General features: G+C 41.7%; 1 protein-coding gene across 1 annotated transcript; it reads right to left on the bottom strand.

Moving 5' to 3' along the window:
• Nucleotides 1-27,814: 27,814 nt before the first annotated feature.
• On the bottom strand, nt 27,815-63,735 carry LOC126284565 (endocuticle structural glycoprotein SgAbd-8). Its single transcript, XM_049983575.1, has 4 exons — nt 63,665-63,735; nt 49,245-49,495; nt 34,471-34,726; nt 27,815-28,429 (listed from the first exon to the last, which is right to left on the bottom strand). Exons 1-4 carry the CDS (start codon nt 63,674-63,676, stop codon nt 28,328-28,330), a joined length of 621 nt encoding a protein of 206 aa, XP_049839532.1. The 5' UTR covers nt 63,677-63,735; the 3' UTR covers nt 27,815-28,327.
• Between the last annotated feature and the right edge of the window lie 8,354 nt (nt 63,736-72,089).

The following is a 72,089-nucleotide window of genomic DNA, read 5'->3' as shown; positions in this document are numbered from 1 at the left end:
AGTGAGACAGGTTTGTAGCCTGTCCCGGACGTTATTCAATCTGTATATTGAGCAAGCAGTAAAGGAAACAAAAGAAAAATTCGGAGTTGGAATTAAAATCCATGGAGAAGGAATAAAAACTTTGAGGTTCGATGATGACATTGTAATTCTGTCAGAGACAGCAAAGGACCTGGAAGAGCAGTTGAACGGAATAGTCAGTGTCTTGAAAGGAGGGTGTAAGATGAACATCAACAAAAGCAAAACTAGGATAATGGAATGAAGTCGAATTAAATCAGGTGATGCTGAGGGAATTAGATAAGGAAATGAGGCATTTAAATTAGTAAAGGAGTTTTGCTATTTGGGGAACAAAATAGCTGATGATGGTCGAAGTAGAGAGGATATAAAATGTAGCCTGACAATGGCAAGGAAAGCATTTCTGAAGAAGATACATTTGTTAACGTCAGGCATAGATTTAAATGTCAGGAAATTGTTTCTGAAAGTATTAGTGTGGAGTGTAGCCATGTATGGAAGTGAAACGTGGACGATAAATAGTTTGGACAAGAGGGGAATAGAAGCTTTCCGTGGTGCTACAGAATAATGCTGAAGATTAGATGGGTAGATCACATAACTAATGAGGAGGTATCGAACAGAATTCGGGGGAAGAAAAATTTGTGGCACAACTTGGCTAGAAGAAGGGATCGCTTGGTAGGACATATTCTGAGGCATCATGGAATCACCAATGTAGTATTTGATGGGAGAGTGGAGGGTAAAAGTCGTAGAGGAAGACCAAGAGATGAATACACTAAACAGATTCAGAAGAATGTAGGTTGCACTAAGTACTGGGAGATGAAGAAGATTGCACAGGGTAGAGTAGCATGGAGAGCTGCATCAAACCAGTCTCTGGACTGAAGACCACAACAACATCGTGTTTGGGCTTGAAAATAAAAATTGACAAATGTGATTGACCAAGGAATATTATGAAACGAAGTCAATTTTTTTCCATTTACAACTTAATCCTGCCAATAATGTTGAAGAATAACACATCTCCTGCAATACACCTTATTAGTTCCAGTTTTATATTCCACAGAAAATAACACTCAAAAGAAATGTTAATAACTAAACAGTGCTACGCTGCTTCTTCAATAACTCGTTAGTACATTTCATTTATTCAGATTGCAGTTGTGAATTTCAACATATAACTGTTGCACCGGCTACAGGCTGTACTATGGGATAATAAACCAAGTACGCTACCATCGTCAAAACAGTATTTCACAGAGGTGCTGCCCTGCTGTACAATGCTTCGGGCTCAGATATAGGCGCCTGCAGAGGGTCGGATGGGTGGGGGTGGTGGGTGGTGGGAGCGGGGGGAGCGATGAACAAGCGAACAGTGTACACGAAAGTTTAAAATCTGTCTGTTGCTGAGGGCAACAACAGCGGGTTATCAGTGTTATGGCCCAAATTTACTTGCAGTATCGACTGCTAGGGCTAATATTTTGAAAATATGCTTTCTTTCCCTGAAAAGTTGATGTTTCCTTGAGAGATGAAGAGAAATACGGGCCATACCAAACCAGTCAGAGGAACAGAAAAAACTGAAAGTTCTTGCAGCTTCTCTATCTAGTAGAGAGAAAAGAAAGGAAGCTTTAGTGTTTAACGCAACATGGAAGACGCGATCATTAGAGACTGACCATAAGCTGAGACTATAACAGAATGGGGAAGGGTACGGATTTGCGTTTTTCACAAGAGCACCATCTGGGAATACACCTTAAGCAGTCTAGAGAAGTCACGGAGTGACTCCTGTTTAATATGTTCCTGTTTAATACCAGCGACGACCACACATCGTGAAACGATAATGATCAGTGTGGGCATAGATGTACATGGAATATTTCAGTGGCTAATTTGAATTCGAGTATGTTTTGACACAGCCTGAGGCCAAGAGGAATTCACAGGCTATCAGAAAGGAGTGATAAAAAGAAGCAAGATGAGCCACGGAAACGTTATATGCAAATGTGTAACTGAAATAAACTTTTTGACAATACATTAGATGTCCTGGTACTTGATTGCTGGTTCATCCGAAACGATTCCTTGTTCTTACCATTGCCATTCCTTTCTCTGCTACTTAACGTTGATACTGTACTCACACAATTATATTTAGGTTATCGATGGTTTGTATCTAAAACGTGTTATATTGTATTATGTCTAAGCATAACACTTAAAACAAAACTACGATTTTATGTAGCCAACCGGGTCATGCGGTTAATAGAAAGAGATATCGGTAAAATTCCACGCAAGCATCATTATGACAACATAATACTGGTATTCGATATTCATCTTCAGTCGGTGTATTAGTTTATATCACAAGAGGGAACGATCTAGTGACTATAAACATCCGTTGCGTCTAGAGGGTTTATGTCGCTCACAATTGTACTGTAGACGTTTGTGGTTGATGTAAATAAAAACAGGTCGAAGTCCTGTGAAGTCAGGCTTCAAGCTGTGATAAACTAGCAAATCTTCATAGCAATCGTGAAGTCAGCCTTTGTGACTAAGGAGTGTTAGGCACATTGAGTATAAATGATATAACCATACGTTTAACTTCATTTTCTGTTTTCGACAGTTTGACAATTTTTAAGTGGCACACATAAGTCAACCACATGTCGCCTATGTTCTTAATACAGGGTGCGACAAATAAGTGTCCCGGACGACTGGATACGATTTGACTTGAATGAACGCATGTAATGGTGGAGGAAAAGACCTACAGCTACTTCCAAAATAATGGAGCAAGTGCCCATTTAGCCGGCGGAATATTGGAGAACATTTACATAACCTTCAAACTTGTCAGAGTTCTTCGGATAGGTCAGCTTGATCACGGCCCTAGCTGGCCACCCAGGTCACCTGATCTCCCAGTATGCGATTACTTTGTGGAGGGAGCCTTCACATCTAAGGTATATCGCAACAACCCTCATACTCTACAAGAACTGCAGCGGAGCATTTTTGATGAAATTACAGCAATTCCAACTATCTAGCTTCCATCCGCCTTCAATAACTTGCTGACCAGGGCCCAAAAATACCAAGAGGTGAATGGTGGTCACTTTCAACATCCTCTGTAGTCAGATTAGTACTCTTTTTCCTTTCCTATTCTGCGTTTCTTTGTACTCTGGAGCTCTGTTCTCCTGTGCAGCCACTCCATCTACGTCAGTACTAGTACTGGAACATAAAATGTAGTAGTAGCTGAATAATCGCTTTCGTTACTCACTGCGCAGACGCAGAATCTGCTGGGATAGGACAGACGAGGTTTAGATACCTTAAGGGAGCTTCCAAACAGATCTTCATCGACAATAAGGAAGTTTATTCTTGTATGGGCTAGCATCCAGGGTGGTTTAGAAGGCCACCTGCCAGTCTTGGCGGGACCTGGGAAAGATCGCTTTAGTATTTATCCTACCTCATTCTACAAATGTGTTAAGGAAGAAACACGACGTCGGTAGTTGTGTGCAGGTGCAATACAGGAGGCTGGCTTGGACAGACGCACTATCGATAGTTCAGGTTTCAAGGGGACAAATACATTCAGGTGAGGCGACTGTGATGTTAAGCACGTAGGCTGTCATGGGTTATAACTGAACAATACAAGAATAAGTAAAAAGAAACAACACAATGATTAGACTTCCGTCGCAACGTGTAGAGCGCTAGAGGACCAAGTCTAGCGACTGAGTAAAAGTGTAAGAAATGACACCATGGCGAATTCTAGATGGTAATATGAATCTGTCATTATCACAGGATATCGCGTCCGCTGAGTGTACCATGATAAATATGTTAGAACAGGCGCAATATATCTAGATACATTGGCAATGAGATTGTGGCCTTAAATAATGTGATTGCTCTTACAGCTTCGTTCCGCAAAGAGCTGTATCAATCACGACAGAGCGCTGGATAATAGTGGTCACATATTGTCGGTTCCCGGCACAAGTCATCAGAGAATGTCTCCTTATCCTCAATAATGTATGAGCAGTGAAGTGATACAACATTCTGCCGTCATTGTGCAAGAGACTCTTAGTAATTTTGACTGTAGAATCGAAACAGAATACTTTTATATATGATATAATCAGCATTAAATTTGGAGCTATGAACTCCTATGAACATATTTCTCGAGACTGTGCGATGCATGCTCACGCTGATTGTTCCCTTACTCTTTAAGGTTAACGGTCGATGAGATGTACTGTCTTTCCATTGATTCTTAAATGTAGCAGACTATATTATTTGGAAAAGAGTTTCCTCTCACCTTATGGCAAGTATGCAGGTGGATAAACGAAAGGAAGAAAGAACTGAAGGGGAGTGAACAACAGCTGGGTTGTATGTGTTGTGTGAGTGTGTGTGTGTGTGTGTGTGTGTGTGTGTGTGTGTGTGTGTGTGTGTGTGTGTGTGTGTGAGCGGCTAAGACTACAGAGGGGTGGACGTGAGGGGGGGGGGATGAAGGAAGAACATGAGCTATGAATTATCTTGAATTAAAGTATCCTGTTACTCGAACAATATAATCTTTTTAATAGCATTCGCAAGAAACTAATGTTTGTAAGATACTTTAGAGCTTTAAAATTAGAATCCTGAAAATCCAAGAACAATACCACGTACTTCTGTTATTCATATTTCTAATATTAATAACTACGCGTTAGCATTATTGAATGTATAAGTTTAACGAACACACGTAAGTAGCTCTACGGACAAGTGAACTAACAAATGAGAGATAACATGCGGATCATTAATTCGCTTTTGGAGTGCTTTTACATTGTTTTGAATTGGGTTTACTTCCAAACAGTGAGTAAAATTGAGGAGCCAGAGGGTGCGTGAATTAATTTTTTACTATTTGCGAGTGTAAATGGGGAACTGATGTTCTTGCCGCTATTGACTTTTCCCTGTCCTCAGGACAGAGCTTTGAATAATATTCGCGTAGTTAGTTTATTTTATGTATCTGATTACATAAAAAACTGTGGTCTGTACAGTAACAGAAATGATAAGAGAAAAATTATGCTACACCAAACATAATTAATTGGGTTGTATATTGATTTACTGGGTAATGTGATGATACCTAATAGACCAGCAGAGTAAACGAAAAATTTCTGTCCATTTAGAACGTCTATAAGGAGGTAACGTTTTCTTAATCTGTGCTAAATCCTCATGTATAGAACATTTTATTTTTATTACGTTGGTGCACCTCCGGAGACACGTCAAGAAGAAACGCCTGTGAGTGTGCAACCGAAATGACATTCCTACTTTCCGGCTGCCTACAGCGCAGGCGCAATGTGCGTGCGTATTGCCATGTAAGATCCTGCTGGGCACAGCATTGTATTCACTAACATTCCTCCTAAATCGTGTGACATTAGGAAGTAAAGTGACATTCACACATAGAAAGTTAAGATAAACATACCTGGCTCTTTTGGAAGCAACAGATATAAAGACAGACAGTTCGTAAAACTCGAAACCAAATATCCTATTTCTTCTTTCTCTGGTGCAAACCCAGTCTGAAAGCTTATATAAGTGAAACTGTTGCTACCTTTGGCCTTTTTTTAATGAAAAACGCCCAATTCTAATTCAAATATAACTGTTTCTTTAATTTCTTTCGTGGTTTGCTTTGAACCAGACATAAAATATAAAAATAATCAAGTGCAAACATGCACCTCTTTACCGTTACATATATTAAAGTAAAAAACGTAAGCGTGATCTTCTGTCGATTGATCTCTGTACGAAAATTTCTCATAATTCATAGTTTTATATGATGTGGAGGAGCACATCTTTCTTGAAGACCTTCGTGACTGGTGATAACGATGCAAACTGTAATTCTGTGTCTCGTTTTGTTCACACTCACTTGACTGAGTGAGAGGAGTTGTGTTCGACGTTCATTTGAAGATATTTTACACACATAACTATAACACACTAACACTGCTGTCACATCACGAAGTACTGCGAGTAAATTATCGTAAAACTTACGTCATACTATCTGTGCAAATCACTGTGGGAAGAGGAGTCTAGATTACTCACAGCAAAAGCTCATATCGATCATCCCCTCGGGTCGGAAACTCTTGTTGAAGATTCTCGTGTTTTTGGAACTGAACGGCAAATACTACCATAAAGCAACAAAAATTGGACGAAGTGAGAACATGCTGTGGAAACAAGGACTGCAAATATAATTCAGCATATACACCACAGTGCAGAAAAATGTAAATACAAAAAACACTTCGAGAAGCAAATGTCCCAAAGCTGGAATCCAACATGTAACAGTAGTTCACGCCATTCTGTCTACATACACTAATCATGCACAAATTTAAAAGTAGATAGTCTGAAAACCTCGGAGCCTTAAATTATGACAGTACGTCTCAAGATCATGTCATACAAGAAAATCACCACCCAAACAAAACGTAGACTGATCTAAGATCCACAGAGAAGGCAATGTTCTTACAATAAGGGAAAAGCACCATATACAAAGGCGGTGGTACAAGGAAAGAAAGTCTTGAAAGAAACACTGTGCAAAGAAATTTAAATTAGCACCGTAATAAACAGAAACAACAGCAACAACGTGAACATAGCTCTCTCTGTGAGTATGGAGACGTAAGTGTTTCCTCAAATTTCTTTTGTAAAAATTGCGTGTGAAGAAGAAAAAGGTGAGAGTGAAATATAGTTTAAGTGTGGAAAATAATGTAGTCATTAGCTACAGAAAGAAATATCCACCAGAGGTGCACTACAGGAGAGGGACTGTAATTTCAGGGACATACCCAACCACCAACCACGAAAAAGTATTTCAAAAATAAGCAGATTGCTTCGTGGCCACACTGCAGGCTATCAAAACGATAAAAAACTGCACAAGAAAAGCGAGCATTAGGAGTCTGTTTTCACTAGTAATGTCATGGTCAGGTGATCTGTAACAAACAAATCTACCTGCAGTTGTTATACTTTTCAGGCAGTAACCACTGTAGCCACGTCAAATCTAAACAATTTGCTACAACCTCAAAAAGCCATAATCAAATCAGCATCAGATGAACGTGATGGAATCACATCCGAAATGACGAAGCTTACTATTTACCCTCTACTGCTCATTAAACTACCTTCAATCCCTCCTTAATCACAGTGGACATTAACCACGAGTTATTTTGCTGTGGCCTGGATAGAGGGACTAGTTCAGCCAGTACTGAAAACGGACGTTGCCACAGCATTCACTGGTAACAGTCCTATTTGCATTCTTCTTACACTGCCCACGGCTTTCGGGTAAATAGTCCACGCCCAGCTCTAACAATCTACCTAATTCCAAACAACCTTTTAGTCAAATAACAATCAGGTTTCAATAAATATCGCAGCACATCTCCCTTAATAAAGGTGACAGATGACCTGTAGCTTGTCACGGATGCACAAGAACCAACTATCATGAGCTTCTTAGACTCTGCAAAATCTTTGACAGTGTCGTATTCGACATTTTCCTTACCAAACTTAGCAGCCTAAGTTTCTCGCCAAGTTCAGTGCAATGGTTGAGTTCATACCTGGCGTCTCGCCTGCAATGCGCCATTTCTGGCACCATACAGTCACAGCGGAAGTATATAGTATCAGGAGTCCACCAAGTTTCGGTATTACGTCCCATATTCTTCTCATTTCGCAAAAACGTTATATTATCACTTTTGGAATTGGAATTTGTAGTAAGGACTATGGGACCAAATTGCTGAGGTTATCGGTGTCTAGGCTTACGCGCTACTGAACCTAACTTAAACTGACTTACACTAAGGACAACACAAACACCCATGTCCAATGGAGGGCTAGAAACACTGACGGAGGGAGCCGCGAGAACCGTGACAATACGCCTTGGACGGAGCAGCTACCCTGCGCAAACACCACAAGTATGATGATGACCTCCACTTGTATATAAACGCAAAACCAATAATTCTGAAAACAGTAATTGATAATTTCAATAAATACCTGCGACAGTTATCAAAATTCGCGCAGAGTATAGTATTATAGCTCAGATCATCCAGAACCGAAGCGGTACTGGTTGTTCATTCAAGGCTCATTAGCCATAAATATAAGGAATCACTATCATCTTTAAACCCATATGGAACAAATATCATCTTCTCTCCTTCAGCAAACAGCCTCGGAGTACGCCTAGGAGTACTAGTAGACGAAAATCTGAATTGGACTGAGCACATATCTATAATGTGAAAGAAGGTATCAGCATCTCCCCCACGCCCTACAAAATATAAAAAGCTACTCCATCTTGACATGAAAAAGAAACTTGTACGTGTAGTTACACTTCCAGTTATTGGTTAAGGCAAACTTGTCCTGGACAGCTTTACTCAGGAAAGCTCACGGTGCTGGGAACTGGTCATGAAAGCCTCTGTTTTGTTACGTTGTCTTTTCTACTATCTTATCAAGGAACTCTGTCCCTCATATCTCTCCTCAACCTTTTTCGCTCTTCTCAGGACAACGTGGCAGAAACACCTGTGCCATCAGAGCAAACTCCATGCTGTCGTACTCCATTGTTCAGCCATTTTCTCAAAGTATTTCTCAGTGGCAGGAACCCGACTCTGGAATAACCTCCCGCATTGTGTTAAAGAACTGAACCCCACCAGCATGAGGATACAGTTAATGGCATATCTACTAAAATCAGATCCTTTTCATTTTCTTAGCTTGTCCCCTCAAATTTCTTTTCCCTAGAACTCTCTACATCAGAATACATCTATCTTGTACAGCTATCAATTCATTTTAGATTTGCACCTATCTTTGTTGTTTGTAATGTCATTATTATTATTATTATTATTATTATTATTATTATTATTATTATTATTATTACTTTTATCACTACTACTGCGCTAGTACAAGTAATATCAATGTTAATTGCCTCATGGTCTGTATTATTTAGACACATTAGCACTTTAGACATTAATTTCATTTTAATAATCTTTGTCACACAAAAATCGTTAGTTCTTAGGAAACTATTTTGTAAACAAAGAGACTGCATGTGTGAAACCGTGGTCTGATGTAAGGTGTAATGGTCCTAATGCTATCAGGTTACGAAAAAAAATGGTTCAAATGGCTCTGAGCACTGTGGGACTCAACTTCTGAGGTCATCAGTCCCCTAGAACTTAAAACTACTTAAACCCAACTAACCTAGGGACATCACACACATCCATACCCGAGGCAGGATTCGAACCTGCGACCGTAGCGGTCTCGCGGCACCAGACTGTAGCTCCCAGCACCGCACGGCCACTCCGGCCTGCGTTAAGTAAAGAATCGACCATGAACTTTATATGTTATTTTAGAGAAACAAATCAGACCCACAAAAGATGACACAAAGATGCTGAAACAAGTCTAGCTAAATAAAAAAGAAACGGATTGTGTTTTGCATGAGGCGCAATTTAAAAACAATCCCAAATTTAATACGGGTACGTGAATATAAATCTTAATATCCTAGTGTATAGCATAAACTGGAAAACATAAACTAGTTACAGAGAATCGATAGTTTAAATTTACACTCTAGTTGGGACGAAAACATGATGGTGTTATGTAACAAATATCCACACAATAAAATTGAGTATTATTAGAGCATGGTTATAGAGCCGTGTATCGACTCGTGCTACACCTTGTGTTTAGATTGCAGTGGTTTTCCTTTACTTCCCCCGACATGTTTGTTTGATACGTTGTCCGTCATTAAGTGGCTGCTTGGTTTTCTTTTCTCTCTGTTACATCTATCTGCGTTTTTGCTTCCGGGGAAACTACTATGGAGGAAGTGGGATCTTTGACCGGTTGTAACTTCGTGTTGTGGCGCGGAAGTAGGGACGTGCGCTCAGAGGGATCCTGGTGGACACGGGAGGGCAATGTGGCTCGCCAGCGCGGACCAGACGTGTTCGGTTGTACCGAGTCGCCACCTGATGTATGTCGGTTGTGTGTAACGAGTGGGTCGAGTTGACGGAAGAGCTCCCCACGTATTGGTTGTATACAGAATCGCCCCACGAGTAGTTGCTGTTCATTTCTCCTTAGTGGGACGTTAGCAAGCTTCTTTAAGTCCTCCGTTTCAGCACTGGAGTTTAAAAAGGAGACACCTAACATGAAGGAGCAGTCACTACCCGTCAACGTTGCAGAGAAGACGTGAACTCCGGTGACAGAGCATGTTGTCGTGTGACCGTGGCGTGTTGGGTACACTGGTGACGCGTGCGCGGTCGGATGTGTGGATCCTTGCCATCGGAGGTCGTGTACTGCCTGTTCGAGCATAATTGCAATTTAAGTTAGTGGAAGGTTTAATCATTAAGCAATAAGTTTGTGTAACCAGTGTCTCTTCTGCCTTGTGGCCTCCGGCGATCGGGTTTCCTGTCCCCGGCACCAGGGTAATTGAAGGCAGTGATCTTTCTTACTGCTCTCGTTACTGCCCGATGGGAGGTGTAGTTTTGGCAGTTTAATTGTTTCGATATTCTATCGTGTGTTACGAGGAAATTCATGCTTCTTGTTGGTTGATCATGTGGTCGCTCATTCAGGACTGTGTGGTGTAATGTTTGCTTGCACGAGGTTAGCTCTAATTCTGTCAGCAAGTTAAGCCATCTTATTACAAGTTTTCGCTGGCTAAAGGTCGATGCAGTGACCAGACTGAGAGTTGCAATTGTGTTTACGGGCGTATTTAAATTGGTCAGTATTCTATCTAGCCTGAGCATCCCTGAGTGGGTGATTTGCGGCCGCCTTACACGGGTCCGTTATATCTGTTATGTTCTAATGATATTCCAGGACACTTTTGTTTTAAAACTTTTAAAATTCCTCCGTTCCTTTTTTTGCCATTAATGGTGTGTTTGCTGAGACCCTTGATTTTTTTTTATGGCGGTGTTGGTAGCTTCACTACCTCACCGTACCTTATTAACAAAGTTCTGTATTTACTTTAGTAGCCTGTTTACTAACGACGTGCTTTAAATTTTTTTAAACTGTTGTATTCCTATAAATTACTTGATTGCCGTTAGCGGCGTGTTTTGAAAGGATGTTGATTGCCGTACTGGTACTTCTCTTTTTTTTAAGATTTTTTTTAAATTGCTGTATTGCTATAAATGATTTGATTGCCGTTAGCGGCGTGTTTAAAAGGTTGTTTATTGTCGTACTGTAAGTTTCTGTAAGATATGAATAAACCGTTTGTGTGTGAAAATCTCAACTCGACAGTAAAATATTAGAAATTTGGCCCCGTTTGTGGTGTGACTTGTAGTAACCTTAACCACTGTGTGTGTCACTTATCACTTTTGAATTGCTCACTTATTCCCTGAGAGCAATACGCTTCCACTCTATCAAATATTTGGTTTTTTAAATTTTTCTCAAAAAATAGACTATTAAATATATTTACTTTCTGTACGATTACAGAACGAGTCCTTCAGCAATTATTTTGTTATTCGATGCTGACTATACAGGCTGTGCTCAACTCTATATCACTATCGTATGCCACAGATTCACCTAATTACAATACGACCACCTAACAGTTGTATTAAAATTTCTTAATAACGGTCAGGGGTACTGACCGAGGTAGGAAGAATGCCATTCCTACCAACACACTGTTCTGCATGTCATTAACATTACAGCCTCGTACACATCTTCCTTGTCTTAAGCGGTGTATACTTGTACTCGTTATTTGACTCTTGCATACATGTTCCGTCATTATCCACTGTCAGAATTATGTTCAAATGTCAAATGTGTGTGAGTTATTAAGAGGCCAAAAGCAGAGGTCATCGGTCCGTAGACTTACACACTACTTAAACTAACCTAAGCTAAGAACAACACACATACCCATGCACCAGGGAGGACTCGAACCTCTGGGTCAGAACTATGAAAACCATTTTGTAGAGAATGTAGCTTATATACCTACAAACGCACCGTTCGAAAATTGATTTTACGAAGCGCATCATTTCATTGGTTGCGATAGGTATCGAGTCAGTAGATTTTTGTTTCCCACAATTACACTCTGAGGTGACAAAAGTCATGGGGATACCTCCTAATATCGCGACGGCCCTTCTCTTGCCCGGCGTAGTATACCAACTCTACGTAGTACGGACTAAACAATTCGTTGGAAGTCCGCAGAGGTAATATTGAGCGTGCAGTCTTTATAGCCGACCATAATTCCACAAGTGCTGCCAGTGCAAAAGTTTTTTGCGCGAAGTGATCTCTCAGTCAAGTCCCATGCCGGACGATGTGGGTGGCGAAGCATTCGCCCTAACTGTCCCGAATATTCCGCAAACCAGCAGCGAGCAGTTGTGGCCCAGTTACACGGCGCATTCTCGTCCATAAAAATTCCATCGTTGTTTGGGAACGTGAAGTCAATAAGTAGCTACAAATGGTCTCCAAGTAGCCGAACATAACCATTTCCAGTCATTGCTCGGTTCACTTGGAATAGAGGACATAGTCCACTCCATGTAAACACAGCCCACACTATTATGGAACCACCACCAGCTTCCACAATACCTTGTTGTCAACCTAGGTCCATGGCTTGGTAAGGCCTGCAACACTCTCGAACAACAGCTCTTATCAAATGAAATCGGTACTCATATGACCAGTTCACGGTTTTATAGACATCTAGGGCCCAACCAACCTGGTCAGGAGCACAGGAGAGGCGCTGGAAGACATGTCGTGATGCAAGCAAAGACGCTCGCGTCGGTCGTCTGCTGCCGTAGCCAATAAACCTCAAATTTCGGCGTATTGTCCTCTTGGTTACGTTCGTCGAGGGTTTCGAATTAAATTCTGAGGTTATTTCATGCACTGTTGCTTGTCTGTTAGCACTCACAATTCTACTCTAAAACTGTTGCCCTCTGTCGTCAAATGAATGGCAGCGCCCACCGCGTTGTCCGTGGTGAGATGTAATACCTGAAATTTGGTATTCTCGGCACGCTCTAAACACAGTGGATCTCCGAATATGGAATTTGCTCCCAATTTCCGAAATGGAATGCCCCATGCGTATAGTTCCAAGTACCATTCCGCGTTAAAAGACGGTAAACTCGCGTCGTGCTGTCACGTAATCACGTCGAACACCTTTTCACGTGAGTCACCTGATTGCGAATGATTTCTCCGCCAATGCTCTGCCTTTCTTTACACCTTCTGTGCGTAATACTACCGCCATCTGCATAAGTGCATATCTGTAAATGTCAACTGAGTCAACTTAACCGCATCATGTGCGAAAGTCTGAGATGAATACCAACACAAGATCAGTCACATACAGCGTGACCAGCGCCGACCATCACAAGCGTCTCTGCCGACACTAAAAGTTACTTTTACGTATGTTGATGAGTTTTCAACAAAGGCGGAAGTAAATTCAGAGTTCCCTGTGGAAATGTGTTGGGAACCTCCGTGTTAATTTTGTATATTAATGAAATTACTGAAAATACTAATAACTACGTCGAATTTTTTGCAGATACTGTGGTTATCTACAATAAAATAATAACGGGAAAAAGATGCATAATCTTTCTGTCGGATGTTGATAATATTTAAAAGTAAGGTACGGACTGTTGGCTTGCTTTAAATGCTCATAATTACAAGGTTATGCAGATCACAAAAAAAACTAGTGACCGGTTTTAGGCGCTTAAATCCGGAACCAGCCTCGTGCATGGATGTGTGTGATGTCCTTAGGTTACTTAGGTTTAAGTAGTTCTAAGTTCTAGGGGACTGATAACCTCAGAAGTTGAATCTCATAGTGCTCAGAGCCATTTGAACCATTTGTTAAGTCCCATAGCGCTTAGAGCTGTTTGACCCATATAAGGTCGGTGGTTGGTAAAGTAGATGTCAAATGTTTTTTATTCCAGTCTTTGATCACAATATAAATCCTTTAGGCGATGACCGGCTTCAGTCCGTAATGACCATCCTCTGATCAATAATATACAAATATATACACCTAGTGAGCAGTGTTTCTTTCAACATAATACAGCAATACGTATCACAATATACAGTCATACAACCAAGGAAATGTACAGATGAAATACGGTGAACGTACATTTTTTTTACACCGTGTCCTAAAGTGATAAGGCCATAAATGGTTCAAATGGCTCTGAGCACTATGGACTTAACTTCTAAGGTCATCAGTTCCCTAGAACTTAGAACTTCTTAAACCTAACTAACCTAAGGACATCACACACTCCATGCCCGAAGCAGGATTCGAACCTGCGACTGTAGCGGTCGCGCGGTTCCAGACTGTAGCGCCTAGAACCTATTGGCCACCCCGGCCGGCGATAAGGCCATAATGGCAACATATAAACATAATCAGCACAGCATCGTCACATAGATCTAAAATAAGGTGTAGAATAGGCCACATCGTCCACACAGTCATTATTTGCAACTGGCTACTGAAGTGCAGTAGTTACCAGAAATCTGTTTGCCTACATCCTCCCTAGATCTCGCTACTGTGGACTTATATGTAGTCATCATTTACGCAAAATTCTTAATTTGATAAAAACACATTATGTAAAATACATGTAGTAGACTTTTAGCATTTATAACTATCAGAGAAACCAATTGTGATACATCGAAAGACGAAGCTACCCATATGAAATTATTAAAAGGAAATATATGAATAGAATAGGACCGATCTTTTTGATGGTGAGTTTACGGTCAACAATTAATATACTTGAGTAGCCAGTTGCAATAATGACTGTGTGGACGATGTGGCCTATTCTACACCTTATTTTAGATCTATGTGACGATGCTGTGCTGATTATATTTATATGTTTTGACGATGCTGTTATGGCCTTATCACTCTAGGACATGGTGTAGAAAAAGGTACATTATACCGTATTTTATCTGTACATTTCCCTAGTTGTATGATAGTATATTCTGATACGTATTGCTGTATTATATTGAAAGACACACTGTTCACTAGGTGTATATACTTGTATATTATAGATCTGAGGATGGTCATTAGGGCTGAAACTGGTCACCGTCTAAAGAATTGATATTGTAATCAACGACGGGAATAAAAAAAATTTGACGGTATTGGATCAATGTTTGTATACGCGACCATGTCGTATTTGGTGAAAGTGGACGTCAGATCGAGCAAACGGAATACCTTGAAAACATATCCTAGAATGTTGCTGTGTGGTATGGGAACCGTAAAAAATAGTAAAACTATCTACAGGGCTTATTTAACGTATATATACAGGAGGGCAGCTGGACTGGTCGCAGCTTTGTTTGACCCATGGAAAAGCGTTACGCAGATCCTGAAGAAACTGAATATGCAGGCGCTTGAGCACTGGTGCAAACTATCCCAAAAACCTACTTACAACATTTCAAGAAATGACTTTAACTAATGAGCCTAGGACTTTACTACAACGCTCTACGTGTCAGCGCCATAGGAAATGCGGAAGCATGGTCACATTAATAAACACCACGTTCACAGAGACTCCTAAGCAATTACTCCGTGAGTGAATGGAACGGGAGGAAGCCCTAAAAACTGGTGCTATGTCCTTCACTCTGATTTAAAAAGTATCAATGTAAAAGAAGGTAGATTAATTGCAAAGTAGCGGAAAATGAGGTCTGGCGTGGAAATAGAGCATTTGCACATCTATTTCCGCAAAAAATTTTTTGTACGTATGAGAAATATGTGTAGAATATCTGACTACATCTTTTGGTCAAGCTATGAACGTATTGTTAACTTAAATAAATGAGTCCGTTTCGTGGGGGAAATACACTCCTAGAAATGGAAAAAAGAACACATTGACACCGGTGTGTCAGACCCATCATACTTGCTCCGGACACTGCGAGAGGGCTGTACAAGCAATGATCACACGCACGGCACAGCGGACACACCAGGAACCGCGGTGTTGGCCGTCGAATGGCGCTAGCTGCGCAGCATTTGTGCACCGCCGCCGTCAGTGTCAGCCAGTTTGCCGTGGCATACGGAGCTCCATCGCAGTCTTTAACACTGGTAGCATGCCGCGACAGCGTGGACGTGAACCGTATGTGCAGTTGACGGACTTTGAGCGAGGGCGTATAGTGGGCATGCGGGAGGCAGGGTGGACGTACCGCCGAATTGCTCAACACGAGGGGCGTGAGGTCTCCACAGTACATCGATGTTGTCGCCAGTGGTCGACGGAAGGTGCACGTGCCCGTCGACCAGGGACCGTACCGCAGCGACGCACGGATGCAAGCCAAGACCGTAGGATCCTACGCAGTGCCGTAGGGGACCGCACCGCCACTTCCCAGCAAATTAGTGACACTGTTGCTCCTCGGGTATCGGCAAGGACCATTCGCTACCGTCTCCATGAACCTGGGCTACGGTCCCGCACACCGTTAGGCCGTCTTCCGCTCACGCCCAAACATCGTGCAGCCCGCCTCCAGTGGTGTCGCGACAGGCGTGAATGGAGGGACGAATGGAGACGTGTCGTCTTCAGCGATAAGAGTCGCTTCTGCCTTGGTGCCCATGATGGTCGTATGCGTGTTTGGCGCCGTGCAGGTGAGCGCCACAATCAGGACTGCATACGACAGAGGCACACAGGGCCAACACCCGGCATCATGGTATGGGGAGCGATCTCCTACATTGGCCGTACACCTCTGGTGATCGTCGAGAGGACACTGAATAATGCACGGTACATCCAAACCGTCATCGAACCCATCGTTCTACCATTCCTAGACCGGCAAGGGAACTTGCTGTTCCAACAGGACAATGCACGTCCGCATGTATCCCGTGCCACCCAACGTGCTCTAGAAGGTGTAAGTCAACTACCCTGGCCAGCAAGATCTCTGGATCTGTCCCCCATTGAGCATGTTTGAGATTGGATGAAGCGTCGTCTCACGCAGTCTGCACGTCCAGCACGAACGCTGGTCCAACTGAGGCGCCAGGTGGAAATGGCATGGCAAGCCGTTCCACAGGACTACATCCAGCATCTCTACTATCGTCTCCATGGGAGAATAGCAGCCTGCATTGCTGCGAAAGGTGGATATACACTATACTAGTGCCGACATTGTGCATGCTCTGTTGCCTGTGTCTATGTGCCTGTGGTTCTGTCAGTGTGATCAAGCGATGTATCTGACCCCAGGAATGTGTCAATAAAGTTTCCCCTTCCTGGGACAATGAATTCACGGTGTTCTTATTTCAATTTCCAGGAGTGTACATCGAGTCTCTTTCACGACACTTACATGTCACATTCAATGAATGGTAATCTGTTTCGTATTACATTTTTTCGTAAGGAATACCGGAATACGTTAACGCGCGGGACACGTTTACGCAGAGCAAATTTGGAGAACCATTTTGATAGAGCGTTACCGACAATGGAAGCTTATTACCGCCATCTAATGGAGTCTTTCCTAAACTTCACGGTACCGACTGAGAGAATTTATTAGCTCTAAGAATATATTCGTGTTTTTGTACAACGTTAATAGACTTTATTAATAGCATATCGATACAATTGAGAAGAGGTAAATGTGTGTTAGTTTAAGAAGGTAATTCTACTTTAGAAGATACATTTGTATAATTACAAAGAATAAAAGCTACTACTGTAGTTTTTTGAAAGTAATCCACCACAGCGTCGGGGCACGTTTACGCACTATTTTGCGTTACCATCCTAGCTCATGAAAGAAAACGGAGTTGCAAACACGGCGAAAAGAAAAGAAGGCACATGAGAATAAAAGGCACAAATTACTAAAAAGGCTATTTGAGGCTAATCAGTTTCAAGTGGAAAGAATTACTTCTATGAGACCTAGGACCTATATGGGCAAAGAAATTGCTAAAAGCAAGAACAGGGAAAATGTGGATAGGCCTGTTTCTGATGTCTTAAGCGTTTTGCCCAAAAACAGGTTCCCACATTACAACTCTCCATGCTTTCTTGTCTTCCACCTCCCTCTTCAGGTTCGCCTGATTTCCACTTCGCTTTATGCCAGCTATCATCTTCTGCCTCCTTCTTCCTCTCAATCTCCTCTCACAAGCTAGTCGTTCCAAAGCGTCCGTTAACATGCACACCTGTGTCAACAAATGTACGATCCAGTTTTTCTTCCTCTCTCTTACAACTAGTAGCAGTTTGTGGAAGGGAATAGCCTTTGTATTTACTGCTCGAAATGGTGCAACCAATCACAAGGAAATCAAGAATTTGGTTCAGCGCCTTAATATGAAAGACTGTGCCACAAGAAACATTACTTTCTTTGTGCATAAATTGCAGCTCAGACAATGATGATGAACAGGCCTTTGTTTAATATTCAAACTTCAGCGCAGGTCGTATTATCCTAACAGAGGAAAATTTGCCAAAAGGTCTGTTTACTGCCAGTAAAGTTTTTGTATCTTTCCGCGTTTATTGCTGAAGTAAGCCAGTACTTTTGTTTACTTGCAATAAAACATATTTTGAAAATTTTACTAATGGTTTTTTCTTACTTTTTATTGTCTATGACACGCTTAAACATGGCCCCATAGGTGCATATATTTGATCCATACCCGGGGAACATTTACGGACTCGACATGATCCTATAAAAAATTATTTTACGCTCTTAAATGTAATTTTGTATTAGAACTATATACACAGTTATACTTTAATAACCATACTATAAGATTAAACAAATTTAAACACGATGAATCTAACCGAAAAATATTTTAAAAGTTCCGAATAGAATCCCGTCTAAATGTGTCCCGGACTGCGCTATACATTTAACAAATCATGACTGGGACTGAAAACATTATATTGATTTTCTTATCGGACATGGAGCCTCATCATACAGTCATCAAAACACAACGTTTCCGAGGTCAACCTGGCCACCATCTTCATACGACAACAATCTAATATCGTCGCTTACGGCGATATTAGCCCACAAATTCTTACGTGAAGATGGCGACCAGGTGGACCTCGCGAATATTGTGTTCAGATGACTGTACGGTCTAGGGCGTCTTGTCACGGTCCTGGCGGCTGAGAGCTTCAAATCCTTCCTCGGGCATGTGTGTGTGTGTGTGTGTGTGTGTGTGTGTGTGTGTGTGTGTGTTTGTGTGTGTGTTGTCCTTAGTGAATGGTAGATTAATAAGTGCGTAAGCTTAGTGAGCGATAACCACAGAAGTTAAGCCGGCCGCTGTGGCCGAGCGGTTGTAGGCGCTTCAGGCTCGAACTACGCAACCGTTACGGCCGCAGGTTCAAATCCTGCCTCGCGAATGGATGTGTGTGATGTCTTTAGGTTAGTTAGGTTTAAGTAGTTTTAAGTTCTAGGGGACTGATGACCTCAGATGTTAAGTCCCATAGTGCTCAGAGTCATTTGAACCATTTGAACCTCAGCAGTTTGATCCCATAACATCTTACCACAATTATTTTTGCACGGTCCGAAAGAAAAAAATGATCAGTTTTTACGCATGGAAAGACTACACAGTCAAAACATTATGTCTTGTAATTGAATTAAAGGCGTTCAATTACCCACGATCAATTCCGAAATGTATTTGGCTCGAAGGCATCAATAATGGCAAGGTTTGGAGTTAAATCTCATGTGAAGAACATTTACAGAAACAATTACTTTCTACAAAGTCGTAATATTATATGTACCTAATGAACATATTCGAGAATGAATCAGCTAACAAATACGGAATCATACGCTAAATACAATAGCGACAAACTTTTTTCTGTTATGAGCACAATTCAAATACGATTAGCCTACAGAGGGACGGAGTAAGTCTGCACGTCGTAAATTCGATAAAATTCCCCCAGAGAGAGAGCAGTGCTACATTTTCGGGAATGTTTGGTGCAGTATAATGTTACTATGTCTGCCAACAACATATTTCAATGGACAATGAAATAACACTCACTTTGCAATGAGACATCAATTTGTTAGTGCACCGAATTACCGCTTACCTAATTCTCCATGATTTTAAGAAATAATCAAAGAATAAGAGATACAGTTTTGAAGTGTGCTTGTAATGCCCTTATCGTACCCAATTTTTTGGGAAAGCAAAAAATCTGTGTGCGAGTCCAAATCACGTTCATACTCTTAATCTGCCAGGAACATTCGTGAAATCATTCATATCAATAAGTGATCCACTCAGGATGCAACTCCTAGTAGCGTCAACAGTATTGATTTTAGCTACACCATAATCAATTTGTAAGGTTGTGCATATCACCACATTCAGTATAAAACTGTTACTATTTTGAAGGTTATTGCACACCAGCATTAGTTATCTGTAGGGATCCCATGAACAGGTATTCACAATCTGGTTTTCTATGAACAGGAGGCACTTTTGAATAGACAGATGTTTGTTATATCTATATTTGTAATGTACGGCAGGAATCAGTGTAACATAAGAAGAAAATAGGTAAAGGAAAATACAAAATAAGGAGAATGTAATACAAGAAGACCAGTAATATAAGAAAATTTTTTTGTTGGTAGACGCCTATGGAAGTACAGCTGAGGTGTTCGTGAACTCAGAACATCTGGCATCCTCAGTAAGCGAAGGGAACACTTGTAGTTGTTTTCTCCATCGTGAGAAGCCACAAAAAATCCATAATTACGATGGGTAATACATTTACGTCTTTCATTCTCAGAGATAGAAATTTGTTGTAACATAGGGATGGCACACATCAGGTAAGTTTGTTTGTGTGTGTGATGCCAACAGGTAAGCGAAAACGGATAAAGGAAAAAAATTCTACATATTCCAATCAAAGTAATCAATATTTCATCTTAAGATAATCTTTACATCAATTTCTGCCTAGATTACATTTCTCTTGTGCTATATATTGTACCATATAGCCTCAAGTTTATAATTTGAACGGAATATTTAGTTGTCATCTAGTAATAGCAGTATCCAAAAAGACGTAACTGCAATTGAACTAAAAATTCTATCTACACGAATATATGAGTAAGTTGTCGAAATGAGATCTCAAAATCATGTCTGAAACTTATTCGAGTGATTGAAAAAAAAGTTCGTTCTGAGCTGTTTATCTTAACTGACTCAACAATAAAAAGTTTAGTTCTATTTAACGATCTGTAAATTATACACCTTTCTAAATGAACTGTAATCAACAGTAAACGGGTTTATTAGTCAGAAACAGTATTATGAATATATTTCAGCGTGTTTATCCGAATCAGCTTGTTTCTATAAGTATTTGTAATATACATGGAAGTAAATGGCATCAAGGGGATGTTGTCTATTAGGAGACGGTGATCTCAGATGTAGCGAATGGCGCCATACTGTATCCTCAGTACGACTGATAACTGAATTTTTAAAACGGGGACATTTTCGCCGAGAGTTCCGGTTGTGGAGTGGAGTGGCTGGAGGAGGAACATGCGAACGATAACTAATCATAATGCATTTTAAAACACTGTATGTAAATAATGTCTCTCTGTTCTCTAACAGAGGCAAATTGTATCCTGAAAAACTCTACGTAGGTTGAAATAGCCACAATAGTACTTAGGAGAGCGTTTCGCTCTGCTCCTGCACATTGCTTATTGTATTTAAGAAAGAAAATAACAGAATGTACATTGCCTGTGACAAAAGTGGAAGAACGTAGGCAACTCCTTTCATCGACAAGAACACCGAGAACTAACGATTAAGTTCCAGCGATTTATGGACATCAAGTATAGCTTCTATGGCCATTCCTAAACAATACACAACATTTCATTTACCCTCACTTTCACTATGACTCCATTAGACCAGATCATCTTCGTCTAAGGGTAGCGTCTTCCATTAGTGTAAATAACACGTCCTAGGTCCTGGGTCAGAACCACACACCTGTTTAAAATTTGTATAAGAGTCATCGGCAATGGCGGCCGAAGATTCCCGGTTTGCTGCACCCTTGGTCTGTCAACTAAATTATCAAATAAGGTGTTGGCTTAAGGTTCACGACAATGCCTTACCCTATGGGTGCGAAACTGCCCCTAAAAGGCGAGAGAACCAGTAATCGTCAACTGCATGAGAATGCAGAAGGCTACAAAAATCAATATACGTACCCAATAATTGAGGAAGTGCCATAATGATCTCTGCAAAGGTAAATGATCCCATATTAGTTGCTTACTCGTATCTTCCAGATGAGACTACCAAGGGGAAGTTAATCAAGAGATAAAAACTGAATAAACAATGAAAGGGTGCTGTGGAATGTGAGAAGTCTGAATCCGCTTGGAAAGCTACAGTATCCGTCTACATGTACTAGGCGTCAGTGGTGTCAAACAGGGAGAATAATTTCTGGTCACATGAATGTAGGGAAAAATCAGCAGCAGCTGAAATTTGAATAACTGGAGCAGCACTCGCTATAAATAGGAAGGTAGGGCAGAGAGTGAGTTACTGTGAATAGTTCAGTGATAGGGTTGTTCTCATCCGAATCGATAGCGAATCAACATCAACAGCAATAGTTGAGGTACACATGCCGACATTACAAACATATGATAAAGAGAAAATATATGAAGACACTGAACGGGAAATTCGGTACATAATGGCAGACAATAATCGAATGAACATGGAGGATAGGAACACGGTGGCAAGGGAAGAAAAAGAAATCAGAGTAACTGGGTAATATATGCTTGGAAGTAGGAATGAGAGAGGTGAAGATACACGTAAGCTAGTAGTTGAGTGTACACTGTTCAGCAATCTCAAGAGAACGAAGCATTTGTGTTTATTTTATTGTACTTATTTATTTATTGTAGGAGTCCACAGCCTCAACATGATTTCTTTTGAGAATCAAAGTATGGTCCAGGTAGAGTGTATTCTTTTTATTAAGTATACGATTGGCCTCTTTCAACCTTTGGACATTTTCAAGATGTTCTTCTGTCCACATGTACCAGAGACATATTTATCTCAGGGTTAAATGAAGGTGGAAGATTAAGGTATCTGCTTCAAAGCGACCAAAGGCTGGAATTGGCCAATCGCATAGATAATCAAGAGAATGCACCATACCTGGCCCATGTTTTAATTGACAAAGTATGAAGTATACTTGGAGAAGCTCTACAATACAGAATTTCCAGGTCGATTACGTCATGGTCAAGCAGAGAAATCAGATGTTATGTAGACTGTAAGTCTTACTAAGGAGCAGGCAAAGAGACTCATCAGGATTTAGCAATGAAGAAGGGTAGACGAAAGAATCAGTGTAGGAGGAAGTGCGATAGTAAAATACAGAGTAATGATAATATATCTCTGAAGTTCTTTGAGGCTGAGTACCACAGTAGGTAATTCAACTGAAAAGTTAATAACACAAATATAGCCCCATGGACCATGGCTGCGAACAAATGTTGCTTAATAGAAGAAATTAAATAATTGACGAAAGAAGGAAATACGAAAATATTGACGGAAAAATAGGAAGGTAGCAATACTTAGGAATGAAAGAGGTACGAAGTGCTGCGAGGATAAAGCGAATTAGCTGCAGGAAATATGTGAAGAAATTCAAATAGGAATGGTCGTGGAAATGATACATCTATCAAATAGAAAATACGAAATAGACGTCGCTGAAATTGATAACAAGGTCGTCAGCATTAACAATGCAATGTGAATTCTTCTTTAAGGAGACAGAGTACGTATAAATGGCGGGAAAATCAAAAATTATTTATGACTTTGTTAATTTCTAAAAAACAGATTTTAAAGTTACATCCATCTATGCCTCCACGCCCCCTTTATTTCTGTTACGAAAACCGGTATTATTTCGAAAATAACTGTGAACTTTCTATTTCCAGCGATTAGACGGATGATACATTCTGTGTGTTGTTAGTAGTGCAGTTTTCTAGTGTCTGTAAATGATTATGTTCGCCAGTATTTACTTTTGTTTCGCTGAAGCAGTTTGTTCACGTGCTACTGAATGTTTGTTGCCCAAGTGCTACATATATTTATGAAAGTACATATCCTTTAGTGTATAATAAATACGCACTATGCCACGCATCAAGAAATTCAACGAAAGGTAATTCCGTCCTAACCAGTTCACAAACAAGGCAAGTCACACTATTGAAAGTAACCTACGTATCAGTTCTTCAGGGAATAAACTCTCACACGGCACGCCTCTTGGTGATTCTAATTTTTGTGTTAACAGTGGCTCTGTTTGTAGTAGTTTTGTTGTTGTTGATGTGAGCATCTTATCTTTTTTAATAAAGGAAGTGGCAAAATGTAAACAATGTGATGCTGTAGGCTGTCTCGAAATAACTGAGGAACAAAGTAGCAAGAACGGTTTAGAGTTATAATTACTTGTTCTCTGTAGGCCTTGCACTAAATATACCTCGAAAATGACTTCGAAAATTGTGCTTAATTCACATGGTGTGAATTTGAAGTTAGTGTATGCATTGCATGCAATAGGAAAAGGAAAAAGGCTCCTGAACCGTTTTGTGGTTTGATGGACCTTGCTCCTCTTCCCATTAGTTTAGGCATGCGCATAAAAATACTTTTAGGCGCCTTGACGGTTATATCTAAAACATACATGAAAACGTGTAGTAGAAGAAACAGTAAATATTAGCAGAAAGCAAAAGATAGTGGTCACATATACCATCATAAGCATTCTCTTTGTGGGCCTGTTATGAATGAAATAAAATCAATTTTTAGAGACCTGAGTAACCCGGTTTGCTTAGTAAACGTCGTCAGGATGGACACTCAGAATACAAATGCAAGTTTCAACCATTGCATATGGGAAAGATTACCCAAGAATGTTTTTGTATGGTCTAAATATATTAAAAGTTGATGTACTAGATGCAATGATATATTTCAATGAGAGATTGGTAGGAAGGTTGGAAGTCCTTAGAAATTTAGGCGTAAAATGTAGCTTTAATATGGAAGATTAATGGCTTGATGTGACATAAAAAGTTTGCGTGAAGCTGAAAGATTCGCTCTTCAAGTTACCAAAGAAGAAAGAATGCTAAAAGGAAAGGTAAGGGGAAACTTGAAGATGAAGCAATGCTGCAGGATGAAGACTATGCTTCTGGAATGTTCTGAGGCACAGTTTAATTGGACTCGTATCTTCATTCACAATTCCCGCAGTTGTATTTTTCAGAATTCAGATACAAATATTTCCCAAAGTTTGTAAGCATTACTGTAATGTTTTTCTATTTCTTGTAATAGTTCATACGTATGTAGTACTAAGCTTTATTGCAAAATCTACTAACTTATAGAAAAATAACATTTTATTATGAAAAAAATTATAAAACTTGACATGTAATAAGTGATATATATTTTTCCTTGTAATATACATAATAGGTGGAATTACATAGGTCTAGTACCTCACACACCATGTCATGCATGTCTGGTAAAAATTTGGACTCCTTTAAATGTATAAAGAACGGTTAAGTGACAGCTCAATTTGAGAAAGCATTTTGGAAAATTAATTATATCTATTTCTTTGTAATTTTTTAATAACACTAAGCAGGTTCAAGAATATTGAAAATACTTCTAATTTGTTTAGAAAGTGTGTTGCATTACATGATATCAACAAAAAATCTGTAAAACATATACATTATAAACAGTGCTTGAAGGAAATAGGTTTTGATATTTACATAATATTGAGCCGGAAAAGTACCCTACATCCTTAAACACAGATGAGAGAGCTGACAGGTGGAAAGAGTACAGGGAAGGCTTCTGGGAGAGGAAGGAGCTATCTGATGACTGGATTAAGGAACAAAAGGGTGTGGGAGTGACTGTGATCGAGTATTACAGTTTGAGTTTAGTAAAGCTTTGAGGACTGGTAATAAAATAAGGCGGAGGCGATAATAGATAACTTTCTTTCGCAATTAATGAAATCATTAAGGGTAGCGGTAACCAAGCAACTGCAGATATCGGTGAAAAGAATTTATAATTGTGGAGACATTCCATCTGACTTTCGGGTAAATGTCACCCACATAATAACGAGGATAGCAACGTCAGATAAGTTCAAGAACTATACGCACAACTACAGATTATGCGTCCTAGTGGCAGACAAAAAATGCTATACAGAAAAATGGAAGAGAAAATTGACGATATTGTAGGTGACTTTAGGAAAGGTAAAGGCACGATAACAAAAGCAACACTGAAGGAAAATCAAGACACCTTCCTAGGATTTGTCGACCAGGAAAAAGCTTTTGAGAGCACAAAACTGTAAAAGATATCCAAAATTCTGAGACGAGTAGGAGTAAGTTATAGTAAAGGTTAATATACAATGTATACAAGAACCGAGACGGCATAATAAGACCGTGAAACCAAGAACTAAATGCTCAGTTTAAAAAAGATGTAAGAGAGATGCAGTATTTCGCCTTTTTTTTTTTTTGACGCTATACATCGATCATAGTAAAAGAAGCTTAAAGAGAGGGATTAAAATTCAGAGTAAGAGAATATCGATAACATTCGCTGTTGACATTGTTACCTCCAGTGAAAGCCAGGAAGAATCAAGGACATTCTAAATCGAATGAGGAGTCTACTAAGAGCTGAATATGGAATGAGAGTAAATCGAAGAATGATGACACCAATGGGGAGTAAGATAACACCAAGAAACGATTCTGCTACCTCGGAAGCGGAATCACGAATGACGGTCGAAGCGAGGAGGACAGCAAATACACAGGCAAAGAGGGAATTCCTGACCAAATAAAATGGTACTAGTATCGAACACAGGCTTTAATTTGAGGAAGACGTTTCTGAGAACATACGTTTGCAGCACACAAATGTATGGTGGGGAATCATGGACCTTGGGAAAACTGAAAAAGAAGAGAACCGAAGTCCCTGTTACGTGGAACGATTATGAAAATTAGGTGGACATATACCGTAGGGAATTACAAGGTCCACCACGGAACCGGTGGAGAAAGGTACACATGCAAAATACAAACAAGAAAAGAGAGAGGAAGATAGGATATGTGTTAACGAATCAGGCAATATTTTCCATGGTATTTCATGTTTCTGTAGAGGGTAAACCTGTAGTGGTAGACAGAGATTGGAATACACCCTAGTAATAGTTGAGAACGTAGAGTGGAAGTGCTACTCAGGCATGAAAAGAGACTGGCACAAGAAGGGAATTCGTGGTGGACGGCATCAAAAAGCTAGAAGGAATATGACTCGAATATTAGTTTACAGGTACTCTTTCTTTTGAATGTCTTAGGTTTCATGTTGACTTATTATGCACGACACGCAGAGAATACGAGGTCAGTTATATATGATAACACAGTGTGCTTGTTTGCTGTACTTAGCCGCACAACATAAATGTCAGGGCATGAGTTTAAACAAATATGTTCTTACACCACATCAGATCATTATCGTGATATGTGCATTCCTAACAGTCAAATGACACCATCATTTTCGTCCCGCATTGGAACTTATGAAAACACTAGAATTTTAAATTAAGCTTTAGCGTTAACTATGTTCTTCATATTCTGTCCTGAGTCTGTTCCACAGATTTGGTGTGACACTACGCTACAGAAATTTGTCCATTTTTCACTCTGTGGTGTAAAATTCTCTTTGTCGGCTTACGTTGGTGTTCAGTAAAACATGCAATATTTTCCTCAAATGAACCCTACCGTTGCTGTACCTTGCATCAGTTCTCTCGTATATTTTCCAGTTCTTTCTTTTTAAATTTTCATCTCAATTCCGACATTCCCGTGTAATTTACAAAATTGTCCCAGCAGCAATATTCTTATCTCCTTATTGTCCGTCGTAGAGTTCATGCTTCTACAATATTATTGCATGTGTGAAAGAAGAGTAACATCTATGTTCATCTTGTGTTGACAAAAATTTTGTTGCTTGGCATAATGTTCGGGTTAACTTTGAAGGTTTCGCAGTATCATACGTAGAACCAATAATTACTTTTAGATCAAGCTCCAGATACATTTCCTGTCTGTATAATATGCTACCAGTTACATGCTTCTATAGTCATTCGTCGCAATAGCGGCCGTACTGAATGTTCATGAAGTTTCGGTATAATGTAATGATGATGAATTTGTATGAAAAAGTAAAGAATAATAAACGATGTCATGTAAAAACTCTGGAAAGGAAACGATGTTTGTCTTGTTGAACAGCATTTATTTCTGAGAATGAAACACAATTTTGGCACAGTCTGACGAATGATTATAATGGCAAGTCATGTCCAACAGTAGTTTACTTTACATATATGTGTGTATAAAATGTACACTACAACAATAATGAGTACAAAAACACACAGAGACTATGTGAAGTGCAAGAAACTTAAGAAAGTCTTAATATCTAAGACTAAGTGTCAAGATTCTCGCCTGTATTCTTTGTCATCCCTGTTCGGTAGCAGTATCACCACTTCTTACATTCTCTAAGAACTTTAAATAATGCTACGAATGAATGGAGACCAGGTGCATAAAGTGAAGAGGACGCAGTGGAATGGAATAAGTTAAAGCGGTCTTCCGAGGGTTCCGTCAAATAAACATAGTTGCTCGGAAGCACTGATTCGCCTTTTACCACTTGTCACACGCGCGTGCCCCTTTAACGCGTGCTGCGGGAAATGTCCGTATTATACGTGGTGTCACCTCGTGCGCCGGATATTCACTACTGGCGGAACCTGCTGGGTGTCGGGTAGTTGTCAGGTTCCTCTGGAAGAGCGCCATCAGCGAGGTTCTGTTGGAATTTTGGGTTTCTCGCTTCCTCCTCCTGAAACAAGACAGTAGTGATTAGTTTTCAGACACGAAGTGGAACTTAAATTTACTCGCTTTGCATGCGTATGATTATCACATAAGAGCAACGATTTGTCTCTTCCTGATATGCTTCCAAGATTATGCAGCACAGTTCTTCTTGGGAAACTAGGCATAATGAAACAAATCGTCATGTGGTGAACCAAAGCCTTTCTTTTCCAGGCGAAATTGTGCCAAATTTTGTTGGGATCGCTGGAACTCACTCGTTTTTATTATTGTTTCTACTACAATAAACTGACAAATTCTTTCTTAAAATTAACCATTGTGGAGTGAATAGTCCACCCAAGACTTTCTCCCAGGATCTCTAATTCATGGAGAATGCAGGTATACAGCTTTGTAGAATTTGCAAAGTGGGAGTGACGTACTGAGAGATCGATGAGCTAAACTGGGCAGTTAATAATGGCTGGATGGCTTCTTGGGTAACATTCCGCGTTTACTGTCGCTCACGACTATGTCTCCATTAAATGTGAAGACCATGGATGTACATAATGATGTTAAGGATGTTGTGTAGCGATGGTTAATCATTCAATTTTAAGTAGTATTGTCCATCTGTGTATAGGGTGTGCTGAGGTGTTACCCAATAGTTTTACTCCTACGCTACGCATAAGCCAAATAGCGTGTCGTTGTGGGAGCGTATGTATAGTCGCTAAATCGTAGACAAAACTACGGATTTTGTTTTCGGCCGGTTCAGAGCATCGGTCGTAATAAAACTTAATATAGCACTTTTCGATAGTAGTAATAGTGCACTCTTCCAGTGTCAAATTCCTAAATTTAATAGCTGCTGCGATGTATGCATTTACTTATAATTTGAAAATACCAGTATGGCATTACAAATAGCTTACACGCAATAGAAAATATCTGTCTAAACATCTTGCTGTCAAATAATGAAAATTGTTTTTACTAACAAAAGTAAGACATATTTCTACGGTAATAATCTGATGTATCAGTTATTCATTTCAAGTTATTGGTTAGTAACATACAGTTCTAACCCAAGCAGACTGTGTGACTGTTTGAGTGTAGATTTAACGAGTGTAAAACTTTAGACATTAAAAGATATTGTTATTTAAAGATGGCTTTCTAGGAGCTTATAATTTGAAAAATTCGTAACGCTACAAGAGCAGCAACAACATTCACTGGTCACCGTTTGACAAAGCCAATAAATAAGTAAATAAATATAGCGCTGCCCCACGTTCTAGAGACAACACACTGACTACGTAGATTAAAGAGCGAGGAGCCATCTGCTCTGAAAATTTTGATAAAGCTTTTAATCGTGAATTTTGGTGACGAGCAATGTGACAGAGGATAGTGTAATGCGGTAATGATTGTATGATTTTGATGATTTCTAATATTTTTGTAAGCTAAATTGAAACTTACTTTTCTAGGTACAAATGGTATCGTCATTTTACATATTACACTGTCGTTGCTTTGAACCACCAGCTGGAACAGTATAACCTTTGACAAATAAATTTGATCTTTGACTACTGTGTGAACGTCTGGTAAGTTGATTTCTATTGCGGTTTCTAATCGAAATGTCGGTAGCTCGATATGGATGCAGACAGTGAGAGTATTTAGTTTTAGTGAACTAAATAGTTTAATTACAGAATGTACAAATAGCCATCCTTGGCTGCATAAAATCGTTAAATTGACCATGGCTTCGAACGATGGTTTCGACTGCTCTAAGGCGCTCTTCATCAGAATAATAATCACGTACGATTACATGTACTCACACCTTTAACTTTATGCAGCCGAGGTGGCTATACGTAGATTCGGTAATTAAGTTAACTCACGGTTGCTATACTTCAGCCAATAACAATATTTAAAATTTCAAGAACTAGATAGTGTAACCTATGCTGACAATCACGAATATTTTTATCAGAGCTGTGCACTCGGAAAATGTACTCGTTGTTCACTAAGGACATGATGACCGTGTATGTAAGTTTTGCGTCCAGTAGAGTTATTTGCCGAAGATGTTACCTCATTTTGTTAGTGAAACTGATAATGGAAGAAACATACACATGTTTAAGAGTACATTCTAAATTTTACCATTTTTTAAAATAAGTTATACAGGATGTACACATGAAACCTTCCTAATGTGCAAATTTACTTTTAAAAAATTATGAGACATAGATACTTGCTGTCTGCGGCATCAGATAAAGAAACTCAGAAAGTCGTCTGTAGGTTTTCCTTTCCCAAACGATTCGTTCTGTTCTGTTTCAGGTACCAGAAACGACTACGCTTTGACAGATCTTAATGCGTGTTGGGGTATGCACAAACGAAACCACCATTTGCTTCCTAAGAAATTTCAGATGTCAGTTTCAAAGGCAGACATTAGAAGTAAAGCTGGTTAAGGTATAGAATAATAAGCACCTAGCCAGTGACTGTCTGGCAGACACGCATCGGATGAAATGGTACAGGAAAGAAGCCTTCCAAAAAAGCCCAATGATCTCAGTTCACCGAGTATCACGAGACTTAAACATTTCCTGACCAGCAGTTCACCAGGTGCTGTGCAGACGACTTCGGTTGCATGCCTAAGAAGTTCAAATCGCTTAACGAGTGAAGTGAAAGTATTTGCAGCTTTGCCACGAATTTGCTATTGAGATGTTGGACCGGATCGGGTAAAGACTCAAATATCGACTAAATGTCGTTTCCGTGGATGAAGAAACCTTCCGCGTATGTGGGAAGGCCAATCGCACTGATTTTATATTTGTGGATTTTATATTTCTGGAACAAATGGTTCAAATGGCTCTGAGCACCACGGGACTCAACTGCTGTGGTCATTAGTCCCTTAGAACTTAGAACTACTTAAACCTAACCAACCTAAAGACATCACACACATCCATGCCCGAGGCAGGATTCGAACCTGCGACCTTAGCTGTCGCACGGTTCCGGACTGCGCGCCTAGAACCGCGGCCGGCATTTTGGAACATGTCAGAGTCAGCAAAAAGGTGAATGTGTGGTGTACACTGCTGAAAAACAGTATATTTGGATCGTTTTGCTTCTTCTAATAAATAGTAATAGGAACCGTTCATCAGAAGTGCTCGCGCAATGTGCTGTCCTTGACCTTCATCCCCTTCAGCAAAATGCGAACGAGCAGCATAGTGCACCACTGAACTATGGTTTCCAATGTTTCCACTGTGATTTCGTGGACTGAACGTTTCCTCAGTGCTGGAAAGGATGCGATATACCAAACAAAAGGCCATCGCGACTTGCAGACGTATCCACTCTCCATTTCTTCCAGTTATGTTACGTCAAGGACATTGTGGATGCCTCATCTGTACGTCACCTTAGTGACTGCACGGAAGGATTGGGAATGCAACAGCCTCCATCATCCCAAACATGCTTCTGCACTCGCAGGTTGAGATATATTGAGAAGCATCAAGCCATTTCGAACATGCACTTCTCATTCTTTTATGAAAGTGTTCTATTAGAATTAGATTAGACCGAGTAACTTTCTAATTCGAGTTACGAGTTTGGTAACAGTGATTGTAAGGATCAATCTAACTCTATATTCTTCTCTCTATTCTCACTCAGCTTCTGTGCAAGTAATGCTAGTTTATTTGTCAGTGTTAGCAGAGATCTTTGAAATCAGTTACACAGAGCATGGGATGCGAGCCAAGACGTCCCAATGCGTTATTCTGTAGACAGGCGAGGTGAATCGAGAAGAACTGTTAGCAGGTGGTAGAATGCATTGATGCAGCTGGACACTGCAGATACGTGGTCAGCTAGTGTTATTGTAGATCAGATGTTGTTCTGGAGACACAGGACAAAGCACTAAAGGCGATGACCCACGGAGACTCATTCCAGTACACAAGTAGCTGCTTTTGTAGCTAGGCTCTTCCGTTAAAGTACTTTCTCCAGAGGGCAGTGTACTTTAGGTAGTGAATTCTCAGAAGGCAAGTGAAAAGAAGACACATTCGTACAGATTAATATGTGCCTGTCGGTCCTAAAATCAGATGAACAATTCAGATTTTGTAATTTTTTCTTTCACCGCTCGGTGAAAGTGTAGCAACAAACTTGCACCCAAGACCAGACGGCACAGCAGATATTTTCTCCACCCACAAGTAAGAAAGATACGTATTGGATGTTCTCTCTCTAATTGTGAGAAGGCAAGAACCGTTTCCTGAAAGTTTGTATGAAGAAGGGCCATGGATCGGAGAATAAGCAAATGAGATGATGCAGTCTAAAAAGTCCGAAATTTTTTGGAAAAGTAGAGCAAAAGGCAGCCGACAGCAGAATAAGAATATTACGCTATTGGCTAGAGCTGGACTAATTTTTCTCACTGGGAGTGGTTTATTATATGCAAATTCAGTGCAGAGCAGACATCGGAAGACGCCGCTAGCAGACACCAACTTGCTCCCATAATTTCTGAGTTGTCATCTCGTGGCAGCAGAAAGACGAAGAGCACAGATGCTCTACAGTTGGCGGCAGATGATGCTTGTACATAAATTTCTCGCTACTTGTGAAGCACCTCAACTGGCCCACGAGTTGTGATGTTGTGGTGGCATCCATTAGCATCATTCACAGTCTACTCGTCAATTATCACGCATCATATCTGGTGGCATCAGCTGGTTAGGATTAAAAAAAGTTAGCGTTCTTCCAATTCTTCAATAAGTTCATTAGCAAAATTGCTGTTGTCCACGCACGGCTATTTGTGCTAAATTAAGATGTTACGAAACTGATTACTGTTGATCCCATTCCTATGGATAACATCAGCAAATATCTTCTTTTGCTTACGCCTTTGTTCCGCAGTGTGCGCAGGGTCGGTGTTGTTACAATCGGATTTGCCAAGGTTAATTTGAAAGAGTGGCTGGATGCCCTTCCTGCCGCCAACCCCATACCCCCCAGGACGGAATCAGTGTACCCCAGCCGTCTCCATCTAGTGTAAATGATGAAATAGTGCGAACGTGTTTCAAAGGTCTGCGACTCGTGTAACTGAGGGGGGAGTGCGGACCAGCCAGGCATTCACCTAGTAGGATGTGGAAAACCGCCTAAAATTCACATACAGACTGGACGGCACACCGGCCCTCGTCGTTAATCCCCCGGGCGGATTCGATCCTGGGACAGCGCGCCTACATTAGTCCAGAAAGATACGCATTAGCGCTCTCAGCTAACCTGGCGGGTTATAACATCACCCAATATGTTAGTGTTTATTTTATCTTACGGTTGTGTTTCAGTTAGGTGTTCTTTGTCATGCGATCAGTCCTCCTCGTTATCTGGGTGGTCAGCGTACGTGACTGGCAGGGAGCGGACTCGGTTTCGGTTCCCAGCCGGGTTGGGGATTGTCTCTGGTCAGGGACTGAGTGTAGTGTTGACCTCCTCATCATTTCATTGACAAAGTCGCCCATTGTGCCGTCAACTGGAAAGACTTGCAGTTAGACAACGGCACTTCCGCAGGTGGAGGACTCATGACCATCAATGCCACACGATCACTTTCATTTCTATGCAGTGTCGTTCATTAATCTGTGTTCAGTCAAAACTGTCTTTATAGTAAAATTGTGTACAGTTTAGCCTAAATAATGATTTTACAGTTCATGAATTATGTTCATGCATTATAGAAATTTCAGTACCCGAGACTCAGTAATAGGGCAACCTTTTTAATTCATTAAAATCCATTTATAAAGTATCTAAGACCTTCGGGGACGAATATGCCTCTCAGCAGCGCAATAGATACAGGTCACTGTACCACTCCAGAGGAAAGCCTCAGGTCGACTGGTATTTCGCAACGTTATAGTCTAGGTATTTTACAGTTTACGAAAGGAGCCCATTTAGAAATGTAGTCACATGTTGTAGAAAACTGTTGAGTAGCTTTGCATGATGTCACAAGTATCTATGTCTCACAGTTGTCTTATCTGCGTTTGGAAATCGGGGAACCCTCATGTGTATTGTTCCTGAACTTAATCAGGCGGCAGATCTGTGTTGCTTGTTGAGATAAGTGAACAGTGGACAACAAATAAAATGGTCAACCACGAGGGTGTAGTGTGGTGCAGCGGATGTACGCACCTGCTGTTGCTTGATGCCCGCGTAGATGAGGTCCAGCGACTTCTGGATCTCCTCGGGCACCGGCGGCGGCGTGGGGATGTGCGAGCCCTCGGCGCGGAAGCCCTGCTCGTCGGCCGTGTACGTGATGGTGATGAGCGAGCCGTCAGGAGCCGTGTACGAGTAGGAGCCGTGCTGCACCAGCGCCTCCGTCTCCTTGTCGCCCACGTTCTTCAGGAAGCCCGTCTCCTCCGCCACGATGTTGTTGCCCGTCTCGTAGCTGACAACATCGAGTTTCAGAGGTCAATACACTGGTTCTGCTAATTTTGACATCGGTTATTCACTTCTACTTTGCTCTAAGACATGGAAACGTAGGATTTATATCACAATCCTATGTTTCGGACAGCATCACGTTTCGTTTTGTTGAATATTGCTCTGCTTACACTTGTTTTCACTACACAGTATCAATACATCCATTCTGCAATTATTCAGTTACGTGCAATCAGTTTGCTTACCATTATTTCAAGAAATAAACTGTACAGAAACTGCAAATGTGTGCATCATCTAAATCACTTTATGTCGTGATAATGTCTGTAATTTTAACATATTCCAAAACTTCTGTAACAGAAATATTTAATTTAAACTATCTGAAAAGGACCTTGTCCCTTTTATTTCCTGAATGTGAAGAAAGGCGTTGTGTTAATGATTTTATATGTACACCATCTAACTTAATTAGAATATTTTACAGAATGAGAGTCTCACACTGCATCAAAGTACTTACTGATATGAGGCTTCCTGCAAATTAAAACACACAGTTTTAATCTGCCAGAAAGTTACTCTGAACAAATTGTTATAAAATACATTTGGTGTTTAGCTTTGGGGTGCAAAGACGAGTAAACTACTCCCTGGAGTGCTAGTTCTGCAAGGTCTCCAGAGAGCTTCTGTAAAGTGTGGAAGGCAGGAGACGAGGTACTGGTGGAATTAAAGCTGTGAGGAGGGCTCGTTACTTGTGGTTGGGTAGCTCAGACCGTTGAGAAACTGCCTGCGAAAAGCAAAGGTCCTGAATTCGAGCCTAGGTACGGCACACAGTATTAACCCGTCTATAAGTTTCAGTAAATTACGTGCTTGTCTAACAACCAAACATACTTCATATATGATCTTTTCTTTAGTGAGTACCATAGCCACAATAAAGTTTTTCACTTCAAATTGAAAAATTATGAATTGCAGAATGCACGACGACGTGTTATGCAGACATGTTTCATATTTTTCGCAGTAGCATCTGACACTGGCTCAAAACCAGTTATTGTAATAGTGAAAATAATAAACGCCGTACATTCAAATGCCTGCAATGTTATGTATTAACGTATAATTGTCTGCGCAACACGATTCATTTAAAGTCTTTCCGCAGCAATTAAACATTTCTTATGTGCGTTATTGACAGTCAAACAAGATAAACTAACTTCATCAGGTATTTTCTTCTTTCCATGAAATTTTCCAGCCATCTAATGTGGACCTGAGTAGTAAAACAGTTCAAGATAATTGTTACAGATCTGGATAAGTCGAGATTCTCCTATTTGTAATTCACGCTTCTCGTCGTTAGGTATTACGCAACAGAAACTGGAACCTTTTAAATCAGTATGGTAAGTTAGTTTAAACGCATAGTGTTCTTGGTAAGAGTACCAACCTTTCTTTCTTTTTCCTATTAAAATTTCCAGTTGTATTATGGTAATAAGTTTTCTTGTCTGGGAATAAAAGAATAAAAGGGGCATTGAGCAAATTTAGAAATCTTTTTTTAAAAAGCGGCTTTCATTTTGGTTCATCATTGTATGAACGGATTTAAATATTTTTTCTTCCCCTTGTATCATATACTATATTCGTTCATTTACTGGTTGATCTGCGTAAATTTTAGCTGATAAAACTGTTCACTCACACAATCATTATCACAATGACATGATTCGAAAACATTTAGAGAACTTTAGCTCACTTCCGCATTAGTAACACTACGCACAGACGGGTGCGGTATACGCTACCGGCGCGAGTGGGGGCTTATGGAGTTGTGACAAGAAGGACATCCGGCCACCTTTCAAGTTAACCATGCAAAATCCGTTAATAAGCAAGCTGATCCTGTGCCAATGCAGGACAAAGCTGCAAGAGGAAAAAAGATAAACTGCCTTCATCAGGTATTTTCTTCTTTGCATTAAATTATGCATACTATTAACGTGGGTTTGAGTTGCAAAAAACTTCAAAAACAGTTGCAGACCTTAATACGTCGAGATTTTCCTTTTTGTGTTTCACGCTTCTCGTCGTTATGTATTATGCAATAGAAGGTGCTGTCTCATATCATAGCAGTGTCTCTTCTACAATAAGAACGCACATCTGCAGCTGAAGGTTGTATCAGAAAGAATGAAGATCTTGGTTGTAGTTTTATGTTATTTAACTCGTGCTAAGGACCCGTTTACGTGTTCCTTTAAGTTATAGGATTTGTTTACTACACCATATTTCATTGGCAGTATTCAGATCCCATTGTTGTACGTTCGCAGATGAATTTTTATACAAATCTGGAATACTTTCAAGAGAGAACTATAGGCCCCTGTTTCATCGAATGAAATCTTAATGGTAGGAAGAATATCAAATTCCTGCAAGAAACATTAGGTCTTTGTTGGAAGAAATACCTTTAGGAACAAGGAAATGAGGTGCAAAGACAATCCCAAATCATAGGATTCGACGCGGAGGAGATATGTCGTGCTCGGCTCGTTCGCCTGACATGACGCCTCTGGATTTTGTCTTGTGGGGGTTTCGTGAAAGACATTGTTTATAAAGAAGTTCCGTTTATACCAGAAGATTTGCGAGAGAGAATTTTCAGGGCATGTGTTTCGGTAAGTGCCAGTGTGATAAGGAATACCAGTCTATCCATAATAAGGACACTGCAGCACTGCACTGATATCAATGGTCGTCACTTCGAACACCTTCTGTAAATGGACGTTCATGCCACATTTGTGACCTTCGTTGACCTTCAAAGACCTTAGTGTTACATATCATTGTATTCGTCTCGATAGCCGCTATCACGAAATAAGTACCAAACTATAGCATCCCATAAAAAAAGTTGACCTTCATATCTCTGAAGATACGCCACCTAGCAACAAGGAGTCAACGTCATATTATGGCCGCTGTTGTCACATGCAATTTTTGGTGGCTATAGCTAGTGACTCACCCTGTATATCGGGTTCATGATGATGTGCCCATCATTCCGTTTATGGTCATAGTTATTGTGATATTTACGTAAAAGTAAGAAAATGGGCGAAACTCGGGAAAGTGTGCGATGAAAAACAGAAGTCGCTACGATGTTGCATTTGGTTCATATTACATAATATGTTGTTGCGTATTAAAATTAGCTAACTTATTGAATTTTTTCTATATATTTTGGTAGAGATACCTATATGTCACCAGCCGAGCCAGTGATAAAGCCACAGTGAAATACCCACAACACGCCTAACATTTCATAAACAATTTCGATATCGAAATCAGATTTTGGTAAATGGTAGCAGACAAGGACGAGAGTATTTTACCATATCGTTATTATGTACCGTAATATTCCCAAAAGTACGGTCTTTTTCGGTGAATGAATGTAACTATTAGGGGCCATCGATAGCTGGTGAAACGAGAAATGCTATGGGTTTTGGAACAATACTTTTAAAGGCATTACACTTTTTTGTACCGAGGATGTGCTTTTTCATAAGCTACTGACATTACTCTTCCAAAGTTCCTCACTTAATAACCTACTATTTAAGAAATTTCCCGCGAATGTGTCTACTCAACATGTTAGATGAGACAGTGTAAACTCCTCTGTGTTTAGGCAAAAGGAGCACATTTAGAAATGAAAATAAAGCGTGTGTGATACCTTATGGGACTTAACTGCTAAGGTTATCAGTCCCTATTCTTACACACTAATTAACCTAAATTATCCTAAGGACAAACACACATACCCATGCCCGAGGGAGGAATCGAACCTCAGCCGGGACCAGCCGCACAGTCCATAACTGCAGCACCCTAGACCGCTCGGACAGTCCCGCGTGGCTCAAATTTAGGCGTGACTACCAGAGAAATGTGTAGGTTTTACTCAGAATGTGCCACGCATTATGCTTCTCTGGAAGTGACAAATGTTTAACAAGCCAGGCGAAAATAAATCGCTGCATTTTCGGCGGAATTCTTTTTAGATACTAACGAAAGCAGAGGTGACAGTACATCTTTTTGAATGGACACCATGAAAGTGTGCTCGTGGAGGGGTCCTATTTAATATTAGCAAAAAGATGTGAGTGTAGGCTTCGTTTAGAACGGCACTTCTCCTCTAGCGCTCGGCATTCTCCCTGCAGCACTCTGAGCTATCCCCCCCCCCCCCCCCACCAAAAAAAAACACCACACTCCCCTCGCTTCCCCAGCCGACTGTTCATCTCTCGGCCACGAACTTTTGCGCGGACTAAGTGTCAGGAAGTCGTTTCTGAAAGTATTTGTATGGAATGTAGCCATGTATGGAAGTGGACGATAAATAGTTAAGACAAGAAGGGATTCAAATGGCTCTGAGCAATATGGGACTTAACATCTATGGTCATCAGTCCCCTAGAACTTAGAACTACTTAAACCTAACTAACCTAAGGACATCACACAACACCCAGCCATCACGAGGCAGAGAAAATCTCTGACACCGCCGGGAACCGAACCCGGGAATTCGGGCGTGGGAAGTGAGAACGCCACCTCACGACCACGAGATGCTGGCAAGAAGAGAATAGAAGCTTTCGAACTGTGGTGCTACAGAAGAATGCTGAAGATTATGTGGGTAGATCACATAAGTAATGAGGAGGTATTGAATAGAATTGGGGAGAAGAGGAGTTTGTGGTACAACTTGGCTAGAGGAACGTATCGGTTGGTAGGACATGTTCTGAGGCATCAATAGATCACCACTTTAGTTCTGGAGGGCAGCATAGTGGGTAAAAATCGTAGATGGATACCAAGAGATGATTACACTGAGCAGATTCAGAGGGATGTAGGCTGCCTCAGGTGCTGGGAGATGAAGAGGACTGAGCCAGGTGGCGCAGTGGTTAGACACTGGACTCGCATTCGGGAGAACGACGGTTCAATCCCGCGTCCGGCCATCCTGATTTAGGTTTTCCGTGATTTCCCTAACTCACTCCAGGCAAATGCCGGGATGGTTCCTCTGAAAGTGCACGGCCGACTTCCATCCCTAATCCGATGAGACCGATGACCACGCTGTCTGGTCTCCTTCCGCAAAACCAACCAACTAACCAACCAGATGAAGAGGCTTGCTCAGGATAGAGTTGCATGGAGAGCTGCATCAAACCAGTCTCAGGACTGAAGACCTTAAGAACAACAACATGTATTTTGTGATCCTTACACCGTGACGAAACCTGTTCCCGAGCGCCTGCCAGCTGTTCAGCAAGTCCAGCGCTCCAGTTGCCACAGAGCGCGATTGTTATTCGCCGGATCGCGGCCGAGACCTTTGGCGAGGCGCGGCCGCGACATTCGCCTTGCAGGCGAGAAAACCGGGGCCGCAATTGTCTTGACGCGCCGGCGGTCGCAGAAACTGGTTCGGCTTTCACCTCTGTCTTCGCGCTCTGACGCCGGTTCGATTCCCGCAGCCGCACCTACGCGCTTTCCCCATCGCCACCCGCGCGGTGGCATTTAGGCCTCGCACCATTTCCCTGTTACGACCCACGCCTCCGACTGTCCGGGTCAGCCGCTGCTCGTCCCTGTTGACGCAACTCTCCAGTGGAGAGTGAAACCCATGCCGTCTGTAGCCGTCGTGCGGCCGCCGGCTGAGCGAGGCTGTGGAGTTGCGCAACAACTGGTGCCGCATCTCCCGCCTACTTCTCCCTGTATCTCTCTCTCTCTCTCTCTCTCTCCATCCATCCCTCTCGCACACTCACTCTCTCTGGGACGAGTCGAAGAGCCCGATTTACAACGGTGCTCCCGTAAAGGTCGCGCAGGCACGACTCGCACGCCGTAGCCTCTTGCGTCACCCTGCGACCAAACGCCGTTATCTCCCTAGGAGCACGCCAGGGTTGGGAAGAAGCCGCGACCTTTCGCGCATGAATATCTCAAGCGATTTAGTATGCTTGTACTTCGCTCACCACAATAACAACTACTCTTCGCTGATCAAAATAGCAACTTCCTGCTGGAGAAATTATGGCATTTGACCAAACGGCTGTTACTTCGCGTTAAAGAGTTCTGTCATCTGCGAACGACCTCAATACGTTTCAGCTGCTGGACCATAACCGAAAGTAAAGATTCTGGTTCGATTACACGCTGCCAGAAATTTTAACCAGGAATGTTCCCAGTGGGAGCAAAGCAAGGAAGGAACACAAAAACTATTTGTTAATAAAATCTTTTAATGGTCAGGATCGCATGTAAGTAAGATTAAGTGAAAACTAGTATGAGCCGATTACACCGACAGATTCAGATCTGTTATACAAAACACGTGTAGTGTCTGCTTCTGAAATCAGGCCGCTCACGATTCTGAATGTACCATACACTACTAGACTTACTAGCATTGTATATGGCCTGGTTTCGTTGACAAGTTACTGTGGAACTATACTGCATGCAACATTTGCGTATGAGTAATATTTTATCTCCGTGATGTACGCCATTGCTTTATTGAGATACGATTCTTCCATGTGTGTCCACTGTAATGCAGATTTTGGGGTTTACGCTCACTTTGCAGACACTTCATGTTTTTATAACAGATATGAAGATGGCTTTATAATAAGATGGAACTAGTCATCACTTGATGTCATTTACTTGCGACCTTGGCTGTTAAAAGATTTTATTAATTTAACTTTGTGTAAAACTCTGGAATCGCATGTCTCAAGAATCAGCAGGAAAACCTAGCCATCGTGTTTCGCTTCTCACCTTCCGAAGTTGTCTATCCGTCCATTCTTCCTTTCTAATGCCCCTTCAGTTAATTGTATCATTAACATCGTGCATCCATTGCGTCCATCGTCTACGTGGTCTTCCACGATTTTTCGCTCTTCTGGTGGCAGTTTATAGGCTCCTTTCAGCTACCGGCTATTGCCGATTCGATGTAGGTGCTCACACCAAATTCATATTTTGCTATGGCATAGAGAATAGTGTCTTTCTCTCTTGTAATTTCAAGTATTCTTTCATTTCCGATGTGGTGCAGGCTGAAAATGTGGTGACTGGTCCGCCAAAATCCATCTCACGGGACATAAGTTCATTGTCCTCTTCTTTTGGCTACATTCTAAAGACCGACAGTATTAACTCATAAAATTTTCAATATTCTAATTGACCTTTCTAAAATCGTTCAATACGATAATGTCAAAAGTCTAGTCTAAGGTGTGATTATAGTTCAGAATTTTAAATTTTTTGTGGATCCGGTACCAAACAACCAATGGGTGAGTGTGATTAAAGTTAACAGCAGACGCTGGGCGCCTACGATCACGTGATCTCTCTGCAGCCCTTTTCACACACGCCCATTACAATTTCAAACAATCAACAGATACAATTAACACAAAATCCTCCAAACCACTGTAGCATCAAGGAATATACGCAATCCGCAGTAATGATGACGTACGTAGTGCATAACTCCAACACTTCCTTCCGTTATTACCACAAGTACCGTGGAAGCTCAGGTGAATGTCCACCACGGCAGGTTGTTTCAATGACCCTCGTCCGTGGCGCAGTGTGCGTTTCGAGCAGCTGTTCACCCGAATGTCGGTGCATCAGGACACGAAAATCGAGTTAGTGGAACAAGGAATGTTATTCATCCGACCTGGCGACATGTTCCAATTGATCCACCGCCCAGTCTCGACTATCATGGGCTGACCGTATTCGCAGCTGACGATGTAGTTGGGTCAGCTGCTGCGGACATAGCTTTTCAGCAACGTACGCCGAGTATTGTGATCCGAAACACTTGTCGCTTCATCAGCACTGTATTCTTTCGTCAGATCCGTCAAAGATCGCTGCAGCCGCGTGTTACAGAACGACAAAGCATCGCACGTTAAAGCGACGAAGCGTTGGCGTCCTACAGCTTGTTGCCTTCTAGTGCTTTCACTGTCATCAACCACTGCCCATAGATGCTCTTGAGTGTGGCACGCAAAATGTCGACAAGTTTCGCGCTTTGTTAGATGCTTGTCATCAGGTGTCGGTCCATAACAATCTGTCCTTATATCGGTGGATTTTCCCACGCTTACCACGTCATAACACAGTAACGCTATGACGTGGCACTTAGTTTCGCGGTAGGCAGTGGCCAAAATTTTTTGCCATGGAACCGAAGTACACATTGCCTTAAAAATTATCAGAAGATTGTCTAGACTACTTTAGATGACGATAAATGTCTGTTGTGTACTGCGCAAATGCAAGCCTCTTCGGCAAATTGTACTGATTAATTCTTATGAGAACAACAGTCAAGCACTGCCTTAGAATTCGACTTGACTGAATTCCCGAAAACAATGCAACAGAACCGTTACTAATACGAGGAGAAGTCAAAAAATAAAGCGACTTTTGAGATAACGACTGTTAGTATTATTGACAGAAAACTGAAACATGCATTATTTTTGTACCTAGCCTCCCTACACTTCAACGCACTTTGTCGAACGTTTCAAGAGTTTCTTAAATCTGCCAGGGGGAAAAAAAAAGAAATTGGGCTGCTCCGGTAACCAATTTTGTGCCGCATCAGTAACTGGAAATCGCTTGGAGTAAGGTCAGGATTGGATAGCGGGTGTTCAAGCAATTTGAATCAAAACTCCTTTATTGTTTCGTCCGTCTGCTTGGCAGACTGTGTCCGAGCGTTGTGTTGCTGCAGGATGACACCTTTTCGCAGTTTTCCGTGACGTTTGTATCTGATTGCAGGTTTCAGTTTGGTTCGCAGAACATCACTATAGTTCGCACTGTTCACAATTCGCCTTCCATGTCCCAGCACAGTGTCAGCATAATCTTTCTATCTGACGCCTGAAGTTTAAATATCTTAACTTTGATGAAGGGGTGTTTCCAAACCATGCACGCTGCCTTACTTTTCGGTTCGTGATGGTGCAGTAACGTTTCTTCTACGGTAACGATTTGCTGTAAAACTCCATCTCTTTCACGGTTATGCCCATTCTTTGCGTCTTATGCTGCGCACACAATTCTTTCGGCACCTAACTTCCAAAAATTTAGCCTGCCCCAACTAAAAAACTATCTAATCTTCTCCAGAACGGGGCAAGAAGGCCCAACGGCACCGACTGGCCGCCGCGCCATCCTCAGACTACAGGCGTCAGTGGACGCGGATATGGAGGGGCATGTGGTCAGTACACCTCGGCCGTACGTCAGTTTACGGGACCGGAGCCGCTGCTTCTCAATCAAGTAGCTCCTCAGTTTGCCTCACAAGGGCTGAGCGCACCCCGCTTGCCAGCAGAGATAAGCAGACTGGATGGTCGCCCATGCTAGTTCTAGCCTAGCCCGAAAGTGCTCCGGTGATCCGTCGGCAACTGGTGTTACCACTGCGGCATTATATCTTTACTACCTGAATGAGATTATGTCAGTTAACTATAACAGCTTAATACGAGAATAATACATGTCGGTTATAACTGAAGCCCACCGACTCAGTGAGGTCCAGTGCGGGATGTAACTATCATATCGCAGCGATACTTCGTAGATATACGCTGGAAAACTGTTTGTTCGAATTGTAGCCGCAATATGCAAATGTAACACTATACAGCATCTCGTCGACATTCCGGTGCTCATTTTGAACAAATTGTGAAAGTGGAGCTTAATAGTAAAATAAACACTATACCTATCTCACCCATTTTATCTATTCTGCCCACGCCCCGTTCCTAACCCATTACATATGGAAGCATTTCTATACGTCTTTCTTGTATTCACAGCGCCAGGTTTACACTATGTGGCGCAAATTGGAACTAATTACGTTTTCGTGTAAATCGATTCGGCATCAACACATCACAGTATCTGTTAAGTTCTGCTGCCATACGATAACTACAGACGACACTGGACTTCGGCGATTAGCTATACTTTAACTCTAGCTGCCAAGTTCGCCATAAACTGTCAAAACGTGAAATTTTTCACTACGCAATGTTCAACACCTCATCTGAACCGCAGCGGAACTCCAGAAGTAGACTGCTTCACCATATTTATGATCCGTTTGTGACCTCTCGAAGGATAATGACAGCTTTCATCGCAGTTCGTATCATTCGCTATTATGGAGTAACGCCACTTGACTCTCCCTTTGAATGAGCTTACAACGGGGAGTCACTAGTGAGGAAAGTGTTTCTGTCGCCATTGTGTTGCTTCACAGCAGCGGGTTGTTACCCGTTTTTCGACCGCAGACCGCAGTCTTCGTGACCCACGATGGACGCGCTCGCCACGTGGCGGGCAGCCTTCACGTGGAACCGCCCCTCCCAGATCTGTTACAGCGGGTGGCGCACTTTCTCCAGCGTCTCAGGTTTGGGAGCGGCCGGACAGATGGACAGACAAAGACAGCGTCGGTCTATTGTCTCGCCGGCAGAGGACGCCCTCCTGCAGAACTGAGAGTCGGAGGCACGTCCTCAATCACACGGGTGGCGCAACGAACCAGCTGCAGAGTGTCTCCCTGCACGTTAATCACCAGTTTCTATTCCAATACTCGGCTCCTCAAAAGTGCAAGTACACGATGAGGCAATAATAAACCACGATCAGCTATACTCTGGTTGTATCCCACTGATCTTGCAGAATGATTGGATTCAGGTCTTCGTTAGAACACATACGCTACTGGCCATTAAAATTGCTACACCACAAAGATGACGTGCTACAGACGCGAAATTTAACCGACAGGAAGAAGATGCTGTGATATGCAAATGATTAGCTTTTCAGAGCATGCAGACAAGGTTGGCGCCGTATCAGTCCGTTTTACAGATGAACATTTCCTTTCTGATTTTCTCACATTTTGCCTGCACTAATTTTGTTTTTGACTTCCTATTTATTTCCTGCCTGATTTTACGCCCTCCTTGTTACGTCCGTCGTGTTGATTTGCTCTGAAGGTAGCAGAATTCCTTAACTATGTCTAACTCGCTGTCACCAGTTTTCATGTGAAGTTTATTTCACTACTTATATACTTCTTCGGCTTAATCTCAACCCATAATGTAATTATTAATCCTTCATTTTCTTGACCATAACAGTATTTCCTTCTTTTGCCAATTAATTTATTTTCTTTTTTCTTGCAATTTTTTCGCGATTAAATTAATTTTTTCCCTTTTACTTGCAATTTCTTCACGACTACCTTTCTTAAACATGTATTTGTGTGTCTGGTTTCCATGACTCCCTTTTGTAGGGAAGTTAAATGCTCCTCAACTGAATATGCTATTGCGATATTCATCATTGCAGTATGTGTATCATCAGAGAACTGTAAGCGCAAATCATTACCCGTACATCAATAACCCGTGTCCTAACTTAAAAATTCATGCTAATGATTATCTCCTACTTCGACCTTAGTCTTCCTCCCTATACATGGATAGCAATCTAAGATCTTATTTTATGATTTAATCATGTGGTCTTCTCCATGTTACATATCGCCCCTTGTGTTTTTAAGAGTGTTTTTATATATCTTAAATCTCCTCCGACCATTACTAAACTATTAACACCTTTGTGTACCTTTTTTGAGTTTTATTATTATATTCGCGCTTTGCATTACTTTTCAAAGAGAATTTTTCGTAATGGCGAATGGCATTTACGACTGTATTGGGGAGTAGTTGTCCACAAAGCAAAATTTTGGTGTATAGATTATTCTACTACTAACATCAGAAAGCATTCTTATAGAACGGTTCTCTGTTTTGGTGGGAGGAAAATGGAAAGAGAATTGTTGTATTCAATGACGAAGATGGTCCTTCGCTACCAGTAGAGACAAAATTTTGGCAGATACTCAAACTCGACTCTAGTGTGCGAAGGTGAAATACAATTAGAAAAAAGAGAATCGTTGAAAAACACATTTCTACAGGAAATAGAGCAGTGCTACCTGTATATAAAAAGAATGCTGCATGGGCTTAAACCCTCTGTAATGTTTACAATTTCGTTGTGGCTAGTCTCTCGGCGAAAATAACGAAGTAATTTCACAGATTTTCGCTTATTCCTTGTTTAGCACAACAGAAACCAAGATACTCTGAAGCAAGCAGGTAATATACAAGGAGGCCAACACGAGGTCATCCAAGACAAACTACCGCTCAATAGGGCCTATATCTGGTGATTATTTGTGGCCAAAACATACGTGCAAAAACAGTGGTCTCTAGAGCTTACACTCCCCCAAATTATTGTAATTTACCAATAAACTTTATATTCAGCAGTTGATATGCTTGTCAGTCGCCCAATACGTGCTCATAGCTCGTTTCCGTGAACTGATGCATGGTCGCACAAGGGAACTGGACACTGCTTAATCCCAGGTTCGACAGAGTATGTGTTCCTTCGGTCACTGACGAGTGACTGTTCTTCAACTACCGTTAACAGATGTATATATTAACTCTATCTGTAGAAGTTACATCTACTTACAGTCCACTAGAGCACATAGAAATGCAGCTCCGTTGATAATAAAATAAATAAATAAAAATACCTCTTTGTTAACTCCTAACAACAGCAGCTTCTGAGGGCAAACCATTATATCTTGTTACATAAATATCAAATAGAAGTATGCGGTACTGTTTCATTTTACACCACTATTTAGTGGTTATTTAATATAATGTACTGGACATGTGAACATGATAGGAACACATTGCGGTTTATTCGACAGGAAGATGCACTCTCACTGTGCTCTCGGGTCCAGTTTTTCGGCAGGAGACAGTCGGCGAGTCTCGTAGAAGGGGCGGAATCGCAAGGGAATGGGAAAGCTTTTTGCAGAAGTTGCTCTGTGGTCTGTTCCGTGCCTTTGTTGGCAGAGTCGGTGCCTCAGTTGTTCGTAGCAGAGGACCACCACAACCGCCCCCAGAGAATACAGCACTATGTTTATGCATTTTCAGTGTGTACATCAAACGACGGAATGTTGTGTCATCTGACCAGTGTGGGAAAGCCATCTGCTATTGTTCCAAAATTCTGGTGCACCCACTTGAATGAATTTCCCTACACCAATCTAGGACTGGCTGCTCCAGATGAGTACTAATCTCATTTTTATTAATCTGCATTTTCTACACCAAGACTGGGAAATTTCTGCTGCGTTATCATGTTTCTCAAAATAAGCGATACATTCTTTTATCAGATTGGCAACAATATTAGGTCGTCCGCTCTGTGGAGAGTTATTTTTTGAAAGTGTGCAGTTGACGGTTGGAACTAAGATTCCTCACGATTCGTTTCGTGACTACCATCTGCTGTTGATCAGCACATGGTAGCTCATTTTTAGGGCAATATACTAGTCGCAATTGCAGTAGCACGATTTATATTCTAACCAGTAGTAAACTACTTTCTTCCTTTGCACCACACCGGCCGGCAGTCCAAGCATGTGGTCAGAATCGTTGGTGTTCCATTCCATTTTCACTGATAGCTATTGCACCCAAGAGGCCATTCTGAAGTAGCGATTGATAACGGAAGCAAGACTAAAGGAAAATCGAGACACGTTCATAGGACTTGTCAACCGGGAGAAACAGTTGGAAAATGTAAAATGGTTCAAGACGTTCAAAATTCTGAGAAATATAAGTATAATCTATAGGGAGAAGAGGGTAATATACAATATGTACAAGAACCAAGAGGGAATAATGAGAGTGGACGAACAAGAACGGACCGCTCCGATTAAAAATGGTGTAAGACAGGGATGTAGTCTTCCCCCTATTGTTCATTCTGTACATTGAAGAAGCAGTGACAGAATTAAAAGTAGGGTCCAGGAGTGGAATTAAAATTCGAGGTGAAAGGATATCAATGATAGGACTCGCTGATGATATTGTTATCCTGAATGAAAGTGAAGAAGAATCACATGGTTTGCTGAATAAAATGAACAATCTAATGAGTACTGAATATGGATTTAGAGTAAATCGAAGAAAGACAAAGGTAATGAGAAGTAGCAGAAATGAGAACAGCGAGAAACTTATCATCAGGATTGATGGTCACAAAGTTGATGAAGTTCAGGAATTCTGCTAACTAGGCAGAAGAATAAAAACGAAGTAAGGAGGACTTCAAAAGCAGTTTAGCATTGGCAAGAAGGGCACTCCTGGCCAAGAGAAGTTTACTAGTATCAAACACAGGTCTTAATTTGAGGAAGAAGTTACTGAGAATGTCCATGATTTCATGGTAGTCAATCATGGACTGTGGGAAAAAAAACCGAAACAGAAGATACTCGAAGCATTTAAGACGTGGTGCTGTAGACGAACGTTGAAAATTGGGTGGCCTGATAAGGTACTGGAGTGAGGAAGTTCAGCGCAGAATCGGAGAGGAAATGAATATGTGGAATACACTGACAAGGAGAAGGATTAGCGTGATACGACATCTGATAGACATCAGGGAATGACTTCCATGGTACTGGAGGGAGCTGTAGAGGGCCAAGACTGCAGAGGAAGGCAGAGAATTGGGATACACCCACAAAATAAATGAGGACTCAGGTTGTGTCTACTCTGAGGTGAAGAGGTCAACGCAGGAAGGAGGTAGATTTTAGCAACTGCTTAAAGAAACAAAGAGGGTCACACAGAACCCTGAAAGGCTTTAATTACAAATTATATTTACTTAACTTGAGGGGCCGAAAGGGAACGCTTTACTTTGGACAGTCTTCCTGTTATTTACGTGTAACACAGTGGATACGTGTTCGGAAGGTGTAGGGCGGGATGGGGGTCTACCTGGTCTTGTAGCTGCCATCGGCACTCTGCTCCTTGTCGAAGCGCACGATGGGGATGGGCGTGGTGTAGCGCTCATCCCTCGGGCGCGGGTCCGGCTGTGGCTGGCCGATGGCTCGGGGAGACGGCTGCGGCGCCGAGAAGGGTTGCGGCTGCGCTCCGTCGTCCTCAGGGTACTGCGGCAGCGGCTGCGGCTGACCCCTCAGTGGTCCCCGCTGAGCCACGGCGCAGGACGCTACAATCGCCAGAACCACCTGCCAAACAGTAGAGAGCTCCAGTGAACGTCCGTCCTGTGTTTGCTTGAACGTAACAACTGCCGAAAAATCAGTTCCCTCAATCCACCCGGAAACAATTTGCTGTAGAAGTCCTGAGTTGTTAGAACGGCAACTTAATTTGGAGTAGATACGAAAGTTTACTTTGCATATAATGCTTAACAGGTACGAGATGAGGAGTAAACATTGGAGGAGGAGTAACTTTATGCGAAGAATCCCAGCTCTGAAAAGAAAGAAAATTTTCCTTCGTCGGACAACATACTTTCATCACTGGAAGAGCTCTGGTTCAAAAATGGTTCAAATGGCTCTCAGCACTATGGGACACAACATCTGAGGTCATAAGCCTCCTAGACTTAAACGTAACTAACCTAAGAACGTCACATACATCCATGCTCGAGGCAGGATTCGAACCTGCGACCGTAGGAGCTGCGCGGTTCCGGACTGAAGCGCCTACAACTCCTCGGCCACTGCGACGGGCGAGAGCTCTGGATACAGTAATGACAGATGTAAATGTGCAGGCACCATCACGCTGAAAGATTGTAAAGGGCTATTCATAAACATAAATTTCTTGATTAGTGAGATTTCTACTGAGCGCTGATAACCTTGGCGTTGAGCTCCACACTTCTACTGATTTTCACAATTCTAAGGGAAAATGTTCTCATGAATGAATGTTGTGTGTAACGACGTAGAGTCCCTTCACTCTGCCCAACAATTTTGGACGTCATGGGTACATTTACATCCGCCAGCGTTGCTTCCCAACCACGCCACCTGCCAGAATTTGTTGTCTCAGCAGATGATAACGCGTTGACATACTTGTTCAGTCTACTGAATAATATAATCGCGACTCCTCAGAAAATATAACAAGGACCAAATTCGCGTAATCCCTCCACCCGACATCCCCCACCTCAGCCACTGACACATTCGTATGAATATTAAAATCTTAATTACCTAATCAAAAAGTATCCGGACACCTATTAGGACACTTCAATATTAGGTGTGTCTACCCTTAGCCTTTGTGATGGCTGGGGACTCTTTTAGTGAGAGGTCTGTGTCTGTGAAAGGTTGGCAGCCCATTCTTAATCACGACCCGAAACCAGAGAAGGTATATTGACGCTGGAGACTGGAGCGGAGGCGACATTGTAACTTATCCCAAAGGCGTTTCATTAGTGTCAGTTCGGGACTCAGGACAGGCTATTTCAAGAATGTCATTTTTCACAGAAAGCTACCTCAGGGACGATTATTTAAGAGAGGATGCACTGATATGCTGAAATAAAGAAGCATCGTCTCCGAACTGGTTCTGTCCTGTACGCATTAGATAGTGCTGTAGATTGTGTTTACATACTTCTGCACTAAAGGGATTTCTTAAGCGATCTAAGCGCACGACAGCTTAAACCACGAAAAATACATCCCCCGTACTTCACATTTGACACTGTGCATGATGGCAGTTACGTTCTTCAGGCTTTGGCCTAGCCCAAATCGGATTACCATAGTCTGTAGTTTGATAAACCACTCCGTATCACTCGTGACCAGTCATCCATGTCACTAGCGTCGCTTTGTAAACCATCGTAAGCGTCACTTAGCCTTGGGTCCACAAGAGAACTGCTCGACCATTGTAACCCATTCCTTTCTGATGACTACGCAGAGCCATTATATTGGCTGGACTGCTGATATCACTTCAGAATAATTCCTTCCGCTTATTTCATGTATTTTTTGCAACCACTCTCATCAATCCTCGACGAATATCGTCTGTCCATACATGAGGTCTGCCTAGTTTATAGTAGTTCATTCGCCTTTTCACTTCATAATTACATCACCAAGATTCGCTTTTGGTAGGTTTAGGAAGGTTGAAACGTCTATAATGGATCTTTTACTGACTTGACATGCAGTGACGATGTTTGAGATCACTGAGCTTTCCTGACCGACCCGTTCTGCAATTATTGCCTCTCTTCTCACAGCACAATACTCAATATGTCTTTTTATAGTGGCGGCTCCGCCTATCATGATATCTACTGGTATGTATCGATTTCCCACGCTGAGTGACCAGCTTCTGGAGTACCATTCTTTCGCAAGGCCACTAATTTTGTCAATCACATTGGCACATAAATGTATAATCTGAACTTGTATCAAAATATCACTTAATTCCAAACTCAGCCCACTACATGTGCTTCAGCGTTTGTCTAGCATACCTCCTTATCAGTCACGTGTGTAGTTGATTTACCTGTGTGAGCTAATTAAGGAAGGGAAAATATACTGCAATCGGCCAGAAATAGGCACATTGTGCAAAACATTATCAGCCCAAGGACATATCACTTCAAAACCTAATAAAGTCACTGGTCTGAATGTGACTAGGAGAAGTGTCCATAAGTCTCTGTAGATATGTCACATCCGGATGAAGCTGTTCATTGCAAACCGAATCTCGTAGAGCTATCAAAGTTCAGGAAGCCGAGTGATGCGTTTCATCCAATGGTCCAAAGAGGCGCAGAAAATTTCTATGAGATTAACTTGAGTGATTTAGCGAGCAAGTTCGACGTGAGGCAGGCTACTTAAGCGTATCTCAGACTAGGAATGTATGCGTGTAGCACAGTGAACAAGACTGTCGTCATCTTGGAACTCTCCTCAGGACACTTCCCATCAAGATACAGTTGAAACGAGATTATTTTGTCACCGATCCGACGAATAAAGATCCCAGTTCAGATTCAATGTAACTTGAACGGGAAGGCCCAAGTCATATTATGGAATTAATCGGTAACTTCAATTGATAGCATTAAATGTATTCGCAACTTTTAATATGGACCATCGTCATCTATAGAATGGAATGACGACAATGAAAACGGTCACCTTACCATTTAGGTATCCAGGCATGATTCACGGCCATTTCAATACACAGGGTTGACGGAAGTCAGGATCTAGCTGTGAGTCATGCCCTGGTAACCAAATGGTAAGGCTACCGCTCGCAGTAAGCTGGAAATCTGGGTTCGAGTCCTGGTACGGCACAGATTATCATTGTAGTCTTTCTATTATAATACAACTGACGGTTGTCCATATTCGCAACTGCGAACACGTTTCATATCCTTCATAGCGACTGTACTCGCCCTAGTGCCTGTTCTTCTGGACATGCATGCACGTCCAACGGAGTATTGCTTCGTAATTCGGAGTTAAAGAGGCATTGCAATATTGTACGTATCCACCGACACGAAGCAAGCGATTTACAAGCGAAGTGTCTCACCGGTACGGGAATATGCATAATAGATGCACGAGTACACGTTATAGACACTGCACCAGATAGTGGGTTGGGTTGTTTTAGGGAAGGAGATCAGACAGCGAGGTCATCGGTCTCATCGGATTAGGGAAGGATGGGGAAGGAAGTCGGCCGTACCCTTTCAAAGGAACCATCTCGGCATTTTCCTGGAGCGTTTTTAGGGAAATCACGGAAAACCTAAATCAGGATGGCCAGACGCGAGCAGACAGTGGTCCAGACTCGTAAATGTGAAAACGTTCAACGTATTTTATGAGGACTGTAGTCGCCGCAGTGCCTACTCCTCTGGACATGGATGCATATCCAAAGGAAATTTGCATCGTAATTTACAATAACACATGCACTGTAATATCCTCTCAGATGATAAAATGTGGCCTCAATGACTCTCTCCATAAGCCGTGGGATAGATGATTCATTGGGCTTTCGGTGTACTCTACCACTTCGATTATTTGCATATAGTCGAAATCTCACCCGTCCGCCCACACTGCATGCCTCCAGTCAGCTATACTCTAGTTTCTGAGTTGTTTGTCCCATTAAAGTGTGGGATTATTTGCTACTGCAAATAATGGCCATTTTCGATGTGCCCAATTTCTGTTTAATACGCCTCCAGCAAGGTATCCTAGGGACGTACTGAAATGGACCTGCTTTTATTAGCACCAGCTAACCCCGTTGGATATGAAAGCGACTGCCATTAACGAGGCCTACACTTTGTCCAGTCCTTGTCGGTTAACATCTCTTCAAGACCACTGTTCTTATTTCGTCTCACATAGATTCGAGCTGTACACCAATCCTTGAACACACGTTGGACCGTCCACATGAATTCACTGGCAAACAGGGAAACTACATTCACAGTGCGATAATGGACACTTCGTGAACCCTTTCAGCCATTCTGTAACGTGGTCCCATGACTAGATCCCATGACACACACACACACACACACACACACACACACACACACACACACACACATACATACACGCATACTCTCGATCATACACTCACCTGACATGAGCTATTGTGGATGAATTCTACATCACGGCACAAACGACTGTGAATATTATTTTGTCCTGTAAGATTACTTTCTCAACTAAAATATTCCAGTTTTCCTGACTCCCGAATTCTCTGGACCATTCATCCGGATCTTTTTATGTCCAACGTGGTAGTAGATGGTTACAAGGACTTTAGGTGTTCAGTATGAAATGAAAAGTATAAGACCTGCAGCAGTCCCTTTTGCGTTTAATTTAGTTACACTACCACTTCCATTTTCCAGTACACCATCTTCAGGCCCATTGAGCAGCGAAAGAAGAGACTCTCGTGTACAGTTATATAAGAGGAGCCAATATTAAACAACTGGCGTCTGTAGGTCTATGGTTAGCACGATACTATTCCTTCGTTCATCAATTTAATATTGGTTCCTGCTGTAATTGCAAGCGAGACTGGATTCCTTCCAATTTACGTTGCTCAAGGGGGCTGAATATGGTGTAATGGAACAGCGAAACTCGTTAAATGCAAAAGATACGACTGCAAGTATTTTAATTTTCGTTTAATTTAGCTGAATTGTTGGTGGCAATAGCTGCTTGAGATGGGCAAAGAGGCCTACATGTATAGCGGTAGTTGATGAATTCCTTTCGTTTAGTGTCCAAAGGTTCTCTAGATCTGGAGACCCTGTCCGATGTGAGGAGTTGTTCAGGCAGTTCACCTTTCCCATTAGCGAGATCTGATAGCTGATCTGCAAATTTGCTCATTCTACAACGAAGCCGATGATCAAGACCTGTTATCATACACATTTTTCTCACTTCTTATTAAGACAATAACTTAAATATTTTGGAAATTTCTTGTAAGGTCTTATAGGACCAAACTGCAGAGGTCATCGGTCCCTAAGCCTAAACAGTAATCAATCTAACTACGCTATGCTCAACACACATACCCATGGCCGAGGAAGGACTCGAACCTCCGACGTGGGGTGCCGCAGGAACCGCGACAAGGCGCCCAAGACCGCCCGGCAACCCTGGGCTGCAATAGCATAAATATTTTGGCTTCTTCAATTGTTATCGATTGTAATCGCCGAAGTGGTTTCACACTTGTACCAGGCAGCCAGACTCCTCGAATGGTGACTTCCGGCGATAATATGCCACACGAACAAAGATTGTGATATAGATTGGCTGAGTTACTATTGATAGATCATTTTCATCATTGTATCAACTTCAGCTAGTATCAGTCATCTTAAATTTTATTCGGTATAAATGGTCAGGTCATATTAATCTAATGCCTTTGTTCGATGTTCACGAGCAGTTGAGTAGCAACTGCGGGAGGTGGTACCACTTCTAGTAATGTGGTGGGGAGTACAGAAAGTGGATCGGGAAGATGCAGATATCGGCGCAATCGTTGTCGTAATGCGGAAAAGAAGCGATGTATCTCACGTCCAAAAGGGTATGATCAGTGGCTTTTGGGCCACGGATGGAAGAACTTCCAAAACGGCTAAATTTTTAAACTGTTCGTGTGCTGCCATGGTTAAAGTATATCGTGCGTGGCAAAATTGCTCTGTCCAAAACTGTCTCCGAGGAAACTGCAGTGCACCACCCGCCATAGATGGCACGGATGAACGACGGTTGCGTAGGTGTGTACGAGCGAATATAACGTACAACTGTTGAGGAACCAAGGAGGTAACAGCAATGTCTCCTCAATAATCGTTCAGCGGACGTTGCTGCGTGTGGGACTCCGAAGCAAGTGTCTGGTTCATGCACCCATGATGTCTGCTGTCCTTCGGCGACGAAAACTGGAATATTCATGCCAATACCTCAACTGAACGTCCATTTAGAGAAGGTGGCTGTTACGTATGTCTCGTAATTATGGCGCATCACACAGAAGGCCCTACAACAGTCGTGTGAAGAGGTCTGACCAAAGGAAGAAGCGTTACGGTCTGGAGGTTGTTTTCTTGGCATTCCCTCGGTGACTTCGTCAAGGAGAACAACGCAACATGGTGCACTGCTCGCAGCGTACATTCGCGTGTGTGCTTCAGTGAACTCAAGCCCTGCCCGCAGAACCCACCAGATCTAAACCCAACTGAGAATCTGTGGTCGACAACATGGATCTTGCTGTTCGTCCCTTGGACCCCCAACCATGAATCCTAGTGCAGTCGCCATAACTCGACGTCCATGTGTGTAGCTTCCAGAACCTCAGTGACTCTCATCCGGCACGTCGGTGTTGCGGAAGGTGGTTATTCAGGCTTTTGGCAGGTTGTCACATTAATGTGACTGGACCCTGTATTTCTGTATGTGCTGCTTTTACTCATAAGTATTTTTATGTCACTGTTCGAAGTATGAATTTCATAGTATTGGTTACGCCAGATAAAGAGTAAACGAAGAACTGACAATTCTGGACGTGATCCAGAAGAAAATGCGGCCAGGAAGCGCTGGTGTATAGACTTCACTGTGTCGCGGACTTCTGATCTGAGTCCACTATAACATTTTGGAGGAACATTTCAGCACATTTGGGATGATCTCCTCTATTACTGAAGTAGATAATCCCAAATGTGCTAATGCTAAAGTAAGAAAGTGAGCTATACCTCTGCAGTGGTCTCATTCCATAGGGATCTAGACTAAACAGCTGGCCCATATTGTGCTACGCTTGACCCCACGTGGCTTTGCATACCTTTACCGCCGAGGCTACATTTCACACACCAATAGCCGGTTAAGTATTTGCTTTTTCTTGCGAAATCCTTTTGCATCGTCTCTCTTCTCTTTTATTTCATCACTACGACTCGGTGATAAGTCATCGCACTGATATAATGTCGTACTAAAAAAAACTAGCATTGAAGCTTCTTAAAATGACATATTACGCTTTTGAAAGACGGAAAAAATGCTCTTCTTACATCTCAGCGTCAGGGAGGGCGATCTCAAAACCAAAGAAGCTACGAGTCAAGCTTACTCCGTTCACAGCCGTAAGGGTTTTGTCTAGATAATGGGTTAATAGAATTTACATTAACATGATGTTAGGGAATGTAGGCTTTCTCAGTGATGTTCATAGAGCAAACCTCCTCAGGTTATCAGGCTAATCGTGGCGTCGCGTTGTCACAACATTTCAACCTGAAGTTGACGACTAGACAAATCGTCGAAACTTTGAGACAAAACGACACCATATTCAGCTGATAAACGTAGTCATTTCGTCAGTTAACATGTTATGTTGAGATACTCCTTTCCAAAATATCTCAGGAGTATATTTTGGTGTGTTTCAGAATGGTAGCCCAACAGTTTCGCCACGAGTTCTACTTCATGCAAAAGAAGCTTTGTTGTCCTATTCTTCGGCTTATTTCGCTTCATTTTATGTAACATGATTTTCGCTAATTGTTCTGTTCTCTCTCTCCATTTATTCACTAATTCGTTTCTTCCGACGTGTATTTCACTCACTTGTAATCTTCATAGCCGTTACGCAAAACATCAATAAGATAGTCATGGAATACATATACTGCGGGAAATCTCGTTAGGAGTGTATAGAAGAAAAGTATTTAATCCTTTGTATTCATTCACAATTAGTGTGGTATCTTGACGGAAAACAATGTGTATACCTGTGCCAGATGTCTAGTGGGATAGGCTTCACTCGTGCATGATATTTGCAGGACAACTATTTCCCATTTTATAGTCAGACATTGTAGGTGACTGTAGTAGGCTACATATTCTGAGGGCGAGGAAATGTCCATAGTTCGTATGCTCACAAAATTAGAAAAGTTACGCAGCCACCAACACCAGACAACTAAATGGGTTATGAGGCTGACATCATGTCGACGATCACAGGTTGGCTTTATATTGATACGATTGGCCGCCTACATTTAACTAAAACGAGGTTTTGTCGAGTGAAGAAACACTGCGAAATATATATAGCATGCGGAATGTTGTGTCAAGATAATCTTCGATGAACACGTGCTCGGTTCCGTCATAGTGCCTACAATAAAATTTACTGACTTCAACATTAAACTGCGCTTATGTTTCTTACTGAACCGTTTTGAGGCAAATGATCTATTAACGATGACGAATATCTCCCGAATGAGCATTTCTCTGTACAGTAATGAGTCAGAGAATGCCTCCTACGTAAGACAACGCCTAAAATCTGCTCCCAGATGGTCCATATCCGAAGCGAACGAGTGTTAATCCAGAAAGTGGTTTCGACTTGTACCAGTTCTCTTCCCTGTGTAGCTATGAGTGATTCATGCTACAGATGACACAGCCAAATTACACCAAATTTATTACAAGTGAAGTTACATCATTAACGGTCCGAACGTTTCATATACAATGTGGAGACTGCAGAATGGCGACTGGGGTTAATCTCACAACGGAGGCAACGAGAGAGACACGAAATCACAGAAAGACGCGATTAGAAGCTGCATCAAACGCCTTAAGTTGGTTCCATAAAAAAGTTGTGCTTACTCAGTTTCGTATCTGTACTTCTGGCCCACTTCTGAGAAATTTCAGGGACTTCTATACTTACGTTATTGACGGAGAATCATGAGGCAATCACGCCTACCAGCAGTTTCCTCTTCATGTCAGTACTGGCCAATGTTAGACGTAATTAACGTGGGTTTGAAACCAAGAAAAGAAAATGTTTTCAAAGCTACTAGTGCGAAAGTCCCCGAGTACATACACACATAAACAGATTTACTCCTCCGTTAGAGAGTGTGGTTAGACATTAACAGAGAGTACCTACTCAGGATTAGTAACGACTCGCATGTGCTGCCCAGTTCATTGACCAGGAGCCGGTTCGCAAAGCGAAGGAGCAACCAACGACTTTCTCCTTCAGATTCCCTGATGCTTCTCGGACCGTAAACAAGTCTTCTATGCGGGGAGACTCCTTTCGGCTTCTCGTATTAGCGCCTACGTGCGTTCCACTTTTGGCGGAGAGCGACGGCGTGCTTATGTCTACCAGACTGGTCAATGGAAAGTAGTTGACTGACAACTTACGCATTTCAGACCGTTGCCGCAATTATTTTTTAGACAGTTGCTGCAGTTGTACATGACTCTCAAATCAAAGAAAGTAGAGGAGTGGCAGCGAGAAATGTGACTTTTTCAGTATGCTAATGCTGTATGCAGTTCTAAATAGGACTGAAATCCAATGCCATTCAGTTATACAATCATGAACGTAAATATTGATTTAAGAAGTACAAAAGATTAACTGAAACTTTCTGGAGAATAAAAACTGCGTACAGAACTGAGACGTGAACTCAGGACCTTGCCTTTCGCTGACAGTGTTGTTATCGACTGAGCTATCCAGCCAATATTCAGACCCGAATTTACAGCTTCACTTCTGTCTGCATTGATATCCTACTTTCCACAAAAAAAGTGGTAAGAGCATAATTCACGCAAAGCAGGATTTGGGTCGAATGCTATTAATAATTTTCTCTGCCTTGAAGTCTGAAAACAACTCTAATTTGACTCTAATTCAACTGCATTCTGAGGAGAAATTAACCATTCGAAACGGTAAACCGTTTTTGGTCAGTCTTTTAGTTATTGACACATGTAAGTAAAAATTAGGCACCTGTGAAAGACCTTTCCATAAATCTTCCTGTAATAATGGTGAACCGAAGATTTTTTCATGTAAAAATAAACAAATATTTATCCGGTATAATCTTGTATGTTAGGGTTTCAGGCACTTCCTATTCATCATTTTTCACCGATAAAAATTCTCGCTTACAGAGTGTATGACCATTAAGCCACTGTGAGGCTCTATTGCTGGATATACAATTAGAAGTAAAAACGTCAGAAAGGAAAGATCTCTTTAGTACATAATTTTTTTCGATTATTGGTTTCTTCAAATTAGATTGTCATCTTCGGATCTTATGCAACATACAGCAATGAATCTCGACCATGTACGCATTATACTGTGTCATATCGTTATATCAAGGACATGCTGTACTACAGCGATATTGGCTGTCTGAAGTTTTTACTTCTAATTTTATATAAAACTAGATCACCTCCATAGTACAAGTATGTCAAACATTATGGGATATTTTTAATAGGGGTCGTTGGGTTGTTTCTTGGTATACTATCGACCACAGTGCTCTTTTACTTTTTCCATAGACATATCGTTCATAACTTGAATTCTATGTGCGAAGGCATCTTTCGTTCATAAGCATCTCTGGTTCTTCAGATCCTAAACTTCGAAGTAATCGTTACAAAGAGATTGTATCTGTCGGATACAATATGTGTTTCCGTGTACACGAAGGCTGGGCAACGGTAGCGCTCCTGTCTTAACCGTGTATCGAAGTCTCCTGAGAAATCGGTTCATAGCCCATATTATTACTATAATGAATGAAAGTAAAGACCGCCTATGTTGGTGATGTATATAATGGCTAAAAGATAATCGTGAACGTGCCTTCTCTTTCTCAGTATCTTAACAGAAAAGTGCACAATTTCCAGTTGACCAAATGCAATATGCTATTCCTTTTCTTACGAAGTATGGTCCGCTTGTGCCTCTCAGGATAATTTTAATTAAATAATTTGTAAGTGAATGTTTAATTTCTCTTTGACAGCGCCCGTTTCAGTTTCTTAGAGAGGGGTGAACATTAGGCCACGATCGAAGAAGTGCCCCAAGCACTAATTACAATCCCACCCACCATGCTCGTTACAGCTTGCACTTGCAGTGTGCGAAATAGCTGAGAATGAGGAATTCTACAGGCGATGACACAAAAAGCTGAAAAGAGGGAAATTGGTATTTTAATCAGAGGGATATTGACCGACCTGTAGAAAGTTCTTTGACTTTGTTGAGTATATAACGTGATTAGAAAACTGAATTATAATATCATATTAAGAAACAGTACGTAGCATTGTTTGTACCCACTGTACAGTAAATGTGTACGTATGTACGAAAGATTCTTGTATTAGATAAATAAGGAGAACGCGAATGTTGTATCTGCTTTTGACCAGGTATTACAAGGAAAGATGCTATACTCGAGTAACAGTTGAGGGATGGAATCTCAGCCTGTTTGTAAATCAAACATGGCAACCAAATTATGAAATTTTGGGAATAACGAGAGCAGTAAAGCCGATAAATTGCAAGAGGAGACAAAGAATGATAGATACAGGGTGAAAATTATTGAACTATATAAAAAACGTAAATTACTTACAAACAACGGCATGCCCTCACTTTATTCAACGAGGAAACGTCACTACATATGTTCAGAGTTAGGGTATGACATGTACTATCTACCTGCCATCACTGGCGATGATGCGGCGCAGACGAATAGCGAAATTCTGCGTGACTGGCTGAAGTGTCGGAACATCGATGCTGTCGATGACCTCCTGAATGGCTGTTTTCAGTTCAGCATTGATTGTGGGATTATTGCTGTGCACGTCTTTAATGCGGCCCCATAAAAAGGAGTAGCATGTGTTCAGACCGGGAGAACATGGTGGTCAATCGAGGCACAGGCCAGTGGCCTCGGGGAACGCAAGGGTGGGGTGGAGCTCCGTGCTGCATGAAGCTCATCTTGTGGAAATCAGGGGCACTTTGGATAATGGGGATGAAATCATCTTCCAAAATCTTCACGTACCGTTCAGTAGTCACCGTGCCATCGAGCAATATCGCACAGATAATTCCTTGAATGGACACTGCACACAACAGAGTCTCCTGTTGAGAGTGAAGAGACTTCTCGATCGCGGAAAGCGGATTATCAGTAGCCTAAATGCGCCAGTTTTACTTATTGGCGAGCCCCTCGAAATGAAAGTGGGCTTCGTCGCTATAGCGCGTGCGCATGTGCATACTAATTCCCATCATGCCCCGCGGCCAAGCGCTCATTTTGAACGTTCTAACGCAAACCGTTCTGAAGTTATGACGAATTTATTTATTTTAGTCCAATAATTGTCACCCTGTATAACATAAATTACCCAATGCGGGAGGACTGCAAAATACAGAAAGATACGTGAGTCCTGCATCGGAGAAAATGGTGAAGCGCAGCAGACCTTTGCAACGACATTGAGAACGTGGATTTTCAGAATTAAATACAAAATCCAAGTAATGATAATAATAAATCATCCAACAGCTCGTTGTGTAGAACGCAACAGGAACACATAAAGATGTCACAGGGACTTTTCAGAGAATCGAATGGGTGAATGTGATGGGAAATTGGAATGACTGTTGCCAGGGAGAGGTGTATCTCTTGTTGCTTCCATATAGCTGGAAACTGGAAAGTCATTTGTTAATGTTATGCTGAGGGCAACATAGTCATTTTGTTACTATTTTTCTCCACTCTGCTGTGTTTACTGCTTTTATAATTTGCCATCGATTTCGAATCAAATACGGTTACATCTTTCGGCAATTCAATACGCTCGTCGATGTGAGACACCACTGAAGGTTTATCTGATTACTCTACTACATCACCCCATGTCTTAAGACTGGTTAGCATTACACCGGAATACATTAACCGGAGATGTGGAGGTACTTGACGTTGAGCGCAGTGTTAAGGTGACAGAAGAGTCGTAGTTGCTTCGAAATTGATAGCAAACAAGTAATAAAAAGTGAATAGTTAAATGGAGAAAATATAATAACAGTATAGCCTTTGTTTCCCATAAGAGTTTCATTCAGTTCTCCGGAAAGAGATCAGAAACGTAAATAACTGATAGGCAAATCGTCCAGCTTTTCAGCGCGAAAGAGTTCATTGGAATAAATTTCATAGCGATGTAGGCCTCTCTGGGTGATTGGTAACTGGTGAAATGATGGTTGACAGGGAGCGATTTCCGTGCTTTTCAGAACGGAATCGTCAAGTCAAGTAAACTGGAAATGCCGGCATGAGTGGCCGAGCGGTTCTAGGCGCTTCAGTCTGGAACCGCGCGACAGCTACGGTAACAGGTGCGAATTCTGCCTCGGGCATGGATGTGTGTGATGTCCCTAGGTTAGTTAGGTTTAATTACTTCTAAGTTCTAGGGAACTGATGACCTCAACTGTTAAGTCCCATAGTGCTCAGAGCCATTTGAACAATTATTATTTTTCTTAACTGGAAAAGAAATCAAGCTTCTCAACATTTACATTGACACGGGAGACTGGTTGGTTTAAGGGATGGGACCAAACAGTGGGGTCATGGGACCTGTCGGATTACGGGAAGGGAGGGAAAGGAAGTCGGTAATGCCCTTTCAAAGGAAGTATCCCAGCATTTGCCTGTAGCGAGTTAGGGAATTCACGGGAAACCTAAATCAGGATGACCGGACGCGGGTTTGAACCGCCGTCCTGCCGAAAGCCAGTCCATTAGAGGATAGTGACTGACTTTGACTGAGAACTTGTGCCACACATGCTGATTTTCGAAGAGGGATCTGAAATTCATGTAACTGAAATGTAAATAGCCCAGTTTCAACCATGTTGGGAATGGGATAAAATATCGGGGAGTTAAATTGGGAATTTGCTCGGAGGTTTGTGGTGGGGTATGACGAGAAATTGGTGCATTGGCTGTAGGTCTTCGAAGAGGAATCGAAAACACTATTAATTGAGGAGAAAATTGTCCAATTTCCCAGTACAAATATGTACAAGGGAGAAGAAAGCGTGGAAATGGGGGCTTGACAAAGAACTTAGAGAGAGAATGGAGACTGATGGTAAGCTGCAGGCTTTTCTTCATCGAAAATGGCTGTAAATAGTCAGTATCCCGATGATTTTGGGAGGATATTTTCGGAAATGAAGGATAGATTGGGAATTTGCAGAAAATAGGTGATTGGTTGTGACATGTGATTGGTGCAATGGCTGTTAGTATTGGAAGATGAACTGTTAAGTTAAGGAACTGAAAGGCAAATTGTAGAGTTTTCGAAATTTGGCAATGGGATTGGAAGCAAATATTGGGGAATTCAAGGATGGACAGTCAATTTGGAGAGAGGTTAATGGGAGGATTGGATGGGGAAATGTTAGGGCGCAGAGTTGGTCGCGCTTACCAAGATCCTCATGTTGATACGGCTGCCGTGTGGGTGCGACTGGGGCGAGCAGAGCAGAGTGTCGTGCCGGGCACTACAGCTGCGTCTGGCGCGCGCTGCTATTTATACGGCGCCGCGGCGCAGCGCGTCCGCCGGCCTGACCCTGTTATGGCGCCCCTCTCTCCGGCCTTTCTCCTTCTCTCTCCCGCCCATCCCGCACCCGGCTATCGCCATCTCGCTCTCCGTGGCTGCTGGCTGCTCTGCCAGTGCTCCTCACCACGAGGCTGTGGCAAATCCATTCCGTCACTCATTCATGTCGTACCACTTTACGAATGTTACCCATTATTGCTCGAGTCGCAGCAGATTTCCTGTGCAGTTTTACTCAGAGCACGCTAAGTTACGCATCCGTCATGGTCATCATCTACTGCGTCCGGCATATTTTACGGTAGTAGCAGCTTTGTGGAAACACCTCAAGGGCGTCAGGCAAAGTGCGCTGTTTAGTGGACGGCGGCTAGGAAAGCGAAAGATAGCTGCCGTTGTGACCTCTTCCGCATGGTGAAACGTGTTGCGAAATGTACCCATGTGTACAGTATAAGTATACGTTAGTAAAGACTGACGTATTCGCAAAGTCAACGATTTTTACCGGTCAGGGCAATTATTCCCATGTCTGGATGTAGTTTTCGGTTCAAAAATAGTTCAAATGGCTCTCAGCACTATACGACTTAACTTCTGAGGTCATCAGTCCACTAGAACTTAGAACTACTTAAAGCTAACTAACCTAAGGACATTACACACATCCATGCCCGAGTCAGGATTCGAACCTGCGACCGCAGCGGTAGGGCGGCTCCAGACTGTAGCGCCTGGAACCGCTCGGTCACTGCGGCCGGCGAAGTTTTCGGTCTTGGGTGAAATAAGATCAGCTACATGCAGTCTCTATAGCCATGACTCTGTGTGTGGATTTGCAAAATAGCGAAAAAATTTTTTTCTTATTCTTCTTTCATTTCAAGGACTTGGTGATGACCCGTACCAAAACCAAAAAAATTTAACAAGCAACTAGTCTTAATCTCTTCATTGATCATCCATTATCTCGCTTTCCAGTTTGGTTGAAATGTCGTATGAGCCATGACACTTACTCAGATGGCATCCTTTTGTTGTGATCGTACTATTATTCTTTTTCAGTGTTCTGTTCGGTCATTGTTACCTTTACGTCTAGTTATTATGTTAGATGTTCACTCAGCACTATGTCTCTTAGCGTTAGTCCTTGAAGTGACCTCAGAACCCTCAGTTGTTTTCATTCATCCTTCATCTCTTTTTCTTAGTATTCAGTTTTTACTATCATACATAATGGTAGGCTTTCTACTATTTCTTTCCTCATAGGTATTCCAAGAAACTTCCTTATACATTTACAGTATTACATTTCTGTATACTTTTTTCCACACCTCAGTTCTGTACATCGATATCTCTGTTCTGAGATAGTTAAACGAGTTAGCCAGCAATATCCTTTTTCATAATTTTTCACTTATGTATTTCTCTTCCACTGCCATTTCTTTTATTTACATATATACCGTTATTCACATTAAACTCATTTACTTGTAAAGCACATTCACTGTCTGCTAGAACTTGGTCGTATACAAATAAAATGGTATTAGTAAATTAATTTCTTTCCATGTCCACCTTTAAAGGGTTTTTAGAATTCCATTCTTCTAGAACTTTGTTTATATGCACATATAAGTGCAGATGTTTTTATATGTGGTACTTTAATATGTACACACATGAGTTTCTTGATTTTTTTTTCTCTGCTACTAACAATCTACCCGCAAACAAGTCACGTAATTTACTACCTGATGTTCTGTGCATGGTCGTAACTCCACCAATAAGGATAGACAAATCGTTTTGTCACTGCACATCCACATTTCAGCACCTGACCTGCTGCCCATCGGCAAATAAACATGAATGGCTTGCTCTAGCCTGTTGAACTTGGAGGCACTAACGGACCTAAAAGCGTCTGATTTGTAATAGTTCTAATTATTAGTCTGCATATGACGTAAATACTCATGTAATGTGTTCAGACCACCATCTTCAATCACCAATGGAAATATCTGCGGTTATACCCATTACAACCCACAGTATATAGGATTGATAAGAGATCTCACTCTTGGTTTATTCCCAGGTTTACTGTCAAGATAGTAATTTGCACAAACGTCATTTAATCCCTAATTTCTCTTACCCTCCAATGATATCTCATTTACTGCTCTGAGTAGCTTGAGAAAACAAAATTTACCGTCATCCACACTACACTCCAAACAGTTGGCTCCTAGCGAGGTGACGATCGAACACCAGATAAAACCGTATGGTTGGATTGCTTGGGAAAGGTTGTAGGGTGGGAGGGGTTGGGTTGAAATCCCGCTTCTGTCGAAATCTAGTGCCTTTCTCAGATCGTCACCTCGCTAGGAGCTAACTGTTTGGAGTGTAGTGTGGATGACGGTAAATTTAGTTTTCTCAAGATACTCAAAGCAGTAAATGAGATATTATTGAAGGGTAAGAGAAATTAGGGATTAAATGACGTTTATGCCACTTACTGACTTGACAGTAAACCTGGGAATAAACCAAGAGTGAGCATTATCAATCTTGTTCACTGACTAGCAAGTACAATGTATTCTTTGCGACCTTTGGAGCTCAGTAATATTTTGATACTCTGATGACTGTATAGACCTATTCTGTTGCCGTATATTGCGCAATGTTCACAAACTGTTAGACGAAATACAGAACGCCGAGGGTTGTTCCTGTGAGAGATCATTCGTTCTTTCCTCACCTGCTTCTGTGCTCACTCGTGGCTCTGGACACACATTCAGAGATGACGATTTTGAGTGCCTCACTCCTTTTAATTCTGCAGGCAACCACCCTATATACTCCATGTAAGGGTTGAGTTACAGCAACAGTGACGTTTAATATCGACTAACAATACCCGTTCAGTATTTCACTCCACTGTTTTTATTTAAGATATTTATGATCACGTTACGTTAACGATTTCCAAGTTATTTAACTCAGTCTTCACACTCAAATGTGACAGTCCATATCAGTTGACCATAGACTCAAGACGAATCGAAGATACCAAACACAATTTATCAGTAAATACGGCTGAACCTTCGAGATGTCTTCCAGCAGAGAAGGATCACAAACAAAAAATCTATTTTAACACTACGTAATTCTACATATGATACTGACGCAGGTCCAGCAGTGCCCGATCTATTATGTTGTAATTTCTATCACCAGGGCGTGGACGTGCAGTTTCAAAAAAGGGAAAAGAAAAGCCGTCTAGGGTTTAAGTTCCAGTCGAAGACCAGATAAATCCGTACGGTTGGATTGCTTTGGAAAGGTTGTAGGGGGGTAGGGGGTTTGGTTTAAATCCCGCTTCTGTCGAATTCCAGTGCCTTTCTCAGATCATCACATCGCTAGGAGCCAACTGTTTGGAGTGTAGTGTGGATGTTTCCATTAACATTTCCAGTGCAGAGTTGGGGAGCAGTCGCCCCAATTTGTGCAGGTCGCACCTGTTAACGACCTGAAAGTACCGTTGATGCTACAAATGCGTCAGTCCGCCGTTAAGTAGTGCGTGGATTCTAAATCGATTTCATTACCTACAGGTTTGTTAGCTACCCTAAATAACTGAACGGTTATGTTCAATTTATTATAAAAAAAAGTATCCGCTCGCGATCAAGGTATATTCCAGACAACACCTCTCGTTCTTGGACAAATAAAGTGGCATAGTAATATCGCTTTTAAGAAATTGGAATTTCATCTCACAGTATCGTAACTTTTTCTGTGGTTTGCCAGAATCACTGACAACACCCCACGACGTTCATCTAATGTAGAGACGCATGCTTTCTCTGCATTCTCTACCAGTTTCAAACTCAGGTGTCACCAACTTACACTTTCTTCCACAACGAATATTATGTCACATTGTCAGGTTGTTTGGTATTTAATTTAAATTCTTTGTGTAGATAATGTTAATTGCATCTCTAGACACATTTTCTTAAGTGAAATGAGCAGCCCATAATGACTACATAGTAACTGAAAGTACACAAAATAAGCAATTTTTCAATAGCAGTCACGGTATATTAGAAATAATATGCCTAAATTTGATCTCTTGAATTATTAATTTTTTTCTGCGTATTTCTTACAATACGACGGATAGATAACGAGAAAAATGAAAATACCTCTGAAAATAGCATCATAGTATTAAGAATTGTTCTAAGTGTTTGAGTTTGTACTGCTTGTTCCTTGTTGCTTTTCAGATCCTTGAAACTTCAGGTCAGCCTTAGGTAATGCGTAAATATAGGTGACTGTCTTGTTTAAATCATCAAACTATTTTGTAATCTAATGCATTATGACTGGTCTCTTAAGTCACTCGATATCCGAAATGTTAATGGTATAATATTTTTTTGTCTTCTATGCGAAAGTGTGTACTTGCACGACAGCGTAATACTTGAACGAAGCCATTAGTTGGATGTTTCTACGACTAGTGAAGTACTTCAGCCATTGACTGTAGGTCATTTCAGGACCTGAAAGTCTATGGAAAACTGACTACGCTCAGGACTCTTTAGAGCTCACCTGTCAGCGAGACATAGTAGATTAGATGCCAGGGGTAGGAAATACGATGATTAGCAATGTATAGTCTCACGGCGATATGAAGTAACAAAATTTTGCATTTGTTTAACTGGTCAGTAGTTGATTAGTGATTAATTGATTATATAACCACCAAGAATACCAACAGATGATCGCAAACGCCACTATTTTTATAATTTTGAGAAATGGATTTATATGGAGACACACACACACACACACACACACACACACACACACACACACACACACACACACTTACTCACTCACTGACTCATGTACAAACTTGTTTGTAGATCAACGCACAAAAAAGAAACACTAAATAGATTAAAATAAAAACCGAGAATGTTGTCAACACTTATGCAAACAAATGATACTCTGAACACAGAACTTGACATTTAAAGTGTTGTGTTACGAAAACACGGTGACTACACGAAAAACTGGACCCTTTCAACAGGTTTTCTACGTACAGGAATATTGACTGGTTTTCAGATGGTAAATCAGATGCAAATGTATAAGTGCTCTTCGTTTTGTTATGGAAAACGACTCGAATTACGTCTCTAATCAATACGTGGAAAGGAAAAAAAAAATTGCGAACTTCCAGCATGCTGGAGTAACATCGTTCTACTGAAGGAAAAACATGATCTAATATCACAGACACCCATAGCAATTGCCTTGTTAAGAAGGCGAAACACGTCTGGGTGCGTAAATTAAATAAAACATTAATATACAAAATTAATTAGTGCAAAAGTCAGTTTTCTTCGAAACCTACTACAATTTATACACAAATGGTACGAAAGTGGCCACCACAAGAAACTTGTCAAGTTTTTCTTCAGCTTCTAGCCGTGCCAAGTGGTTAAACAGCCACGAGTTTTTGAACCCTTGCTCCATGCCCATCGTAAGCACTTGACAATAGCCAAGGAGCACTCGTCCGAAAACTCATGGATATTTAATCACCTGGTAGTCTAAAGGCTCGAAGAAAATCTTAGTACCATGATTACTTTCTAGTCCCGGTCTCAAGGTTTGCCACAAATAATGCCAAGATTATTCCGTTATATCATTTGCAGGGTTGTATTACGTCTCCCTGAATGAGGGAAGAGTTAATTATACGGAGAAAGGTTAGTTTAATGTCTCTGGCGATAGTGATTATTAGCAGCGAGGTGAGGACTGTAAGGCAGAAAGCGGGCCCGTTGGGACTGCAGAGTGGTGGTCTGAAACAGGCCAGGCCGGTGAAGAAGCGGCAGGGATTTGCGGTCTGGAGAAAGGTCAAGCTGGCGAGGGGGCCAGCCGGCGGGCGGCTAGTGGGTGGGTGGGCGGCTCCGCGAGGAATGCCGTCCTTGCGGGGCGGTCGCTGGTCGCGTGAGCACACCGGCATTCGCCACACCAGAGCCTGCGGCCCGCCAGCGACAGCTGACCTCACCCTGCGTAGCATCACTTCAATATACGGTGAGTCTACAATTTCGGAATGATATAGAAATTTAGCGAGGTAACTTACCCTATCGGTAGATGTGTCATTTTGTAGCAAACAACCTGACGTTACACGTACAAGAGTCAAGCTTCACTTTGGTTCTATTTGACTGCCATTTATGATGTGGCTAACGTCCCATAGGTAATCAATTTCTTCCCACACTCGTTTCCCACGTCGACTAGATTGTTTGAAGAGGAGGAACATATACACGCTCTTTAATAAAACCCCAGAGAAAGAAACCCAGTGGTGTCTCTTGTCTGGGGAGCGAGATAGCCATGCGTTTGAGCCTTCACGGCCATTCCACCGACATGGGAACCGATTATCAAGCAAGACTGGAATGGCTCAAATGGTTCAATTGGCTATGAGCACTATGGGACTTAACATCTGAGGTCATCAGTCCCCTAGAACTTAGAACTACTTAAACCTAACTAACCTAAGGACATCACACACATCCATGGCTGAGGCACGATTCGAACCTGAGACCGTAGCGGTCGCGCGGTTCCAGACTGAAGCGCCTAGAACCGCTCGGCCACCACGGTCGGCAAAAAGGCGGGAACTTCTGTGTGCGAAGAGTAAATTCTAGGCCTCCTTAAAGGTTCCATAGTGCATTCTTAGTGAAATTCACGAAGGGGAGGTGTTACAGATTTCGTTTTATGAATCTAAAACACAGAACGAGCAGACTCCGCACCAGTGAAAGTTGCCAGTCTTACTGAGCACTGCGTTGGCTCTTCCAGTGGCGGAATTGGGTACTGATTCAATACGTGAATTACATTTGCTGCCAAATGATGCATGTACTGATTCTGTCAGTTATCTCAATCAATTTCCGTGTCATTCCAAACTCCTTTTTGACTCACCCTGAATTAAATCTGGTACCTGTTTAGAAAGGCAGAAATATAAAATTTCCAGTGGCTCCGTGATCATGAAGTACATCCACTTAGGGAATTTTACTGTCGCGTAAGCAAAATAACCAATCACGGACGAAGCAAGGAGCACGTAAAAAGCTGACTAGCAAAGGCAAGAAGGGCAGTCCTGGCTAAGAGAAGTTTACTATTATCAAACATGGGCCTTAATTTTAAGAACAAATTTCAGAGAACGAACATTAGGAGCACAGTGTTGTATGGTCAAGGACTCCGGAAAATCGAAATTGAAGATAATCGAAGCTTTTCAGATGTGATGCTACAGAAAACAGTAAGCTAAGGAATGTGATCATCCGTAGGATAGGCAAAGACATGAACAGATGTAAACACTGACAAGAAAAACGGACAAGATGATAGTAAATGTAGTAAGAAATGAGAAGATAGCTTCCATGGTAGCTGTAGAGGGGAAAGCCTGCAGAGCAAGACAGAGATAGAAATGCATATAACAAATAAATCAGGATGTAGGGTGCAAGCGCTACTCTGAGATGAAGAGCTTGGCACAAGAAAGAAAGACGTGGCCGGCTACGTCGAGCTTGCAGAATAATGCTGACTAAAAAATGCCTGCGATTTATAACATCGCTATTCGCACTCTTCTTTGTCAGTCTCTAGCCAAAAAATAAAATACCCGCATGTGTTCGACTAACTCTTGTCTTGGAACTGTACAAGTGCGAAGTTGATGAATGTACATATAAGCGTATGGCTGGTATGTTTTACGATATTTTAATGCAATGAACTATTGAGTTCAAGCCTGTTAAATTGGACTTCACTTCATTGTTATTATTGGCTTCAGCGTTGCCAATAACAGGTTTTTTATAACTTCTATTTACAGACTAGCAGTTACCCACAGCTGTGTTTGAATATCCATAGTTTTCTTATGACGAAAGGCTGTGAATAGGTAAGTTATTGTAAGTGCGATAACGTCAGCTGCCCTCAAGGATCAGTTTCTTTTTTTTGGGTGAGGAAAGGGTGAAGAAATACCTCAGCTGATCTATGAAAAAAGAAAGCACAAAAAATTTCAGGTAAAGTCGGGAACACAGAAATATAAGCCACTGAGAAATTAAACAAACAGGAGGTGCAGGGACGCTAAGGAGATATGGCTGCATGAAAAATGCGAAGAAATCGAAAAAGATTTCATCGTCATGACTGACGCAGCATACAGGAAAGTCAAAGTAACATTCGATGAAATTGAAAGCAAGGGTGATAACATTAAGATAGCAACGAGAATTCCACTGTTATACAGAGAGGAGAGAACAGATAGATGGAAAGAGTACACTGAAGGCTCCTATGGCGGGGAAGATTTGTGTCATGTGATAGAAGAAGAAACAGGAATCGATTTAGGAGATATAGGTGGTCCAGTATTAGAATGGGAAGACCTAAGATGAAATAAGGCGGAAGGAATAGATAACATTCCATCAGAATTTCTAACGTCATTGGGAGAAGT

Source organism: Schistocerca gregaria, chromosome 8 (genome assembly GCF_023897955.1).
Source record: "Schistocerca gregaria isolate iqSchGreg1 chromosome 8, iqSchGreg1.2, whole genome shotgun sequence".
Classification (NCBI taxonomy): domain Eukaryota; kingdom Metazoa; phylum Arthropoda; class Insecta; order Orthoptera; family Acrididae; genus Schistocerca; species Schistocerca gregaria.
The sequence above is the reverse complement of the archived record's forward strand: the minus strand, read 5'-3'. Positions and strand labels throughout refer to the sequence as shown.

What these genes read in the sequence shown, in the direction of transcription:
- LOC126284565 (XM_049983575.1), bottom strand. An exon ending in GATGGCAGCTACAAGACCAG is followed by an intron (nt 34,727 to 49,244) that starts GTAGACCCCCAT and finishes CGATGTTGTCAG; the next exon opens with CTACGAGACGGGCAACAACA. An exon ending in CGGGCATCAAGCAACAGCAG is followed by an intron (nt 28,430 to 34,470) that starts GTGCGTACATCC and finishes GTCTTGTTTCAG; the next exon opens with GAGGAGGAAGCGAGAAACCC.